Source organism: Perognathus longimembris, chromosome 12 (genome assembly GCF_023159225.1).
Source record: "Perognathus longimembris pacificus isolate PPM17 chromosome 12, ASM2315922v1, whole genome shotgun sequence".
In the NCBI taxonomy this organism is placed as follows: domain Eukaryota; kingdom Metazoa; phylum Chordata; class Mammalia; order Rodentia; family Heteromyidae; genus Perognathus; species Perognathus longimembris.
Window position 1 is genome coordinate 58998568 of NC_063172.1, and position 72089 is coordinate 59070656.

Genomic DNA, 72089 nt, shown 5'->3' on the forward strand with positions numbered 1-72089 from the left:
TGAGCTGACAGTAGTGTAGGGCATGGAGTTAAACAGGACCACTCTGGTCTTGAAGAAATTTCACCAGAAATAGAAATATGACTATTGCATAATATATCCATGCTGAAGAGAAGTCTGTTTTCAATACATTGAGGGCTTGTGTTTTGCTGAGATGACATCAAAAAGGATGTGGAAGAATTTCTCAGGTAGCAAAAAAGAGAAAGAACAACTTTCATCCAAGGAAAATGATATGCCCACATGCAGAAATCGACTGGTTTGAGACACAGTGGCTGGAGTGATTAGAATTCACGGCAGGGGACTGAGAGTGAGACCCGAAGTGTAGATGAAAGCTGGCTGGCCAAGTGACAAAGGACCTGGATAAACAAAGATCTGGAATTATCCTGCAGTCAATTGGAAGATGACAATGCTTTGACAAGCAGATGACCCAATGTGTGTTTGGCAAGACCAAGGCAAGAGCAGAAATGAAGGTAGGCAGAGGAGGAATCATTTGGGAGGCTTTGCTCTGAATCCAACAGGGAATTCATGAGACTTGAAACAAGGTTTGGAGACGCTGAGAGTTCAAGGAGAGATTTGAGAGACACTTCAAAGGTGGCATTAGCTGGAGTTTTCTCACAGGGTGAGTCCACTTCACCTGGAATGGCTAGCTTGAAGAATGGAGTTGACACAGAGGTAGAAAAGCTGGGTTGAGGACAGAGATGTAAGAAAATTTGGTCAGGACTTAGTAGACAACTCAATATAATAAAAACAGATTATATGGGATAAGAATAATAATTTTGATAAAGCTATTCATCCCTAGCTTTTGCCATTATAAATGTCAACTCAAAATGTATTGAGGACTCAAATGTAAGACCTGAAACTGTGACACTGCTAAAAGAAAACATGAGACATACTTTGAGACACTGGTAGGGGTGATGATCTTTTGAATAAAACCTCAAAAGCAAGAAGAACAAAGCTAGACAAATCTGGAAAATTTGGATTGCACTGAACTAAAAAGCTCCTACAGAGCAAAGGAAACGATCAACAGAGAGATAAGCCAACTTCTACTATGTGAGAAAATGTTCGAAAACTATTCATTTGGCAAGGGATTGCTATCTCAAATGGATAAGGAACTGAAACAACTCCATAACAACAAAAGAAAGTACATAATCTAATTTAAAAATGGGCAGGGATGGGCACAGTTTATTAGTAGGGCAGATACTTCACATGCAAACAGACCTGGTTATTCCTAAAAACATTTCCCCCACGAAAACATATCTTTTAAAAGAAAATACACAAATATCCAACAAGCATGTGTAAATATAGTCAACATCCCTAACCAAGGAAATACAATTCAAGCTACAACAAGGTATCATCATCTTATCCTAGTTAGAATGCCTATCGTCAAAAAAAAAAAAAAAACCCACTCTGGCTACAGTATAGATAAAGAAAAACTCACACCTTCTATTGGGGGTAATAAAATTTGGTCCAACCATTATGGAAAACAGTATAAGGTTCCTCAACAAAATTTTAAAAATTAATTATAATATCATCCATCAATTCCTATCCAAAGGAAAGGACACCAGAACATCAAATTATTATAGCACGATTATATGACTATCCACAAAAGTCCAAAATTCAGAGTCAACCAAAGTACCCATCAACTGACGAACCACTAAAAATAAGGCATATGCACACAATGAAGGCAATATGGATGGAACTGGAGTATGCCATGTTAAATGAAATAAACAGAAAGACAAAAACAGCACTTGTTCTCCCTCAAATTCTGAAACTAAAATACGTTTATTTCATAGAAATGGAGAGTAATCTAGTAATTAAAGGCTGTGAAAGGGGAGGCTTAGTACTGAGAAGAAAGAGAGGCTTGGTAACAGGTACTAAAATAGGAGGATTAGCAGCTAACATTCTATTCTCTAGAAGAATGTAGTTAGCAATAACATACTGCATAATTTCCAGTAGCTAGACGAGGCTTGAATGCTCCCCCCAAAGGCAATAAACATAAGAGGTTAACTATGCTAACACCTTGGTTTGATCACTATGTGTCACACACAGCTATGAAAATATTATATGGTACCATACAAATATGTGATATTATGAGTCAATTAAAACATTTTTAAATAATAAAGTTTAAAAAATATTTTCTTTTAAAAAAGCCAGGCTAGAGGCTGGGAATATAGCCTAGTGGTAGAGTGCTTGCCTAGCATGCATGAAGCTCTGAGTTCGACCTCTCAGCACTACATAAACAGAAAATGCTGAAAGTGGAGCTGTGGCTCAAGTGATAGAGTGCTGTCTTTGAGCAAAAAGAAGCCAGGGACAGTGCTCAGGCCCTGAGTTCAAGCCCCAGGACTGGCAAAGAAAAAAAAAGCCAGTAAATGACAGAGGGCAGCAAGATTTACAAGGTGCTGGAGAATACTCTGCACATCTTTGCTTATTTTCCTCCATTTTCATTTTGAAGAACTCTGCTCCTTCTCTGTCCTTATTCTATTTCTAGCTTCCTGTTTTCTTCCACCAGAAAAGCCTACTAGAACCCAAATGATAAAAACTGATTCCATCTAAATTCACACGAGCTTGAATATCTTGTAAAGGGATCATGTGGATGGAGAGAAACAATCATTTTCATCCCATTAAATATATGTAAAATGTCTCATAAATGTAATACACCAGAAGGTTTTCTGTTTTATTTGCTTATTTTTTTTAGAAATTTATTTTGAATAACCATATCAGAGAATTTAAGAAATGTTTACTTTTGAACTATCAGGAGCATAAATAGTAAAATATTTGCTGACAAAATAACCCTTCATATTAGATAAATTCATAATCTTAATTTTTTATTCTTTTACAAAGAGATTACCATTCTATAAGTCATGAGAACAATGCATCTTAAGGTTCCCTCTTCCATCGTTCTCCTCCACTTTGCCTCTTCCATCTCTACCCTGAAGTCTAAGTGTTTTTATACCAGTGACAAACAATTGATACATTCACGGCTGGATAAAAAGGACAGGATACCTTATTTCAAAATGATCTAACATATTTATACAGGCTAAATGGTTGGGATAGTAAATTTTCCACAGAAAACTATCAAGAGACTTACCCTGAAACAGTGAAATGTTGCTGTCCTCTAAAAGGAGAAGGAATTATGCACACAGGTGGTGTTCACCTAACAATCCCATGTTTAAACTCTAACTGCAATGTGCTGGTATTTAGAATTGGGGCCTTTGGGAGGAAATTGAGTTTAGATGAGGTCATGAGGTTGAAATGCATTCTCTCTCTCTCTCTCTGTCTTTCTCTCTCGCTCTCTCTGTCTCTTCCCTCCCTCCTTCATCCTCCATCCCTCCCTTTTACTTCCCTCATGGAGCCGTGTGTGTGTGTGTGTGTGTGTGTGTGTGTGTGTGTGTGTGTGTCCATCAGGAAAGGACACTCAGCAAGAAGGCTGCTGTATACAAGCCAGGAAGAGGAACCTTTAGAAACCGACTTGGTTTATACTTTGATCTTGGACTTCCCAGAGCTATAAAATAAACGAATGCCTATTGTTTACAATGTAGAATGTGTATTCTACATTATTGCTTCTAAGCTAGCCCACATTAAACAAGATAGGACAGGTAAAACTCAATTTAGATGGACTCCATTCAAATGCAGGTCAGATCGTTGCAGTATGATGTTGCTGGGCACCATCCCAGATCTTCCCACCTCATTCAGAACAAGAAAAGAGGATTCATGTGGTCTTTCTGTTCTATGCTTCTGGGGCCACAGCTACTTTACCTGCCTGACCTTGCATTACATATGCTAGAACTTACATACATACACTCTGTAAAGAAACCCATGTATGTAAACATAGTTTTAGTCCACCTAAGGTTGATTTCTGCAAGTATATGCATAAGCAACAAGCATCTACAAAAAGCTAGCAAAGGAGGTAATTTGAAATTGTCTTCCTACTGAAAAAATAACTTCTAGATAACAGTAGTCTTATCAATACCCTGAAGACTCCTGAATATATATATATATATGTGCTTCCTTTGAATAGACTTATTTTTGCTCTTGACCATGTGTTAAACTTCTTATATTGCTCAATTGTTAACTGTGTTTCCTCATGTTTACCAAGTAAATTCAAGTAGATCCATAACAGGTGTTGACCAATATTTGAAAGCATTCAACGAAAACTAAGCAGAGACTGAGAGGAATAGTTCCAGAGGCTGGTGGTAATATTTTCTCCCAATCATTTTATTTTATCTCTTTGTGGAGTTCTGTTCTACTTAAATTAATAAGTAAATAAACCATTAAAAAGGCTTTTATAGTTGAAAAAATAAATCTCTCAGGAGATACTGAACATACACACATGTAGTACTTATATGTGGGGAGTGCATGTATGTGTGTGTGTGTGTGTGTGAGAGAGAGAGAGAGAGAGAGAGAGAGAGAGAGAGAGTACTGAAGCCTAAACTACACCTGGGCATTGTCCATTTGCATTTATGCTCAAGGTTGGTACTCAACCATTTGAGCTACAGCTCTGCTTCCGGGTGTGTGTGTGTGTGTGTGTGTGTGTGTGTGTGTGTGTGTGTGTGTGTGTGTGTGTGACAGAGAGAGAGAGAGAGAGATTAATTGGAGATAAGAATCTCATGGGCTTTCCTGTCTGGGCAAGCTTTGAACTGTGATCCTCAGAGCTCAGCCTTTCCAGTAGCCACGATTATAGGCGTGAGCCACCAGTGTCCAGAAATGCACATATTTTAAAGTCTACAAGACATCTGATTTATTTGGAAGCAAGAATGTGGAATAGCTAAAATTTAAGAGAATTAAGTGCAATGGATAGTGTATTCATCATGATTGGAAGTGTGTTTAATTGCAAAGCAGTAAGATTTATGACTAAGTGTCAAGGATTAATAATATAGATTTCTCACTTTCTTTCATAAATATATCATATTAGAACAGCTTTATAAAATATCAGCAAGGTACATGTAATTTTTAAGTCAAATAATAAGTAGTCACTAAAAACATATAAGCCAATTAAAACTTATATCCAAAATTCTCTAATAAATTTACTTATAATTATTTTAGGATTTGAGAGGATGGATTTCTATCTTGCTGGCTTGAATTTAATTACTTTTTAATGTATTTATGCATATCTGTATAAAATAAAAGTTTTACAAATTATTAATTATATGTCCTATTTTTCCCATCTAATTCAAGACACATGAAAATTAGGAATATTAACAAACAGAAAAAGGTTCCTGCTTATTCTTTCATAACCTGTATTTAACAAAGCATATATATTGTCTGCCCTAGATTTGAAAATCCATTCTTGAAGGTCAAATTCTCTAAACACAAAGAGAGGAGATTCATAATATTATAAATGCTAAGCTGCCATCTAGCAATGGGGTGATTAACAAAATGTTTATTATGGAAAGCAGGTTTTATGACAAAACAAAATGACAATAATATTTAAGCATTTATAGTAAATACTCAGGCTTCTAATTTTATATGATTTCCTTCCTCGTGGGTTTTAAGATGACTGGTGAGATTTGAGTGCAACTCTTGGAGCCGGGTGGTGGTGCTGTGTGAACAGGGAAGACTTGCAGACTCAGCTCTCTAAGCTTAGTACTCAGCTGGACCCTAGAAGTACTATGTGCAGGTTCCTTTGCCTCTAAAGAGGCCTGGTACTTTCTTAGAGAAGTATAATTCAAGAAATAGTTATGTAAATCTTGGGCAATGATCCTTTAACAATTCTAAATTCAGATAAGAATATTCTTTTGGTAGCTTGGATTATGCCTGTAAACCTAGCAACTCAGGAGGCTGAAGGATCATAGTTGGAAGCCAGTCTAGATGGGAAAGTAAATGAGACTCTTATCTCCAATTAACCACCACAAAGCTGGAAGTAGAACTGTGGCTCAAGTGGCAGAGCACCGACCTTGAGTAAAAAAACTAAGGGGACAATGCCCAGGCCCTGAGTTCAAATCCCAGTATTGGCGCTCTCTCTCTCTCTCTCTCTCTCTCTCTCTCTCTCTCTCTCTCTCTCTCTCTCTGTATATCTGTCTGTCTGTCTCTCTCTTTCTCTGTCTGTCTGTTTCTCTCTCTCAGAGGCAGGACAGAATCTTGCAATAGAGAATTCCTGGAATAAATATGCTAATCTCTCTAATAGAAATAATCCCGGAGACAGTTACCCCTCCCATGATGTTTCTCTCACCCTCTTGGGCTCTGCTTATCACTTACCTCCTCACTTAACAGCTGTCCCAGGAAGATGCTTAACACTGGAAGAGAACCTTTACAGGGAAAATTCTCTACTTTATTTGGAGGATACTTTCCATCATCCACAAGTCGTAGTGTTTTCTTTTGTCTTTCCCCTTTAGCACTCACCTTTTGGAAGCAGAGTCAACTTTATAGAGTTGGTAAACTAAATCTATACTACACCTTGGGGGAAAATGGGTTGGCTCTGTGTAGAAATTCACACCTTTCAGTTTGTATTGCAGAGAAACACTAATAGAAGGCTATAAATGTTTCCAGACATACAAGCCTGATGGAAACAAGGACTAACTCACGTCTTATAAGACTTATATTACAGGCTTCCCATTTAACAAAGGAGGGTCTGAGCACCATTTGGTTTACTTTTTCCCCAAATGTCCATTAAGATTCCCAGGCAATGTACATAAAATACATTAGAGCTGCATCTGCTTTGTAAACAAAGTTTGGCAGAAGATATGCCAGGATTTATGGCAAAAAATCTAACAACTAACTGTATAAATAGAGCTCAACAGACAAGCTGAATCATAGGTCACCCACACTTAAACCCAATACAAACTAGCTGGGGGCTGAGGGGAGAATTGGGAGAACATTGTGATTTACAATGACCATTTCTCCCTAGCTAAGCCATTCATTTTAAATTTCCTGTTCTGTTTCCCACCAGAGGCTGAAACTGCCAGGAAGAAAATACAGCCCACATCCTACAAGGCAAAGAAACTCTAAGGAAAACAAATCTCCAGGCAAGAGAAGAAAACATTTCTCAAAGGAATACAGGCTTAGAGATCTTGCCTTGAGGTGTCCAGTACAGATCAGAAAGAGCTCCTTTCTAAGTATGGACAATGATGGAAGTAAAACTGAATAATGTAAAGCTCACCTCTTTTCTAGCTGAAAGAACTGCACTGAAGAAGGATTATGTTAGGACTGGGAATGTGGCTTAGTGGTAGAGTGCTTGCCTAGTCTGCATGAAGCCCTGGGTTCCATTCCTCATTCACAGAAAAAGCCAGAAGTAGCGCTATGGCTCAAGTAGCAGAGTGCTGGCCTTGAGCAAAAGAAGCTCAGGGACAGCACCCAGGCCCTGAGTTCAAGCCCCAGGACTGGCTAAGAAAGGAAGGAAGGAAGGAAAGAAGGAAGGAAGGAAGGAAGGAAGGAAGGAAGGAAGGAAGGAAGGAAGGAAGGAAGGAAGGAAGGAAGGAAGGAAGGAAGGAAGGAAGGAAGGAAGGAAGAAGAAGGAAGGAAGGAAGGAAGGAAAGAAAAGAACTATATTAGCTATGACCCTTTCAGTTGGAAATGACAGAAATCTAAATTATTTTAAATCAAATAGGGATTAACTGGCTCATGGAAGTGCACTGCCAAAGGACAAAAGTGACACTGACCTCAGGAATCCCTCCTTCCTCCTTTCATTTCCTCCTTCTAGTCTTCCTTATCGCCCTTTCCCCTTCACACACTTTTCCTCCTTGCTTCTTTTATCTGTCTCCTTTTATTTACACCTTTTTCTATCTGCTCCTGCTTTCATCTTTCCTCTCTGCTTGCAACTTTAATCTAAGTATACCCAGGTATCCTCTACAGAATGTTGAAAGAGAGCCTCTCCTTAGCCCCAGCATACACCCTAAGGCTGCAACTGCAGAAAGGAAGTCTCATCCATCTCCACCTCAGTCTGGAATCGGGACACAGCATAGCTTAGGTTGCTTACAGGTCATGGCAGAGGACAGCATGATGTGACATCTGGCCAGCGTCATGGTTGGAGTGAGAGGAAACAAGCAGCCACATGAAGGAGGGAAGGCTGCTGGAAGAAAGGGTGGGAAATGAGTTCATTGCAATAGTATCAGCAGTTCTAGGTTGGAACTGATGTTAACGTTTTTAGGTTGTATTATTTGTCTTTTCATCACCATAACAAAATGAGATAGTCAACTTCTAACCAGAAAGATTTTGACTGACAGCTTTGTAGATTTCAGTCCATGATCAATTGACCCCATTGCTTTTGGGCCTGTGACAAGGAAGCAATTTTGTCTAACATATATAGCAGAGCAAAACTCACTTTGTGAGTCCCACTGTCTCCTACAAGAGCACTCTCAATGAACTCAGGACCTTTCAATAGGTCCCACCTCCTTGAGTACGTGAAGCTGCAGAGGGGTGTGTGTGTGTGTGTGTGTGTGTGTGTGTGTGTGTGTGTGTGTGTGTGCATATGTATGTATGTATTGGGACCCAAAATAAGGATCTGTTGTTCTACTTTGGCATTTCACTCAGGCTGGTGCTCTACCACTTTGGTCACAGCTCTACATTGAGATTTTATGCTTGTTAATTGGAGTTAAAAGTCTCTTAGATTTGACTATGCAGAACTGGCTGAAAAATAGATGCTCTAATCTCAGCCTCTTGACTAGGTAGGTATAGGCGTGAGCCACTAGCATTCAGCTTAGGCCTCTCCTTCGAAAGACTGTAACCTGGTCCAGCAGAGCACCTAGCCGGGGATTAAGCCTACGTGTCAAATAGGTCATTGGGTGATTTCCAGTTCCAACCTATAGCTCAGGTCCAATTTTTTATTTTGTTTCACAAGTTTATTGTTACATGCATTTACTAATAACATTGATGGTATAAACTTTATGTATTTAACTTGGTATAAACAGAATCTTTTTTCACTCCGTTTCTCTTACTCGAGATACTGAGTTTGGAAATCATCTCCTATGTAACCTACATTCACAGTTTGTGTCTTTTTATTGCTGGACTGTATTTCATCATCAAAATACACCAAAATTTGTTTATCTAGTCAACTCTTGTTTTCAGATTAGCAGTATTAGAATTTGCTGAGTAAACTTATGTACAAGGCTTTGTGTGGACATATGCTTTTGTTTTTCCTGGATCACTATCTAAAAGTGGCATGGCTGAATTTTTTGATGGGTCTATGTATAACTTTTTAAGACACTTCTAATACTTTCCAAATGCTTTCACGTTCCTGTCAAATTCATTTTACATTCTCACCAATGATGTATGAAATTCTAATTGTTACTCATAATTGCTGGTGCTTGATATGATCACCCTTTACATTTGAGTCATTCAGTTGAATAGGTAAATGGAATCCCATTACTGTTTCAAATTGCATGTAACTCATAATCAGTGATGTGTGTGTGCCAGTCCTGGGGCTTGAACTCAGGGCCTGGGTGCTGTCATTTTTTAATATTTTTTTGCTCAAGGCTAGTATTCTACCACTTGAGCAACAGCTCCACTATGGTGAAAGTAGTTACTGGGAAATAAAAGTCTCACAAACTTTCCTGCCTGGGCTGGCTTTGAATTAAGATCCTTAGATCTCAGCTTCCTGAGCAGCCGGGATTACAAGAGTAAGCCACTGATGTCCCGATACAACCTTTAATGTATTTTTGTCCTGTTTTGACTATACATTCTAGTCATTTTGTTTCTCTTTGTTTATATTATACCAAAATTATAGCTTTAGCTATAAATTCTTGTCTAATATATATTTTATAAATGCTGTCTTTTAGTCTATGACTAAACAGTAATAGTGTCAAACAGAAAAGTTTTCATCTTTGATAAGCTCCAATTTAATTTTTTATCATTCTTTTTGTGTTTTTAGTTATTTATAAAAAGTTCACATACTTTAAAGTTTCATTGATTTTTTCCCTGTATTGTATTGCAGAAATTTTTATAGTTTTAGATTTTACTCTCTGACCTATTTTGGATTAATTTTTTGCTTTTGATGTAAAGTGTTAGATGTTATTTCCTGTCTTCATGCAAGTATTCAGTTAAGCTTCTATCATTTTTAAATGATTATTGTTTGGTTATTGAATTTCCTTGACATCTTTGCCTCAAGTTCTTGAAAATGTATGTTTACTTACAGAAGTACTATGTGGATTTCTTGTATCCCGTACACATTGTGCACTTTGTCTTATTGATCTATATGCTAATATTCTCATTCATACTAAAAGGATCCAATCTCAGTAACTTTGAAGTAAGACAAAAATCAAACAGCATAAACATTTACCATTTCTTTCAAATTTGTTTAGTATATTATAGGCTCATTGAATTTTAATATATAGTTACAAGTCAGCTTTTTCCCAGTGCCTGTGGCTCACGTCTGCAATCCTAAGAGTCACAGTTCAAAATCAGCTTAGGCAGGAAAGGCCATAGACTCTTATCCCCAATTAACCACCAGAAGTGGCTCTGTGACCCAAAGTCTTAGAGTGCTAGCCTTGAGCACAAAAGCTCAGAGAAAACACCCAGGCCCTGAGTCCAATTCCCACAACTGACAAAAAACAAAAACAAAAACACCTTCAGCTTTTAAAACGTCTACAAAAAATAACAAACTAGAATTTTAATTAAGATTGTTCCAATGGATTCATATTCATCATTTAGTAGCCTGTAACCAAAATACTAAAATACTGAGACATAAACTATCATATATAGGAAGAGTCTGGAAAAAAGGAACGAAAATAGCATACATATATATATATATATATCATAACATATAACAAATATTCCTATAAAGCTAAAAATACATAGTCATCGCTATTATCCTTCTCAGTTCTCTATCTATTCATAGAATCATAACTATAAATATAATTAAGTTTGTCTATTACCCATTTAAATTTTCTTTGCCCTTCCTGAGTATCTTGGCTGGTAATAGTTTTGTACCCTTCCAGTGTCCCAAACTATAGGTCTTGGCATGGGCAGTCTCATCTTTATTAGGCTGTTGTAGTTTCTACTTTTTTCTCAGGACATAAAATTTCTAAGAAATAACTCAGGGATCTCCTGTATGCCAGAATTATTGCTTCCTATTCCACAGTTGAGTAGCAACTGTGTGTTAAGGGTCTTGATCCATTATTCAGCCAACAGAGTAACTGTCTTCCTCTGCCTGTTGATTGATTCTGGCTGAAGGATCCCAAAGTAATCAGGTGACAGTCTCAGTGGAACCATTGTTGTGGCTTCTGGTGGAAGAGATACTTTCTTTTAAATTAAGACCTCTAGAGAAACAGATTCTAAAGTTGCAGAATGGGAGACACGGCATTCTTTTTTATTCTTGTTGATTACTAGGACATATAGGAAGATATTTCCAATCCCTGATTCTTCATGTATGAGTCCTCCGTAGGAAAAGTACATTTGATGGCAAATTCAAGTTTAAAAAGGAATTAGACATGGTGGGAAATTGGTGCACTATGCATAATGAAAAGAAGTAAAAAAAGGATAAGCCTTCATTAGTTATCTTTTCTTCATCCAGGGTAAGTTCATTCCCAAAGTACTGCCCTTGAATTGCTTTTTTCTCAAGCTAAGAATGTTGTGCTTGACTGGCTGATTTCATCATGTAGTGGCAATCTCTGTCTGTCTCTTCCAATTACTTCCTTAACCATCCCACCTAAACAGTAACATCTTCTTAGGGAATATGGCAGCACTTCCTCTTTACATAACACTCATTTTCCTTGCCAGCCTTTTTGATGGGGTTCATCCACACAAGCCTGTTCTTATCCTCATTCTTCCTTCATTCAGAAGGATGCATATTCCATTCCATTCCTTCTTTTCTGAAGGGAGTTGCAGTTCCTAAGATTTCCTCCAAACTCGGATAAGAGCTGTTGGTGAAAGTTAGCAAAACAGATAGGGAGGCCTTTGTCTGTTTTCTGAATGGCCCAGACTTCTGTGTTTTTTGGTAGGAAGTGAGAAGGAAATTGTTAAATTCCAACCTTTATTTTTATCTTTAACTTTGTTCAATTTCATCTAACCAAATAGATTCAAGCTAAGGACTATAATTCTAACTCAAGGCTCCTGATTTTTAAGTAGTTTATGAGAAAATTGTCTCACTCTCAAAATAGGTTGACAGTGTAGGTCTTTTATTCAATTTTCAGCATATGTATAGCTATTTTAGAGAAATGTCAATGAAGTCGCATGAGGCTCCTATCTAGATAATTTTCACCATTTTGAATTCCCCATTCATTGCCCATGGAATTCTTTGGGTGTACTATTGGCTACTAAAAGATTGTGTGTGGTTCCTTTAAATATCTGAAAATGACACTATACTTTTAGTTATTAAACTTCATCTTGCAGATTTAATTTATTGTCCCAACCTGTTGAGATTCATTTTAGAATCTGTCATTTCCTTGCAAAATTATATGTAATTTAATGTTCCCTAAGATATAGGTATGTTCATGGTTAGAAATTTTGAAATGATTTAATACCCTTCCTTATACATTTTAAATAGATAAGTTGTATGCACACACACATATGAAATGTAGCATGCATACAGTATACTTTATATACACATTTTACAAAATTATCTAAATTATCACAAAGTGATTTCCCTGGTAGTCATTGCCCAATAAAACATCAAATTAGTAATTTATCTTAAGCTCTCAGTAGTGCCTTGTTGTGATTTCAATTCACTTTTGTTATTAATGAAACTGTACATTTTTATTTATTTTTGTATCTTCTTTGGTGTATGCCACTTTAATCATTTGTCTACTTCTCTTTCTTATATGTCAAGTTCTTCTTTGTGCATGAATCTTTTGTCAGTCATAGCATGTTAACTATCTACTCTGTGGTAAATGGTCTACTCTTTTGGTAAATGGTCCGTCCTTTAATACATTTTGTTCATTTTTTTCTTTCATGCCTTAATCATTGTAGCCTTAGAAAGAGTCTTTTTCTTTTCTTTTTTTTTTTTTTTTTTTTTGGCCAGTCCTGGGCCTTGGACTCAGGGCCTGAGCACTGTCCCTGGCTTCTTCCCGCTCAAGGCTAGCACTCTGCCACTTGAGCCACAGCGCCGCTTCTGGCCGTTTTTTGTATATGTGGTGCTGGGGAATCGAACCTAGGGCCTCGTGTATCCGAGGCAGGCACTCTTGCCACTAGGCTATATCCCCAGCCCCCTTAGAAAGAGTCTTGATGTTCAGCAGTAAAATACCTTTAACTTTGCTCGTATTTTTAAAGATACTTTGAAAAAAGTTATCAAAGTGTTGTCAGTTTCTTAATCAAACAAGTTACAAGCTACCAAAACTCAGAACTTTCATTTCTCCCCCAGGAAAATGACCCTAAAATCATGCAATATCCTCAGTTGTGTAATGGCACATCTCTTCCTATTAACTAGATTGGAATCTTTGTTGTTCCTCGGATAGAGGGTACAGCATTTCTGACTAACATTTGATCACGTCTAACAATTGGAGTGCTTTAACTCACTCAAGATACGTACAAACCTTTTCAATGCCAGAGAATCCTGTAGTCCTCTGCTTTTCACAGATGATCACAGTTACCTGGAACTAATTGTTTTCTAACTTTATCGTATCAAACTGCAGGGCTCAAAAGCATGCTGAAGGATTATGTTTCTTGTATCTACAGACTTCTTGATGGCAAATCAGAATATTTTTGGCTCCTAATTGATGTCACTCCATCTTACCTACTCCTTTACGGATGCACAGAATAAGCTACCAACCTTCTGTTTGCTCCATCTTCTGGAGTCTCACATGCAATTTTTCTCTCTTCTCAGTCCTCCCAAGACCTATTCCATTTGCTTGTTTTCCTTAACATATAGTCATAATGGGGCATTGGTGACTCACCCTTGTGGTGCTAGCTACTTAAAAGGCTGAGGTCTGAGGGTCAACATTGAGGTTTGAAGCCAGTCCAGACAGACAAGTCAGTGAGACTTAACAAACATCAGCAATGGAGGTGTGGCTCAGATTGTAGGGCACTGACCTTGTTCGTAAAAGCTAAGAGAGAGCATGAGACCCTGAGTTCAAGTCCCAGTACCAGCACTAAATAAATAAATAAAATTTAAAAAGTCATAAAAAGCAAACAAAATGCAGACAAGAAACATTTGTTCACTGAGTTTGAAAGAGAATTTGTCCTAAACACCTCCTTTCACTAACATATTACTTTTTTTAAAAAAAAATGGAAGTTCTCCGAAGACCTTTCTTCTGAAGTCTATTTCATTTTGCCTGAAAATTAGCTGAATGAGGTTGGCCTTAGTTAATGAAGCAGTTTCCCAAGATGCTGTCATCTCTACAGTGTTGTTGACTGACCTTCTTCCCATGATGGTATAAGTATGCGGTTCCACTAGACCATCTTTGTGATCTAAAGTTAGAATTAGTTGACCTCCAAAGTGCACTTCTGCACTTACCTTGTATATTCTATTTACCAGCATATTTATCACTAAGTTTTATCATATACCTCAGCTTACATCCACTCATTTCTTGGCTCCATTTTCCAGTGTTGTTGGCTTTGCTACATAAGTACATCCAGACTCATTAAATATCCATCATCTTCCTTACTGCCTTGTCGGTGCTGGGTGCCTCCACCTGCTTCCCTGACCACTGTGAAGCTTCCAAGATGGCCTCCCAGGTCCCGTTCCTACCCCCACCCACTGCTGATACTAGAGCTATATGGATCTTTCAGGAACATAAAGCAATGTAGGCAACATTCCAGAGGGTTTTTTTTGCACCATGTGGAATAAAATGTAAATTTCTTATAATGGCCATCTCACTTCTTCAGTATCATCTGCTACTGCTCTTTGTAAATTCCAGCTCTACTGATAATTCCTTTTCTCCAGACATCTAGCTCACTCCTGACCCGCGGTCTTCATCAGCACCATTTCTCTGCCTGGAATGTGCCTATTTCCAACAAGGTGGTTTCCTTCAGACTTCCCTGGGTCTCAGCTCAAATGCATCCCCCTCTGTGAAAACTTTCTGGTTGTCTGATTTTGTTACATTCTCTACCCTATAGTCCCTTGTTTTCTTTAGTACCATCTTGGTTAAAACAGGCAAAGTTAGGATCATTTGAAATTACCTTGATATGGACTATTAAATTACTTTTACTATCTCACCATGTGAATAGGTAGTTCCTTGAGCTAGTTCCTTGTCTACCTGCTTGTTGTGAGATTCAGGGAGTTTTAAGAAGAGCTTACTTGGGGACAGGAAGCAGAGTCTCAGAAATGGTGCGGACAAAGAGTGAACCAGTGCAACAGTGATACCTACTAGACACTATGTTGGAAATGAACCTTAGAACTTGGAGGGAAGTAAAGTCAAGGGAAGTGGAGGGGGAGAAAATGAAGGAGGGGGTAACACTGTTTAAAAAGAAATGAACTCATTACCTTACTTAATGTAACTGCAACCTCTCTGTACATCACCTTTACAATAAAATTTAAATTCAAAATAGAAGACCTGAGACAGAGAAGCTTTGCTTTTCTGAATGTTAGCTGGATGAGCAAGCGAAATAAGGAATGCAGGCGTAAATTCTCTTAGTGACATACCCTTCTCTTCCATATTTTTTTCTTTCTCCTAAGTCTAACTTACTATTGTAAAAATACTACATTCGGTTCATCTTTATAGTTTATCAAGTATATAATTGCTAAAACTCAAGCAAATACTACCTTCAGCATATAAAACTTTTGAGATTCTTTAATTGTTTATATTATTTCATCTTTGACCAGTCATAGTGATATCAGTAACTGGTTGGATTTTTTTGCCATTTGATGAAATGTGAAAGGTATTTCCTGCTGCTGTTGTTATCCAAATATGTTTATAAATTTACTTGAATTGCTCTCATCTAAAAATATTCTTAGAATCTCTTTTACAAGTCTTGAAGCTTTTCTTCTCATTGCAAAGGAAGAAATCTAAGTCAATTAAAAGGAACATAAGCTAGAAATATACAAGCATATTTGTGGCTGGAGTTATTCCACTGTTTGTACATTTTAATGAGGTATACCTAAATGTGTGGAAAAATATAGCAAGTACTCAATTGTGTGGGGTGTAGTTATACTATTGTATGTACTTAGATCTTCTTCTTCTTCTTGTTTCCTCCTCCTCCTCCTCCTCCTCCTTCTCCTCCTCCTCTTCCTCTTCTTCCTCCTCTTCCTCTTCCTCCTCCTGCTCCTCCTCTTTCTCCTCCTTCTCCTCTTATTCGTATTCCTTTCTTTTTAATTTTTTTGGTGGGGCCTTGAATTCAGGGCCTGGCACTCTCCCAAAGCTTTTAAAGCTCAAGGCTTGTGACCATAGAACTTGAGCTATATAGCTCCCTTCCAGTTTTTTCCTGATTCATTAAAGATAAGATTCTCGCGAAGTTTTCTCTTCAGCCTGGCTTCAAACTGTGGTCTTGAAATGTCAGCTTCCTGATTAACTAGAATTATAAGTGCAAGCTGTGTGCCTGGGTAGATGTTTATTTTTTCTTGCAAATATTTTCTGATAAAAACACATAATATATTGAAACCTTTTCTGAATTGTTAATACCTATTTGTCCTTAGAAATACATATGTACATATATATAAAACTTGTAAAAACATATATAACAAGTATGTTCTGCCTTCTGTTCATTTCTGTAAGTTCTAACTCAATAAGCATGTAAACATTCCTGTAAGTTTACTAAAATAGTGTATTTGTTGGAGGTATAAAGTTAGAGGTGGAAGAATTATGCATTGTTATGACACCAGATTTGCTTACAACAATAAATTTAAAGTTTGTCTACTCAAAAGAACGTAACTTCTCTACTGTTTTAGGGGGTTGGAATTAATGTGTCCAACGCATCCAGAATTTATGACTTATGCATTATATTCCTCAATAAGAAATCTTTTTAAATTGCTTCCCAGAAATCACCAAATAGTATTTGATTTAATTTGGGGCAGAAGAGTTCATGAAATAAAATGTCCTACCAGCAGGACCACTGTGCACCTCATCATAAGTATGCCTTTCCTCTTTCCCTCCCTCCCTCCCTTCCTGCCTGCCTCCCTCCCTGTCTGCCACCCTCCCTGCCTGCCTCCCTCCCTGCCTGCCTCCCTCTTTCCTTCCTTCTTTCCTTCCTTCCTTCCTTCCTTCTTTCCTTCTTTCTTTCCACCTTTCTTCTGTCTTTCTTTTCCTCTTTCTTTCCTTCTTTCCTTCCTTTCTTCCTTCCTTCTTTCCTCCCTCCATCCCTCCCTCCCTCCCTTCTTTCCTTCCTTCCCTCCTCCCTCCTTCCCTTTTCTTTCTTTCTTCTCTTTCTTAATCTTTCTCTCTTTCTTTCATTGTGTTCCTGCCCTGGAGCTTTAATTCAGGACCTGAGTACTGTTGCTGAGCATTTTTGCTCAAAGCTAGAGCTCTAGAACTTGAACATCAGCTTCACTTCCATCTTTTTAGTAGTTTATTGAAGATAAGTGTCTCATCAACTTTCTTGCTCAGGCTGATTTTGGCCCTCAAATCTCAGCATTCTGACTAGCTAGTTACATGCATGAGCCACTAACAACTGGTTTATTTTTAGTGTCATATTTTATTTTTCCTTTCTGAATAATAAATGGTTTTCAATAATTATTTGGTATTATGATCATAACATATTGGTTCAACAGTTGGTTCGTATTGGTTCATCACTGGACATAAAAGAAATGCAAATCATAACAACATTGAGATTCCACCTCACCCCAGTAAGATGTCTATTATCAGGAAATCTAATAATAACAAATGCTGGAGAGGATGTGGCCAAAAGGGAACTCTACTACATTGTTGGTGGGAATGTAAACTTGTTCAACCCCGCTGGAAAGCAGTGTAGAGGTTCCTAAGAAGGCTGAACATAGAGCTCCCCTATGACCCAGCAGCCCCACTTTTGGGTATCTACCCAAAAGACTACAAGCAAGAACACACTAAAGCCACCAGCACAACTATGTTCATCACAGCACAGCTTGTCATCGCTAAAACATGGAACCAAGCTAGATGCCCCTCAGTAGATGAGTAGATCAGGAAAATGTGGTACATATACACAATGGAATTCTATGCCTCCATCGTAAGGAATGACACTTCCCCATTCATAAGGAAATGGAAGCAACTGGAAAAAAAATCATACTAAGTGAAGTGACCCAGCCCCAAAGAAACATAAACCCTATGGGGTCCCTCATAGGGAATAGCTAGTACAGCAATAGGCTAGTCATGGTAGAAGACCAAAGTACCCCAATAGCTACAACCGTATGATCACATAAGATGATGCCAAGTGAAATGAATTACACATTATGGAAACAAGAGTTATACCACTGTTTTAATTATTCTCAACCTGCCCTGTGCACTCGTACTACTTTTTTTCTCTTTTTCCTTGTCTGTTGGTTTGGCTGAGTGATTTGTCTAGTTTTGTTTCTCTTGTAGTCCCTTCCTGTGGCTGTACCCTCACTACCACTGTATTATATTCGAGTACCCTGAATATTGTCCGATGCGGGTAATAGAACAGGGGAAGGGAGAGGGAATACCAAAATCGAGAGACAAAGGACAAAAAGACAAACCATTCAAAAAGCAACACTTAGAAACCATTTGGTGTAAACCAATTGCACAACTCTTGGGGGCAGAGGGAAAGGGGGAGGCAGGAGGGGAGGAAATGAGGGAGGAGGTAACAAGTAGAACAAGAAATGTACTCTCTGCCTTTCATACAAGTCTGTAACCCCTCTGTATCACATTTTGACAATAAAAAAATTGAAAGAAAAAATATATGTGAAAAAATAGGATTCAAAGACAAATGTATGGCCAACCTCTAAATATTGAGTACTCTTTACTGGCTAAACTATATATATATAACATAAACATTAAAATTTATATTGTTTATATGAGATTACATCTTAAACAATTTGGTAGTGATATTTCAGTCTTAAAATATAACCATTATTTATAAATTTTAATTAATTTTCACTAAATGAATGGTAAATTATGAACTTTAATATTACTGTATATATGTTTAGGTTGTTTGGGGGCTATATAGCCATCTCTTTCAAATATTCAAGTACATGAAGCATATTAAATATCTGCATGTATTGTCATATTATCAGAAAAATATACTTCTAAACTTGGTCTTTTTAGATATTGAGACATAGGCAAGTGTTTTAATTCATTAGTACCTTAGTTGGTAAGTGTAAGGTAAGGAGTAGGTACTCTGTGTTTAATAACTCTTCTGTATGCATACGGCTACATGACAAACACAGCAATCAAGCTTGATTAAAAACTCATGGAGAGCTCTGGGTGCTGCTAGCTCACACCTGTTATCCTACCTACATAGGAGGTTGAGATGTAAGGATCCCGGTTTGAAGCCAACTCTGCATAAACAAATCAAAAAGACTTTCATTTCCAATTACCAAGCAAAAACAATTCTTCAGGATGACATTATAGCAGATGCTCAGGACTTAGCTGTATAGAAAATGCTGCAGTGCAGAAACTCAATCCGGTTCCCAGGAATGAGCGGATACTGCATATACAGTGACAGGATGATTATGCAGAGTATGCATTATCTCAATAAACATCTAAGGAACCTTTGTCTACAGCTCTGCTTTTGCTAAATATTGAGGGAAATTCCAGCAGAGCATTTAGCTGCAACCCCTGTTATCATGTAGCTTATAGTCTGGAGAGGTTAATAAGGAGCCATCATTGACCATATTTATTATTAAAGCACTTAATGAGATCACTTGTTATTGCATATGCAGTGTGAGCTCTAATGAATAAGCCATGAAATGCAATGTGACCTAGGAAGATCACCTAAGAATAGTGCAGTTAGTATGCTTACTTATAATTTTGGAATTCAGCCAATCCAAAATTTGTGAAACTATTTTATTTCATGATTATAAGAAAATCTTACTGCTACTTAAAATGTCTACTTATAGACATAAAACCCATAACTACATCAGAAGTAAAGGCTTTCAGAGCAAGATGTGCATATTGTCAACTGTCAGAAATACATTGGTATTTTGGCTGCATCTTGGACTGTGTATGCATCTACTTTCCTACCAAAGATGTCAACATAATTAGTATGTTCTCCAGCAGAATTGAGATGATGCTTTCTGGATGGGGGTAAAATGATAAGTTGTGGAATGAATGAAGATTCTCCCTTTACCCTACTGTCATTTCCTGACTTTCTACTTTCCTTCCTTTACCTCATTCCTAACTCATAACAACCAAGCTGAAAGTTTTCAAAGATTCAAAAGTGTCTACAAGTCCAACCAGGAGGTTGAGATCTGAGGATCTCATTTCAAAGCTAGCCAACTCTATGAGTCTCTTATCTCCAATGACGCAGCAACAAGATGGAAGTGGAGGTGTAGCTCAAACAGTAGTGTCAGCCTTGTGTGAAAAAGGACAGAGCCCCAGCTATGAGCTCAAGCCCCAGAACCCACATAAATGCACACAAGCAAGCACACACCAACACACACACACACACACACACACACACACACACACACTACGTAAGTCAAATCTACTTAGAAGTCCTGGAATTCAAATTAGTAAAGAATTAAGGAGCCAAGTCATTGAACTGATACTCAGGAGATTGGAATTAACCAATCTGGGGAACTGAAGAATAACTACAGAAGAGCTAACACAGAATGTGTTGCCTTCCATAAGATTACATGTTTAACTGGGAAGCTCCTAGAGTTCAGGTAGTATGTGACAATTTTGTGAGTGAAAACTGCAACTGAGAGATTTGGTGACAGAATGAGTAAGGGAAGAATGAGTGGGTGAATGAGCTGAAATTTACATCTGTTCCAAAAGCTCTGTGGCATTTAATTGTTAAAATTTTCCTATAATTTTCAGGTGATCATCTCAAATGTTAGAAATTCCATTGCTCAGTTTTAGATTAATACCAGATGATGGAAATAGAGAACGCCTACACGAAATTCTGAATATATCTCCAGTAAGAATTTAGAAATCATAACATACACATTTAAGAGTTTAAAAAGAGTATATGTGGCGCTTCATGATTTACAAGTTTGTAGGCTTCCTTTACATGCATTGAAACAGGAAAATGGCTACTCTGTGTTGGTGCTAAGGGTGGCTCAGAGATGTAGTATCTCCCCCACCTCCACCTTGTTTTTCACTTCTTGCTTATTAGCAATTCTACCATGCAGTAATAAAAAAGTGGAATGAAGTTTGAATTCATTCAGTTTTATCTGGTTACTAATTAACAATTTCTTTAGTGTTTGATTAGAAAGTGGTTTGAATGAAATTGCTGAGGCTGTGTCTCTCACAGCGAGCTTGCCTAGCAACTGCAATGTCCTGCATTCAAACTCGAAATTAATGTCATTATTTTCAAATCCAAGGCAAAGAGAAGCAGTAAAACTCTTTTAGTTCTTTTCCTTCTTAAAAAACTATCTGTAAATAGTCATACAAAGTTGCTTCAGTTCCACATGTCCATCGATGAGTATAGTGCATTTTATCAGGGCTGGAATTCAGGGCCTTGTGCTTTTACTTGAATTTCTTGCTCATTGCACTCTGCTACCTGAACTACACCTGTACTCCAGCGTTTTGCACTGCAGATAGAATCTTGCAGCCCTTTTTGGCCAACCTGGCATCAAATTGTGATCTTCTAGATGATGGCCTCCGGAAAAGCTAGGATTACAGACATAGACCACTGTTGCCCCACTTCTCTTATTCCTATCAAACAAGTAATCTAATAGTTCAAGTTCTCACTATGAATAGTGTATGAAACATTGCATGTATTTGGTACCATGTCTTATATTGTCTCTAAGACTATGGAAGACATATATGTTAAACTCATGTTCAGCAAATGATACTAGCAAATTTGGACAGCATCGTCCTTTCAAAATTGTTTAACATCTGGAAGTTGGTAGAAGTCTCCAGCCAGAGAAAAGCTCATGTACTTACTTCATATGAGTGCATATACCATCTTGGTTTTCAAGAATGGATCCATTTATAGCTACATAATTATCTATTATGCAAAGGCCTTTCTTTCTGGCTAATTCAACAGCCAGAATTCAACCAATCACAAATCAAAAATATCTGAAATTGGGCTGGGGATATGGCCTAGTGGCAAGAGTGCTTGCCTCATATACATGAGGCCCTGGGTTCAATTCCCCAGCACCACATATACAGAAAACGGCCAGAAGTGGCGCTGTGGCTCAGGTGGCAGAGTGCTAGCCTTGAGCAAAAAGAAGCCAGGGAAGCAGTCTCAAGAACAATTTTCTGAAATCCAGCACCTATAAAGATGTCCCATCACTTTCAAATTCACAGATATGCTAGACTCCAGAAACACAAAATATGACAAGTCTCGAATAATCTACTGTACTTCAATCTGGTTTTAAAAGACCACCTGCACATGGTCCTAAGTGAGAGATGCCTGCTTCCCAAACGACCCAGGCTTGAAGCACTTGTCTTCACAGTGCTTTACCAGGCTGTGTTTGCCTAAGTGGAGGGACACAGGTCTCTTCAGTAACTTGGCCAGCTTCCATATGCTGCACCTTCAGTGAGTGTAGTAATGAATATATATATATACACTAACATCGGAGGCAGATCTCTAGAGCAAACCAGATGGAAATAAAATAATGACCAGGTAGATCATAAACTGAGGTAGTAACCCTATAAGCACTTCTGAAAAACTCATCCCTATGCTGAAATGAGTTCAAAATAAGTGGTCTTCTAACCTCCTGTGGTGGGGGACGTGTGGAGTAAAAAGTGACCATCAGAGTTGGTTAACATTACTTCAGCCCAACAGGTTGGAAAGCTAGCTAAATGAAATAAGCATAACCAAGCGATGCAAAGTAAACTTTGAGCTAAAGGTATTAAGACTTCCAAGTTGTTAAATCTAGTTCGTCCTTCTGTGAAAGACTGCTTCCACTTCCAGAAAAGTAAAAGCTTGGTTCAGAATCTCCTATGTACTGCTCTCTCCTTTAGAAGTAATAAGATTGTGATGATGACAAAGGGACCATTTATAAATTAGACTGGACTAGAGCTTAAATGTAGGTTGCTTCTTTAGCATAAGGCCCTGAATTCAATCCCCAGTGCCACCAACTGAAAAAGGAATACTACCTACAATACAAATTGTACAAATACAAGTTTGTACAGTGGTTTTCCTGGCTACCAGGCCCAGAGTAAGCTAAAAATTACATTGATGCTGGGCATGGTTGTACATGCCTGTAATTCTAGCACTTGCAAGGCTAAAGCAAGAGGATCTCAAGTTAAAGTCAGCCTAGCACCTCTAAGGCCAGACTGATAGGTATCATAAGACCTGTCTCCAACAACAACAAAAATCCAAATCAAAATTCTTGTCAGTTTATCCAAGTTCTGTATGTTAGAAGTCCCCTAACCAATGTTAAGAATAAAATGCCTGAAGGTCTTTCGTGCACATTTTATACATTAAAGTCGTGTCATGGTGCTTTACGTGTGAATGTAGCATGAGAAGAGCTTTGTACAGACAGGTAGCATTTCTATTTCTCAGTGATGAGATGTGACAACACCTCTTCCATCTAACTAGAAGTCAAACCTATCAGATTTTATTGTTTTTATAATTTATGGAAGGTGAAGTTTAGGCACTGGCAGACTTCTAATTGGCTTCTTCAAATCCAGTGATTTAAATGTAACCAGTTTGTTGGAATTTTATTGTTGAAATTCTATTTTATTTGTATATATACCTGTTAACTAATCTGTAAATTGTAATAAATATATTTGCAATCAAAAAAAAAAAGCCAGGGACAGTGCTCAGGCCCTGAGTCCAAGCCCCAGGACTGGCCAAAAAAAAAAATCTGAAATTAAAGTATCTGTATCAAACACATACAAGCTATTTTCCTTGGACAAATAATAGTGATGAGTATTTGTGGCCTTGGAGATATTCTGGTAGAATTGGTAGAGTATTTTGGGTTTATGGCTTTTTACTGTTAATTTATAATTCATAAAGGTCTGTCATTTACACACATACAACACTGTGTTCTAGAAATGTCAAATTTCTATGAAAGATACTAACACAGGCTTTTGCTTTCTAAGCTCATGTTGTCTAAAACAAGCACAAATAAGTTCACAGATCATGGAAGATTCACAGACAGCTGTTTGTGTAACAGTAGTCCAGTAGAAAATGAGGGGGATAAAAATTGCTCTAAAGATCACAAAAAGTGGTACAAAGCAGAAATAAGAATTCTAGACTCACTGGTGAACCAGTGATAGACAGCTTCCTATATTCACAGATTCTCACCTTGAGTTATTTACCTTGCGTTTCAACTAATCTGGTGGAGGCTCATGCCTATAATTCTAGCTACTCAAGAGGCTGAGATCTGAGGATTTTGTTCAAAACCAGCCTGAGCAGGAAAGTCTTATCTCCAATTAACCACACACACACACACACACACACAAAACCAAAATGGAGCTGTGGCTCAAGTGGTAGAGTGCTGTTCTTGAGCACCAAAGCTCAGAGACAGCATCCCGGCCCTGAATGCAAGCCCTACAAACAAAATAAAACTTGGAAAGTAATTGCATCTGAATGGAAAATGAAGGCATTCTCCCCTTGTCATCATCACTCCTTAAAAATACAGTATAACAACTATTTACATAGTGTTTACAGCCAACAAGGCATTACAAGTTATATAGAAGTGACTTAAAGTTTACATAGAGGATGTGCATAGGTTTTCTATACATATATGCTACATCATAAAAGGAACTTGACCATCTATACATGTTAGTATCTTGGGAGGCTCTTGAACCAATCCCTGCTCATTAAAACAGATGATTTATTTGGAGACATGGAGCTAGGAAAGAATAGTCCACAGGGAGAAAACATGGACACGTCCAAGCAGACTGAAAGCAGAATGCTAACCAGCACTACAATTTGTCCAATGGAAAGCAGTTCTTCTAAAAGAAGCCAGAAAAAAACATAGAAAGATGAATGCAGTGGTACACCTCTATAGTCCTGGCTCTTCAGGGGGTAGAGAAAAGAAGACAATAAATAGTCAAAAGCTATAACAGGCATAGGTAGTATCATACGGTTTCAAAAAATAAAATATAGTCAGCTGTTGATGTCTCACATCTATCATCTCAGCTACCCAAGGAATGGAGACCTGAGAATTGAGGTTTGAAGGCAGCCCAAGCAGAAAACTCTGTGAGACTTAACTCTAAGTTACCAGCAAAAAGCCAGAAATAGAAGTGTGGATCAAGTGATAAAGGATCAGCCTCAAAAAAAAGCCAATGATAATGGAAGACCCTGAGTTCAAGCCCATACATATAAGCAAATGGTTGGGAATATAGATCAAGAAAGAGCAGTCCTGCCTAGCATGTTTGAGGTCCTAGGTTCAATATTTAGTACTGCAAAATGAAAACAAACAAAAACAGGTCAGGAGCCAATGGCTAATGCCTATAATCCTACAACTGGGGAAACTGAGAATGGAAGATTTCAGTTCAAGGCCAGTCCTGGGCTGCAAGGTATGTACCATAGTACATGCTTATTCCTAACTACCTGGAAAGCTGAGATCTCAGCTGTGGACCAGCGTACACAGAAAAGTTGGTGAGATTCGGTAGCCACAGAAACTGGGCATGGTGGTCTGTTATCTTAGCTATGACTCAGAACCTAAAATAGGCTGATCGTGGCCATCCAGGCTTGCTTAGGCAGAAAACAAGACCCCGGGTCAAAAATAACCAGTGTACAAAAAGGGCTGGAGACATGGCTTAGCAATTTCTGGCCTGACTAGCATTTGCAAGATCCTGAGTTCAAACATCAGCATCACACACACACACACACACACACACACACACACACACATGCACGCATGCATATGTACATACATATATGCATACATGCACACAAACATACATAAAGAGAGGAAGGAAGGAAGGGAGGGAGGAAGGGAGGGAAAGAGGAAGAGAGGGAGGGAGGAAGGGAAGGTGGGAGGGAGGGAGGAAGGGAGGGAGGGATACCAGAGGGATCAGATGGACTTTCAGGTTCAGCAGCTTCCATGGAAAGTAGCTCTTCACCCTGCACACCTTCCAGTGTCAGCCAGTTCAGTAACCCTGCTGACCAGGACCAGCTCAGAAAAAGATGGTATCTTTCTAAAAGAATTCCATGGCAACAGTTAACATAAGGAGGTTGGGATAATTTACTTGGGAAGTTCAGTTGCAGAGAACACTAATTGACATACAGTCGAATGTTCTGCTGTAATAGAAATGGGTTTTTGTTTTGGTTTGGTTTGTTTTTGACCTCAGCTCTCCTGCTGAAGGGCAGTGGTCAGTCAAGTGTTACTGTTGAATACTTGGAAAGTGGTCCCAGTAGATTATTTTAATTCATTTACTTTTGAAACTCAAAAAAACTTCAATGAACACTGTATATGTGCTTGATACATTGTATATTGCATATGGGTCTACCTGACCTAGACAAGGGATGGAAAAACAGGTTGTAAGATATCACAAGAAATGTACACACTGCCCTACTATGTAACTGCACCCTCTTTGCACAACACCTTGTAAAAAATTTATGTTCAATTAATAATAAAAAAATGAAAAAAAAACTTCAATGAATTTAAACTCAAATAGCCTTCTGTGACTAGTGGTGATCTACAGCAAGTTTACAGTAAAAGATAGATGGGTTTTGGGGTCACTTGGAACAGCCCTTAAATCTTCTAATTGCTAACTCTGAAACCTTGTATGTGTCACTTGTCTTCCCAGGGCCTGAGCTTCCAGCACATAATATTTATGTTTGGGGCCCTTGGTACATGCAAAAACAAAGTATGTAAATTGCTTAGCAAGACTAAGTATTTACTAAATGGGAGCGGTCAGAAGGGCAGTATTTGTGAACCTAATTCAGTTGCTTTGATACCTTTGATCATCAGGCTGAGCATCCAATGAGTGTGAGCCCAATAACACAAGATACCTTCAGGGCTGTTGCTGAGGTGGTCTGGCATCCAGGACAGGACAAACAACTAAAATGCCTTGTCTAGTCAGGCATTCTCTTATCTGGGCCTTGTTGCAAGCTGTCCAGTCCTCTCTCCTTACAGTGTGATTGTTTCCAGCAAATCCTCCCACTAGTAAAATGCATTCTTCTCATTGCTTTTGCTGCAGCCCAGAAGGACCAGATGCTGTTAAAGAGAAAAGACCAATGGAGCTTGTTCAGTCAATTGCTTTAATTTGACATACAGTTCTAAGTTCATGGAGTCTGCTCTGAGGCGCTGAGGGTTTCTCAAGTCTTTCTTCTTTTCCCCCTGTAGAGTGAAAAGCACAAATTCACAGGTCTTATTTACTTTAAGTGACAATCACACTGCTGTCATGGTTTGAAACCACTGAGTTTGAAACCATTTTGGTTTGTGGTGACTCCAAGGAGCAGCTCTGGAGAGATGGGGCTGCCTCTTAACTAAGAGATCACTGTACATTGTTGGGCAAGGAAACAGCACAAGCGTCACAGGGACCCCGCCCATGCACAGTAGGGGAGCTCTGAATATTTAGCTGAATTTTACAGTCAGAGCCAACCATTGGGACACATGCCGCTCTAGATTACAGAGCTCAATTTTCCATTCTTTTCTTACTAACCTGGATTATCATATTTCTAGGGATGTAGTCCTTCCTGTGATCTCATTTTATGGGGTTCATATCTGTGTATGATACATTATTCTTGAGTGCATAGGCTTTTATACAATTGAATTTTGATAGTGGCTGAAAGGCTAGTTCCTAGCCACTTGTAGAAAGACTAGGGAAAACACTAGTCTATGGGTTCAGTCTCACATTTTCCCCTAAGAAACAGCTTCAGTCAGAGGCTTGTGGCGCATCGTTGTTGTTCACAGTGACCTGTGAGCTGTGGTTAACACATTGATTAGTGTATAGATGCTTGCTTGGGCACTAATCATGGTTACACACTATTGGAGAGAAAAAAATCTCTTTGAAACAGAATTCCAATGACCCACTTCTACTGGATAACACTTGGCACAAGAAACTTCCAGCACAAAAAAATTAATTTTAACAGTCTCTGAAAGTCTGAAGAAAGCTTTGAGAATGTGTCACATGAAGAAAAAAATGTACTACACTGCAAGATTTGGTGGATTATAAAAGTACATTTTATTGAAGTAATTGATAAGATAAAAATTTTACCAGAATTTCTGGCTTAGGTATCTTTTTGTCCCTGGTTCTGAGCACATCTTTAATGGGTTTTTTTTGTTTTGGTGAAGGCGATGTGGATATAAAATCTATACTGGGCAGTAATAACACCCAAATAGGGACCTTAATCCTATTAAAAGGTAGGGCTCCTCACTAAATGACTTCCATGAAATACACTGAATTAGCAGTTTAGGCAGTAGATCAGGGAGATTACATTTATCATCATGCAATGTATTTCTGATTTTCAAAGCACAGATCCTATGCTTGTAATCTTTAAGACTTTATAAGTGAAAAATTTGAAAAGAAACCTAAATGGAAACAACAGGAGCAGGGAAGACAATTTATAGGTGTACTCTCTCAGAAGTTAAAGGTGTGACAGTTTCAGAGATAAGCAGCTGGAGGAAGTTGCTGATGCTATCTGGACCTGTTTCTTGCTCTGCAAGGTGTTCGGGTTTGACCTTGTTTTCTGGTAGGGGTACCTCCAGCTACAGAAGGTTTGCAAGGCCTGGCCTCAGGTGTCTCCTCATTAGCCAGGCAAAGGATGGCATTTTTCATTCCAACCATATCCTTCCAACTAAACCCAGGGGATAAGATATACTTCGCTTAGCTGGGGGAGGGGGTGGGAGGAGGGGACTGTAAGCTACCTCAGTGCAGGAAGCTGTGTTCTAGTCACACTCAATGGCAGGCAGCCATGGACTTGGAGCAAAACAATTATAAAGTAAAAGCTCTCTGGAGGAGGTGAAGCTGGCTACAATTGGTATGGGAATTACGAGAAATTGTTATCATCATAAGAAATAACTTCGTTCCATTGTCCACTGTTTCAGGCTTATGGAGTAAATGGAGGCTACAACATCATCTGTGATCACAGAAATGAATTCTTATGCCAAAGTTCCACTTAAATCCAGTATAATGTCACTTATTAAAGGCACATGCATGCATGTATTGTCTATTCTAGGTAATATTGCTTGGTAATTCAGAAGTAGATTAGCTAAAAGGGCCCACAATTTGAATACATACCTATCTATCTATCGCCTTTCTGAGAAAATACAATCAATGCCAGTGTGTTTTTCAAATGGACTACAGGGGTTAAAAAGAAACCTTTGGTAACTTCTTTTTTGGAGAGGAACTAATAGTTTGTGAATCCCTATTTTAATTAAATTCCATAACTGTTTTTTTTTTCTTTTGGATCCATTGTGAGGCTTGAACTCTGGGCCTAGCCTGTCCCTGAGCACTTTTGCTCAAGGCTAGGGTTCTACCACTGAGCTACCACGTGGCTTCCGATTTTCTTGTGGTTAATTGGAGATAGGAGTCTCACGTTTCCTGCTTGGGCTGGCTTTGAACCATGGTCCTCATATCTCAGTCTCAGTAGCTAGGATTACAAGCCTGAGCCACCAACACCTGGCTCAAATTCAGTAACTGGGATAACCTTGGATTCCATCTATTAGAGTTCCCAGGAGCACAAGTAAATTAGAACTTTAAAAAATCTTACAACAACCACCCTTCCAAGCCATTAAGCAAATAGAAAAAAAAAAATGAGCATGTCTTATAGATACAGTACACGGTGAGATGAATCACAAAAACATTTTCTCAAGTTTGAAACATCAGCTGATGCACAGTGAGGCAGCGCGTCGGGGTTGTGATTTTTTTCTAAATTCTTGATTATTTTTCCCTAAGCATTTAACACTCAAAACGACGGAAGATTTGAAAGTTCAGTGACCAGAGAGTCACCCAGATGCTGACTCCGCCCACGGCCGGGTCCGATCCTTAGGTAGGCGGGCAGTGCTGCCTGGTCTGAACCTGGGGGTCGGGAGGGGAGGGGGAGGGCGAGGGAAATCCCTGAGGGACAGGTGAGGGGCTGAGGGGGGGGGGGAGGGGACGAGGAGGGGCGGAGTCGGAGCGGGGAGGGAGCGGCGGGGCGGGGCGCCGGGGAGGCGTGCCCATTCGCGGGGAGACACGCGCCCTGGGCCGCGGCAACTCGCTCCAAGTTCCCTCCCACTCGGAGCCGACCCACGATCGCGCCCTGCCCTCCGCCGCCGCGCGTCCTGGGCCGGCTCAGCCCGCCGGGACCGCTCGGTGCTGGCGGCTGCGAGGACTCGGGGCCCGGGCAGCGCGCGCCCCGCCCGCCGCCCCGCGCGGGGGCCCTGGCTCGCCTTCCTGGCTATCCCGGGGAGCCTGGCGCCGGGCTCGGCCCTCGCCGCGGGGACTCGGGGGCCGACGGAGGTAAGGCTGTGCCGCGGTGTTGGGAAAGTGGGGTTCACCGTGGGTCGGGGTCGCGGCTGGGTGGCCGGGGGCCCCGCGCGGCGGCGCCCGGTGGTGGTGGTGGACAATGCCGAAGCCGCGCGGCCGGGCGGCGCGGAGCAAAGCCGGGGCCGCGTCTGCTGCCTGGGCGCCCAGCCCGGGTCCCCGCTGCCCGGCCTGGGGACCGCTCTGGCCCCGGTGGACCCCGGCTGGCGTTCCGGGCCCGCCATCGGGGGCAGGGGGGCGCGGCGCCCGGCGATGCATCCCGGGGCTCTGCGGGGAGGCCGGGCACCGAGCCGGGCCCGGGCCGTGGCCGGGAAAGGAGCCGGCTGCCCGGTCGAGCGAGGCGGGGCCGGGGCCGGGGACGCGGCCGGGGCTGGGGCGGGGGGATCGGGACGGGGACGCGGACCGGGACGGCGACCTGGCCCGGGACGGCGGGGTGGGGGGGGGCGGGCACCCCACTTGGCCCGGCTTGGTTCCCGCTCGGTCTAAATCCTTCGGAATCAGCAGCACGGCTTGATCTCTGGCTGCGAGGCAATGAACATCAAAAAGGCAGATATCCCCAGGCTTGCAAAGTTTGTTTCCGTCTGCACCCCGCCAGCTCCTCCCGTGGCCTCAATTGTCTCCACTTTCTTTGAAAGCGTACAGATTGCAAAAAAAAAAAAAAAAAAAAATTACATTATTACATTCTCCCTGGCTCGCTGGTGCCCCCGTCACCGCAGCCGAGCGAGGAACTTGGCAACAAAGCGCGGGTGCAGGCCGGCTTCGGGGAGCCCGGGGCCCGCACGCCCAGCGCGGCGCCCTCCTCGGAGCACCGGAGCCACTGGGTGTGAACGGCAGTGACAGGTACCCCCCCCCCCCCCCCCCCCCGCAACCCAAGGCTGGCCTGTGAGGAAGGATGCCGAGATAACTTTGCTGTGGCCTTGGTTACTCTGCAGAGTGGAAAGAAAACACCTGGTGCCCGGGCTTTTTAACCCTTTCAAGTTGTTCTTCAGGTTTATGGAGCCAAGGAACAACTCCCCCCCCCCCACCCCCCTTCCACCGAAACAGACATTCCTTCCTGCCTAAGATAAAGGCAAACATGAGGTTTTCCAAACCCTTACAGCCAAGTTAGGTCCTCTGTGAAATCTGGCCCACATCTGTGACAACAGTGCATGGCTGGCAATTGTGAGGACTGCTAACTAGTCTGTTTTTGCAACGAGGAGTATGATAGTGGAATCAGCATTTTTCTAGGATGAATAGTGTGACTTCCATTTTCTTCATTTCCTCTGCTGGCGTGGAGAATATTTATTTCCCATCCACCACATCCCCAGTTTACTCCTACTGCCATTTCTAGAAAAATACCTGTGCAGACTTCTTTTGTATTCATTTTGTGCCTTGGAACCCTGACTTCAAAGGAGGTACTTATGAAGCATAAGTTATTTTAGCATGAGACCAAGTTAATGATAAGCTGAAATTCTTGGATCTCAAATTCCCATTGATTTCCCCTATTGTATTCAACCTTTTGCCTTGTGAACTTGATAAACCATAGGGTTTAGCATAGGGCTGGCCTGTAGAGCCAGCTTGGTAAGTATTAGACAGTATTCTTTTTATTTTTATTATCAACCCATGTGGGTTTTCTGTTTAGTTAGAAAGAAATGGTGGTTTTATTTGTTGTAGTCCCAGATATTTTAAGTCATAGTCTATTTTCAGCCTGTGGTTTAATTTTAGATCAGAATCGAGGTTGCTTTGTTGTTTTGCTTAAGATTGACAGGCTGCCATGTATATTCTGGATACCTAGAAAAGATTGGTTGGTAGATTTTATGTAAGGGCCAAGACCACACAGCCTTGAACCACCTGCAGCCTGGAGCACTTCATAGGAAGAATTGATTAGCAATTTTTATAGGCCTTATTGTTCAAGGAGAAGTTTAGGCATTAGGGAAAATGTGGAAGTTGAATCTGAAACACCTTTGCTTCCTTTCCAGCTTTAGAAACCATGTTGGCCCAGCAATTAACTGCTACCCCATGCTAGAAGTTAATAAAAGATAAATACATTATTTTCTGCCTGCTCATCTGCTCAAGCATATAATTATTACTCATGCTTTGAATTTTTTTTTTTGTATTGGGGTTTGAACTCAGGGCTTCCCTCTCACTTGGCTTTTTCAGTTCAAGGCTAGCTCTATCACTTCAGCCACACCTCTGCTTCTGGCTTTTTGCTGGTTAACTGGATATAAGAGTCTCATGGTCTTTTCTGCCTAGCTCGACTTCAAACCATGATCCTCGGATCTTAGCTTCCTAAGTAGCTAGGATTACAGGCATGAGCTACCAGCACAGGGCCATGTATTAAAATCTTGAGTAAGATTTACAGTCTAACTAGCTAAGAAATATCAAAACTGCTTACTTTCCCTGAATTTGCAGTTTACATATTTTTAAGATTGCTGCTTGACTCAAACCCACCTCCTCATTGCCTTTGAAGTGACATCTTTTCCTTCTTAAATAACTTCCCTAACCTAATGGAAGGCTTTGTATTCATTCACATTGGGAGCACATGCCTGCAGAACCAGCCCTACTGTGGGCACTCACAGTGGTATAGCAGTAGGTGGCGCTGTGGCTAATGCTGGCAGCCTAGGCACAGGTTTGAGTAAGTCCCTTGGATGGAGCTATTCATTCCTTGACCCACATTGTCACCACACAGAGACTATCCCTCAGTTCTCCTAGAAATAAAAGTTTGTAATGTGTTTGAAGGCTGCCTGTGGTATTTTCAACTTATTAGGACCTTCATTTGGACAAATGAAACCATAGTGTTCTAGGTGTTAGACAAAATTGTTTGTGAAAACATTAGTCAATGGTACCTTTTATTTTTATTTTCCCATATTCATGACAAATGGACCAACCTTTGCCTAGACCTCTAGCTAATTTAGACTTTTTAAAAAATGTACCTACTTTGGCAGAGGGAAACAGATGATCAGAAACTTACTCGCATTTGGGTTTCTTCAAAGAAATAACTCCCAAGGATCAATTCTCTTTTATTCTGATTATGATCATTTTCTGGCTCCTGAGAATTGATATTCAGGATGAAGACTGAAGCTTTGTGAAGTCAAGATTTACCTATGAAAAATGTATTCATTCTATGCAGCGATGGCCTCCAGGCTAGGATGGGTTTCTGGCTTCATAATAAGTTGCTGTTGGAGATTTCCTGTGAATAGCACATCCCTGGGCAGTTGGTCTAGCCCTAGGCAATTGACATTGTTTTCCCAATCATTTCTGTTACCTCCTCTCTATAGGTGAAGTTACTTGTCTAAGTCATGGAACTAATAAGAACCAAAGTATGTCCCCTTGGCCTGTGGATCTGTCATACTATAAGGAATGGGATTGTGCCTCATTTGGCTTCTGGACACAACTGCTACTTTCTCTTGGGGGTTTCATACCAACAAATGTAGGTGACTCAGTGATGGGCTTGGAATTCACAGGTAGCATTCAGTTATCCAAGAGTTCAGTGCAAGAGAAATGAAGCTGATTTTTATTTTCAGAGAACCAAGCCTTTACAATTTTCACAATACTTTTGTAAAGATTGCTTGTTTTAGGAGAGTTGAGAGGGTTAGGTTAGCAGGTTTACCTTCTTTCAGCTCTACAGAAGCTAAAATAAAATGGCTTAGATGTTGAAGCAATAAAAAGTGGTAGGCCTGGTTTTGGCTTCTTCCTCCAGGTGATTTGGGGACAATCCTAGCTCTGCTCTTACTTCTTTTTCCCCTTAGATTAAAATAGGTTTATTCATTGGGAACATTTAATTACCGCTGAGGGGATTAGCATGATTGATGAAGCCCTGGACCAAATCCCCCTTCTTGGTAATCATTATTTTATTGAAGTTTAGGTAGAGCTTGATTTACTTTTTGAAACAAAAGCTGTTCTTCTTTTAGGAGTGAAACCTTTAAAACGTAAAAAAAGAGGTAATATTTGAGAAGTGTTCTGCAGAGTGTGCAAATCATGTTCAGATTGCTAAGTATATAGCACTGAGACAGGTTGAGGAGTGAAAGTTATGGAGTGATGTTTGTGGAAGATTAGCTTTTCATCTGTGGTGAATGTCATTATTCAGGTACAGACCAAGGTTTTCCACTGTGCCACAGTTATTTGTCAGTTGGTATATGTTAACCCCTGGGTTCTTTTCTGAATGATCCTTTTGTGATATGGAATTAATGAACTGGAGTCATGTAGACACCTGGTCTAGTATCTTAAGTCTGGTGTCTCAGGTGCCCTCCACTCATGAGGAGGTAGTGGTAATTTTACCATTTTATTTATTTGTGTGTTTTTATGTTGGTACTGGAGCTTGAACCCAGGGCCTAAGATGGCTTTTTTGCTCAGGCCTGGCACTCTACCACTTGACCCACAGCTCTACTTCTGTGTTATTGGTGATGAGTTGATAAGAATCCAATGGACTTCCCTGCCTGGGCTAGCTTCAAACTGGGCTTCAGATCTCAGCTACCTGATTATAGTCAGGCCTGAGCTCCTGGTGCTCCCAGCTGGATTTTTACCTTTTTAACATTGTGAGATTTGTATCATAATGAGACTCATGTAGAAACTGGAATCTTAGTTTTGATTGTTGTTGTTGTTTTTATTTCTTGTGGGGGTAGAAGAGGAAATTTTAGTAGGTAATGCAAATAACTTCCTTTTGCCAGTGTGGTTGATGATTATTAACAGTGGATCTGTGGTTGATGGAACAATTTTAAACTAGCACTGAAGCTGGGACTTTTAAATTGTAAATGCTTTAGAGACAAGTTCAAAGCTAAATACCTATGTTAAAGGAAACTACTTCATTTGCCAGGTAGGATTCTGGAAAAACTGAGAATCCTATGGTATGATTTATTCACTAGGCTAAGATCAATGGGTTTTGAAATTGTCTGCTTTCACATAAAGCCCTTACAAACAGTGCACAAGCACACAAAAGTTTTAAGTGTCTATGTTGAGTCATGACGTTTTTCTTTATAGAGCTGCTTAAAAGTTGTTTCTTTTTTATTTCACTTTTATTTTTCTGTTTTTAGCAATACTGGGGTTTTGAGCCTCCTGTTTGCTAGGCAAACATCTACAGCTGAAGTTCTGTGCTCTGCTCTATGCTTGCTATTTTTGAGATACGGTCTTGTGTCCTGCCGAGGTGTATAACTGAACTCTGATATGTCTATTTTAGATTTCTCATTATTGTAGGGATAACATGCACAAACCACAATACCTTGCTTCTTCTACTGATAACACTTACCAACTAGGCAGGCCTGGCACCTAGGACCTCTTGTTCTTTCTCCACGTTCCAAGTAGCTAGGATTAAAGGCATAAGACTGCATAGCACCTGACTTGTTTCATCTTTTTAATTGTATTTTTCAAGGGATATCATAGTCTTCAAAATGATCGCTCTTGCCAGCGATTTTTTTGTTCCACTGAAAGCAGTAATAATGCCAGTGAGTGTATTTTAATAATTTCTTCTATTATTATACCAAATGATATTTATAGAGGACATGTTGTTGTGCTTATTTATTTAGTGCTGGTACTGGGGCTTGTACTCAGGGCCTTGCACTCTTGTTATGCTCTCCGTGATCGCAGCTAGTGCTGTACCACTAGAACCACAACTGTATTTCCAGCTTTTTGTTAGTTAATTGGAGATAAGCATTTTGGACTTTGGCTTCAAACCTTGATATTCAGATCTCATCCTACTGAGTTATTAGGCTTACAGGTGGGAGCTGCCAGCACCTGGCACAACACAATGACTCCTTGCCTCTTTGTGGCTTTATAGTGTCATGTGGGAAAACAGACAATGCGTGAAAGAAGAAATAAGTAATGAAGGCAATAACAAGTCCAGTGACGAATGGGGACAACTTTCCCATCTGAGCTGGGTGATCTGGGAGAGCCTGCCTCACAGGGTTGAGACTAGGATTTAAAGATAGCAATATTTGGAGGGGCTGGACATAGTAGATGACTTGAGAAAAGTTCTGTGGTAGGCAGAGCCTCCCTTTGTGAGGCACATAGGCCAGCAGCAAAGAATTCCATGCAGCAGAACCTTGCACATAGAGGAAAGTTTCCATTTATTCTAGGCCTGGTGGGAACTGTTCAAGTCTATGCTCCCAGGAGGACCAGGCTCTAATTTGCAAATTTGGAGACTGTGTGTGGGGAGTGGATGTCAATCACTGGAGAAAGTGGAATCAGGAAGCTGGTTCTAAAGTTGCTCAGAGCTGTGTTGGTTGAACTGGAAGAGAGCAGAGGGGATAGAAAGATTCTACTGTGTGCAAAAACCCAAGTATCCTCACCTACTGCACCACACCCTAATTTTCCACTCCAGCCGCTGCCAGTTTGATTGTGACCAGCCACCTGTTGTGATACGGGTCCTGATTTCAGGTATGCAGTGAGGCCCATCCTGGAGATGAAGCTGACACTAAGTATCCACTTGTATTTATTTCTGTTTGTATCTGGGTGGCACAGCTGATTCCTTTGTATGGCAGGACGGTGAGGAGGAAGGTTGTGTACTGCATATCACCCCTCCATGCTGGAGCAGCTATAGACCTTGCCAAGTGTAAGTGGCTGTTCTGACACTTCCCACGTGGTTGTAAAAGGAAGTCATTTTGTGTGTACACTGCAGATTGTGAGTCTCAGAGAGACCTGGGTACTTTGACAAACTGCTGCAGGTTCAGTACCTCGTAGCCGTGGCTACATCTGCTGTGTTTGAGGGGAGGTAACTTTTCTATACACCTTTAGGGGCTGGGCACAGTCAATGGTGGGCCCTGAATTTGGGCAAACCAGGGAGAGCCAAGAGTATGGTCGTGGATCTGAGGATAGAGTGGCACATCTTGCAGTGTCTGGAGACCCAGATCTTCCCTGGGTGAACCCTAAGCAAAGCACTGGGGCTTTTGTAGCTCACTTTATTATCTGTGTAATGGAGATAGCTGAGCACTTAATGGCACTAGTTACCATCATATGCATCTAGCTCATGGACTTCATACCCAACACCGCGTCTCTCTTAAATTCTCATCACACTGGTCACAGGATGATGGTCACTCTTTCAGATTCACTTTGACTGCTAAAGCTAGAGCAGCTCCTTTGGCAGACACAGGTCCCAGCTGCCCTGTTTAATTTTGTTTACAGCCTCCTCCCTCCCTCTCTGCATTTTGTTTGGTGTTGAGGGTACCTTCCACAACATGCAAGGTTCAGTCCCCAGCACTGTGGCCTGTCTGAGGCACTGACTGAATAGGGGTTCATTCACTGAGCCAAGTGGAAGGATGCTGCCGTCTGCCAGGAAGTCCTTGTATTCTGGGTCCCTGGAACGCAGCCGCAAGGTCTGATGGGAAATGTGTGTTCTTGTATCTGCCTGAGGTCTGGTGGGTATTGTCTGAGCCATCTTTGATGGGTGATTGTGGGAGAAAGGCTTGGAGGAGTGGAAGAGTTTGTATTTGCAAGACTGTGTTTCTTGGTGTAGCAGGACATGCATGTTGTATGACTTTGGCACTGTAGAGAGTATCACGAATTAGTCTTTGAGTGCTCCCGACTTGCTTACTGCCTGAGATGCTGCTCATAGGTATCCAGTTCATTATACAGAAACCACAGGTAAACATGATGGGGAAAAGCATCGATTGTGAAAGCAACCACTGCTTGTTAAACTGCTCTGGCCACCCAAGAAGCTGCAAGCGCTGCATTCTTCCAGCTTTCAAACCCAGGTTTACCTGGCAGCCTGATCTTTTGGGCAACACTTGTAGATTATTCCTTGTATGGATTAAGCTATGTCATGGCACCAGTATTGATGTCCTATCCCATTTTAATGACCCATTGGTACATTGATTTTTTTTTTGCTATTAGTATTTTTCAGATGGATGTCACATTTATTTTAGAAATATCTATTTGTCTCTATACTTGCTTATTGGCTTCAGTCTTGGGTAAAGTTTAGTGAATAAAATACAGATTTATCTTTAAACTCTCATGTAGACACTGCACAATTGTGTGTGTTCATTTTTAATCAATATACATGTGTAAACATATTGGCCAGTTTTCTTTCCCCAGCTACCAAGAGCCATTGCTTCCATTCTAGGGAAAAAAAAAAACCTAGGGGATTGGAAATTGTGCACATGGAAATGTTGGGAAACCCCAGGGATTCCTGATAAAACTTTGATTTGATAATAGATGTCATTATTGTCTAAACTGGTAAATAGGGAACTGAGTGATGATGTACCTTTTTTATTTATCAGAAACTCTCAGTTACTTGTGATGTGTTTCCTTCATTAGCATGTGTAATAATGGTTATGACACTATGAAGCAGACTCTTATCTAATGCTTCTATGTTCCCACAACTATATATGTGTGTGTGTGTATTTATGTATTTTTACGTTGCACAATGGCTTTTTGTAGTTGAGATATTTGATGCATTTTTACTGACAGAGATTTAAATTTCTTTCTGAGGCATTATCTTTAAGATTTAAATAGCCAAGCAGTTAGAGGTAGGTAAAACTTCTGAGTTCCTCAGATGAAGTTTCCTTCTATGTCTTCTTCTTTAGAACTGTGGACTTCCCTGTAGTTGTCTGGTCCATGTGTTTGCTGGTTTAAGTCTAGAATTGACCACAGTAGCATCACCCAGGGAACTGGGTGGTCACATGGGTGGCTTGTGACCAAGCAGTAGGTCATAGTAAGGTCTAATAGGCTACTGTCGTGTTTATTAAACCCTGGGGATGAGTATTACTCAGAGGTGAACCTAGCTAGATCAAAGTGTATGTACATCTGAAATGTCTCCCTAAGGTTTTGCCATTAAGACAAGAGCTCTGGGTTTAGCTGAACTTGATGGCTTGCCTAGACACTGGTCCTTTTCCATTTCCTAGTCAAATAATATTTGGGTGCCTGTTGTGTGTCAGAGGCTGCCGTGCTCCTGGGTCCGGTTGAGTTGAGTCTTGCCTGTTCTTCAAGCACTGGCAACTCCAAGCCCTGTGGGCTACTCTTTCTCAGAACGTACTATCATTGCAGCTGCCTCTTAGGTAGGGCTTATGTCTGTGCTCTGAAGCCAAGTTACAGCCTGGTCCAAGAATGGGAACATGTTTTCACAGGTACTTCTCGCCCAGGGCATCCTCTGACATGACCTGATGCCTCGAGAAGAAATGGCCTTTCATTTCTTCAAGTCCTGCCACCCCTGTTGAAGTTGCCCATGTGCCTTACAAGTGAGGCCACATCTCATTAGCACTGAAAACGGAAGAAACACACGCATTGATTACCAGATTAAAATGAAGCCATATCGCTTTCACATTTACAGGCTTTTTCTTTTTCTTTCTTTTTTTTTTTTTTGTCTCTCTTTTCCCTCTTTTATGATCTGAATGTTTGAGTCTTCCCCCAGATTCCTGTGTTGAAGCCTCATCCTCAAGGCGAAGATATTGGCAAGTGATTACATCATGAGTAGGAGCCCCCCCACAAAGGGACTAATGCCCTGCTCTGTACAAAGAGGCCATTGAAGCCCCTCATTCCCCTGTGTGAGGACACAGCGAGAAGTCACCATGTATGGCCAGAACACAGACTTCACCGGGTGACAAGTTTGCAGTTTGACACCTTGTAGTTCCAGCTTCTAAAGCTGAGAAATCCATGTCTGTTGTTTACAAGCTACCTCCTTTATGATACTTTAAAATAGCATCCTGGATGGACTAAGGCACTTTGTTTGATCAAAAAGTAATCCAAACAGATGTTGTGTCAGAAAGGCATGTTTTTCCCTGAGTTTTGAAATAGAAAAGAACAGGAAACTTCTTCCTCAAATTCAATCTGACTGAAAATATGTCAACAAATGAGACCTCTTTTGTCAGTGCATAGAGATTGTTCATGTATTAGCTGGAGCTCTATGGTCTCATGAAGGGACAACACAGGGCACCTGGGAAGCTTGCCCTGGAATTCTTCCCCCTATCTGAGCCAAAGCTCAGAGCAGGCATGTGACCAATAAGTCAGCAGCCTCTCCATTGAAGGCAGAGGCCAGGCTCTGAGTCCTCACACTGGGTTCCTGCCAGCTCCTGCTTAGCCCCTGGAACCAAAGACCTTCCTTATCTGGGTTTCTCCCTCTCTGAGATGTCCCTTCCTGGAGCAGCAGCCCTCTTTGTTCAGGCCCTGGTCTTCTTTTCCTTTCTCTTATTTCTCTGCCTCTATCTCCAGAGCTAGCTGAAATACCAGCCTGTCACATTGCCTGGCCATTGTTTAGTAGAATAAAGTCTTATATCCTCGTCTGGCTTCTCCTTACCTGGGCCTGAGTTCCCTAGACCTCTCTCTGGACATCTCCCTGTTCTACCCCTGCCCTTCCCTTGCCCTAAAATCCCATCTACTTCTCAGCTTTATGCCCTGTCTGTCATCCCGAGTCTTTTTTTTTATCATACCTTATTCTTAATTATTTTTCTTGTACTTTTGGTGTCTGAATAAAAAGAATGGAAAGAACAGTCACATCTTTATCATGCTCAAGTAATTTAAATGAAGAGGCATAAAATACCTCTCTACTAGACCACTAATCTAAGAGATTGGACAGATCCTGTAGAGGATGGTGGCTTATTTCAAACAGTTTCTTTTCTTCTCTGACTATGAAGTTTAGGTGAAATTGAGGTGAATAATCTCTCTGGTGCTGAGGAGTGTGCAGGTGGGCCTGAGGAAGCTTCGTTGATCATTCATTTCCTGAGGGATGGGGGGACCCGAGACTAATAAAGGAGAATAATGAAGAATAATGGAGTGAGGGTGGATGGATACCTTGACTTCTCAGGAAACACATCCAGTACATGTATTGTCCAATATGGTGGCAGTAGAACTGAGGCTGGCTTCAAATAAGATGTTTTGACATTAAAGAAAAAGAAAAGGAAAAAAAAAGGAGGGGGAAAGCTCCCGATATTGAAGAATTACTTTGAAAACAGACAAAGTAAATTAACTGTAACATTGTTATAGTGTGTTGGACTGATCATATTTTTTGAGTTAAAAATATTATCAAACTTACTTCTACCTGCTTCTTTTTCTGTTTTAATCTGGCTCCAAAAATAAAGAAAGAAAACTTAAGAAGACAACATATGTGGTTCACAATTGTGGCTTACATTGTATTTCTACAAGAAAGTTCCATCTAGACTCTGTAGTTCCTTGATTACTCTCTATCCTTGGCAGCATTCTGAAACATACTGTTAAGCAGATGGTTGTGTACTGATAGAAAAGAAAGTAGTAGTAACCAGAAGCAAGAATCGTTTCACCAAGAACAATCATGGCAAGCTTTATTTTTTCTTCTCACTTAAGGTTACTAGACTAGAAGATCAGAGCAGTTCTGCAAATTGGGATTTGGGTTGCTGTAATACCTGTGAAATGTCTCCTCATATAGTCAAGGAAGAGCTAAGAAAGAGTTAGAAAACAATGGGGATGTTGATGATGTGATTGAGTCAGTGGATAATCTCAGTCCCCAGAACACTGAGTGTTGGTTATTAGTCAGTAACAACCTAGATGATGGCCTTGGTTCTCCCAATTAGCTTGTTTCATTTCAGTGCTGGAAACTAAGAGTGTGAGAAGCAAAGTTTGATCAGCCTTTTTAGGAGTCTGAAAGAGCCATGCTCTGATGCGTAATCTGGAGTTTAGTCATTGAACACACTTATTGGACAGTATTCAAGGAACTGAAAATAAAAGATGAATAAGATACTGTTCCTAACTTCCAAGTTTATCTTGTGGACAAGAAAGCTCTTTAAAAGAGAACAGTCACGTGGCTGGTGTCGTTGGACAGGTGTGTGTGTGTGTGTGAGAGAGAGAGAGAGAGAGAGTGTGTGTGTGTGTGTGTGTGTGTGTGTGTGTGTAGGGAACAGTTGGCCACTCTCATTCATCCCAGATCTGCAATAATCATGAGGCATTTTCTTCTTATTTCTAACTCTTACTTCAAAGAAAGGCTTCATGTTAATTCCTCTGAAAGTGAAGTCATTGTCTTTAATGGTAAATGTTTGACACCTTAGTAGATGGCAGTTTTTGTAAGATTTTTCTCCATTTATGGTAGAAAGCTTGGTGAAACCTGCTTAGAAATTTTTTCCAGGACAAAAATCACCTTGACCATCTTCCTTTGCGTTGCCTGGACCTATGTCCTAGAGTGGCCTCCAAACCATTATTTCTCAGGAACATGACGGCAATGCACAGATTACTTCCTGGGCTCAAGTATTACAGAAGTGAGCAATTCTACATCCTAGTCAGATATGTTTATATTAGCTAAAGGTTCAGACAACTGAACTCTTAATCTAAGAAGCTTTCTTTGTCCTGAAATACTCTTTTCAGGGTTTATATAGCCCACCCACATCTTTGCTTTCCTCAGTGTTGATCTTCCAAGTACCCAGCAAGTGGCTCTAGACATCATAGACCCTTTCAGAACCCCTCCCCATCAGAGTAGCCTTTACCTCTCTCCTGGCTGCTCATGCCAGTGACCGCCACGTGGCATTTCTTCCTGTGTTTGACAGAGGTACTGTGAGGAACTTCTTGCCCAGTGTTGACCACAATGCACAGACAGGTAAGTATCTATAAAAAGTATAGAAGGCAATGTCAGACATGCTAGCTTGTATCTGCTGTCAGCCATGTAGGAAATGTAAACAGGAGTATTGCAGTCTACACTAGCCCAGTTTTTTTTGTTAAAAAAAGAAAAAAAGAAGACCCTTTTTGAAAAGTAGTGAAAACATAAAAGGCTGGGACACCTGCCTAGCAAGTAAAAGTAAAGTCCAAATTCTAATACTGATGTTATTTTTGTTATCTAAAATGCAAGGCAAATGATTTAATTCATAATATTAACAGTAAACTTTAGGCCAAAGTGAAGCACACTGTAGCAGTTTAGGGAATTATGGCTAATTTCTTCTTAATTCTCACCTCTATTCTCTGCTTAAGTTTTCTCTCATTCCTGAAATTTTCATCTTTGGTTTTCTTCCAGTTTTATTTATTTTTCTTGAAGGTATGCCACAGTTTTTTGAAAGAACATGAAGCTTAAAGTTAGACTAAAAGTTTATAATGTCTTATTGGTTTTACATTGATTCTGACTAAACTCTACAATAAGAAGGCTTTATCTTTGACCTTTCTTTTCAAATGTTTATTTGCTTAAGGATGGTTAACCTTTTAATTTTTTAATGTGGTATTTGGAGAGTAAGAAAAACATTTAGTTGTTGTGCTTTTTTGCCATTATTCAGAATGAAAAGTTTTTTTTTTGTTTTTTTTTTTTTTTTTTGGCCAGTCCTGGGCCTTGGACTCAGGGCCTGAGCACTGTCCCTGGCTTCTTCCCGCTCAAGGCTAGCACTCTGCCACTTGAGCCACAGCGCCGCTTCTGGCCGTTTTCTGTATATGTGGTGCTGGGGAATCGAACCTAGGGCCTCGTGTATCCGAGGCAGGCACTCTTGCCACTAGGCTATATCCCCAGCCCAGAATGAAAAGTTTTATTTGGATGTGGGAGATAAAATAAGTTCTTACCAATGAAAGAGCTCCAATGGGGCATCGGTACTGGTCCTAAACCACACAAATGGCTCACTCTGGACTCCAAGATGACTGCAGTGTTTGGTGAAACATATCTCTTCATCCTTGTGCTTGTGTAAGGCTTTTGGTAGATAAAAGATAGAATGTCAGTGGGGGGCGGGAGGGAGGGACGGCTCATGCCTGTAATCTAGCTACTAAGGAGGTAGAAATCTGAGGATCATGGTTTGAAGCCAGCTCTGAGAAGAAAGGTCATGAGACTTATCTCCAATTAACTTCCAAAAAGCCAAGAAGTAGAGCTGTGGCTCGAGTGGTAGAGTATTAGCCTTGAGCAAAAATTCTTAAGTCAGAGTGCCCAGGCCCTGAGTTCAAGTCTTAGTACCTGCATGGTAAAAGATAAAGACAACATGAGAGTCGGGGGGGGGGTGTACCCTTGTGTTCTTAGGCCCATATGAGACTCTCCTCATGGTGCCAGGTGAGGTGTTCTGTTCCATCCATGGAAGCAGTCCCAACCCTGAACATTTAGGGACTGAATAGTTCATGATACTAGAAAGGCCTGGAAGGATTATTTAGTGTGTGTTTTCCATGTTTTAGAACCCAAACCTGTGAATATGGAAATATAGCTAGGTGGCAAGTACCAACCTTGCCAACTTGAGGTTGGAGGAGGCCTGGGACAGAATGGTCTGCTATGGAAAGAAGACTATGTATTTCGTGAGGTGAGGCTGAGGATCTGGTGGAATAGGGTGGACGTCTTTCTGTCCTGCATGTCCAGGACATCCTATCAGCCATACTGTAGAGTTGCTCTACAGTTTCCAGCATCATCTTTTGATTTTTCCTCATCGCATTTTCAAGGCTCTGAGGCTGCTTCATAGAGTATATGCAGGGCTTTCTCAGGGGCTCAGAGTTGGGAAACAAGGTCACTTCTTTCTTTAACACTGCCATAAACTGATAAATACTTATAAGCAGAGTGCTAGGGAAGGGTTGCTGCTGCCTGCCTGCAGTTCTCGAAGCTGTTCCTGTGAAGGTGGTGGGAACACAGACCTCCACTGTGAGTGGGAATGATTGCGCATTAAGGCCTCCAAAGACTTGAAAATGACCCCAATAAAAGTAGAACTACCAGGACCAAATTGGCATGTCACTTATCAGTGCTCTGTGGAAAGGCCCTTCAAAGTAACCTGCTGTGGTGGTCCTGACTATGAGTTAAGACTATGGGGGGCTCTGTGGAGTGGGATTGGTGGGACTGCAGAGGGTACTTCTTCATGGCTTACACACAGATCACCTTAGGAACCTTTGATCACATCCCTAGCTCAGCAGAGCAGCCAGAAAGACCATTCATTCAAGTTTACAGAGTGTCAGTGACCAGTTTCTGATTCGGCAGGCCTGGGAGGGCCTGGGCATCTCCATTTTTCGTACATTTTCTGGTGATGCTGAGTGGCTTGGGTTAAGTACTTCCTTGGATCCTAGCTACCAGGCCAGTTCCCTGTATGATCCTGGGCAGGAGGGAGAGTCCTGAAGGTAGGAGACTTGTAGAAAAATGATGCTAAAAGTAGAAAGGATTGTCCTCCAGCTGCCAGAACACATACCCCAGGATGAAAGAGTGTTATCCTTCACTTCAAGAACTGAAGTACAATGCCTGTCATGCCAATAGGGAACACTACTACACTGTTGGAGGGAATGTAAACTTGTTCAACCACTCTGGAAAGCAGTATGGAGGTTCCTCAAAACACCAAAACATAGAGCTTCCTTATGACCCTGTAATCTCATGCTTGGACATTTTATCCAATAGAACACAAACAAGGCCACAGTAAAGCTATCAGCACAACTATGTTCACTGCAGCATCTCTCTCTCTCTCTCTCTCTCTCTCTCTCTCTCTCTCTCTCTCACACACACACACACACACACACACACACACACACACACACACGAACCTTAGTGCAGTTCTTAGTTTTCCCTTATTTTATTTTTGTCAGTGCAGGGGATTGAACTGGAATAGCTTCCAGTCCAGCATTTTACTGGGTAATTGGGATCAGAATCTCACAGACTTTTCCATCAAGGCTGGCTTTAGACCATAATCTTCCAGGTCTCAGCCTCCTGGGTGCTTGGATTGCAGATGTGAGCCACTAATGCCTGACTGTCCCTAATTTTTAATTTTTAATACTGCCATCCAGTCAGCCAGGTGCGCTTTTCTCTATCTACTCGGCACTTGTCTTTCATATTACAGATTTTCATATTTAAAATATTGGGCCAATTGTTATTTGATTTTGGATGTATCACTTATTGAACAGGTTAGACCTTTGGAAATAAACCTATGATCTCAATTTTAAAAGAAAATTTATTCTTGTGGCATATCCTAATAAAATATTTTAAAGCAACAAGAATTGCAGCTCATGCCCATAATTCTAGTACTTGGTAGGTAGGTAGGAGTAGGAAAACTAGAGTTCAAGATCAGTCCGGTGTATAGAGCAAGGCCCAGTCTCAAAGCACAAAGAAAAATTAATAAATAAAAATGGAACATTTAAAAATGTAATGGCTTTTTGGTTTTGGTTTTGGTTTGACAGTCCTGGGGTTTGAACTCTGAGTTTCTTGCTTGCTAGGCAGGCACTCTACTGCTGCCTGAGTCATACCTCTAGCCCTTTTTACTCTTGTGGTTTTGAGATAGACTCTAATTTTTTTCAGGTTGGTCTGGATCATGATTCTTTTATTTATGCTTCTTGAGCTTGGTTGACAAGGCTACACTAACCACTGTGTTTGGTTTCATTAATTGAGATGAAGTCTCACTTGAGCATTTTTTTTCGGTGCCTTGGGCTGGCCTTGTACTGCGAATCTCTTGATCTTTGCCTCTCAGTGGCTAGAGATATTATTAATTTTATCAGCCACTGTGCCCAGCTGATTATATTTTTTTTCTAACACCAAGACATTAGGCCATGAAAATGGAAGAGTTTTAATTTCCTTCAATTTAAAAAAAAGTGCTTACAAAATAATTTACTTTTTGTAGGATTTTTATTTTTCAGCTGATAAATTGGTACTCTTTATTTCCAGAGAGCTTGGGTGGCTTTTGTTTTAAGATAGATAATTTTACATTCATTATTTTTATTCCAACCATAATTGATGCAGATCCTGTTAAATCAATTAATTGTGGAGGAATATAGTGAAGATAATTTCTAAATTTAGTCCTAGGTCCTTAAGTAAAAATACCCTCAGTGAACCACTCACGCTTCAGAAAAACTAGGAGGATTTCAAGTGAAATGTGTCTTGTATAATTAAAGTAAGTCCTATTTTGGACTAACTTACCCTCCGCAGTATTGAACTATTTATGATTACATTATTAGACTTATTCTATTTTTTGGTTTAATTATGTAGTTGACCCAATTAATATGAATATCTCACACAAAGATGCCAACCGGGGTATCTTTTAATCAATTTCAGTACTTGAGAAAGTTGATATCTTAGGGGAGCCTAGGTGGAGGGAAGTGGCACCTCTTTTCTTTAGGCCATTCTGATGACAGTTTTTATCTGTGACATTGATACTTTTTAGGTAAACCACTGTACTAAGCAGAAAACAAGCTGAGGGCGGAAGTAAAATCCGTATGACCCGTTGTTGCATAAAAAATGACCTTGAGCCTTCTCAGCTTGAGCAATGCTGATTGCCTTTCGTTACAAGTATCTTTGCTGGCAGCTGCTTGCTGTTGGCCTCAGCAGGTTGCAGTCATGCTGTTTCTGGTACTATGTTTTGGGGAGGTCTGTGTAGAGCTTGGAGGAGCCATTTGAACTGTCTGGGCTATAGGTCAAATTCTTTGCCTAGAGAAGAGCCTGACAAAGCTACGTGACAAGCAAGTCTTCCTTAAAGGGGCTGTCTTGGGTCAGGAGGTACTCCAGAAAACACATGTGACGTCCTGTGTTCTCTGAGATTTCAGGTTCAAAGGATTCTCAGCCCAAGGTCTCAGACACAACAGTGAGCAAACCCAGATAGGCCTAATTAGAAGGAATTGATCCAGAAAAGCTTTGTGGATATCCTGTCTTAGTTGAATCAGATCCACCTTACCTTTTTAGGCACGTTAAGTGGTAGCTCAGTGAGCAAGTGGGCTGGGAGAAGGGAGTGGAGTGGAGTAGAAAACTCAGGAAGGAAATTCAAGGCAGGTAAGGCAGATCTTGTCAAGAGACTGAGGCAGGACACAGCAAGGTGTGCCTGGGGAAAGGGAGCAACTCACTTTTGTCATGTCCATGGCAATCCTGGAGCTAGAAAACATGGAAAGCAGGCAAATCCAGCATGGCAGGGATGGGGAGGCAGACCTTCATCATGTAAGTTCCTGCCTCTCACCCATAGTCACTTGTTCACCCGGGTCACTTTCTCATGGGATTGGAGCATCTCCTGGATTTAAGGATTATGGGGCTGCTGCTGCTTCATTAAATCCTACGGGGTACACAAGTCTACATGGCATGGATGGGAGACAGGTTGAGGAAGATTGACTTGTGCATTTTCCTGTAGTTGATGAGTATGGGACTGTTTATCTGCATCTGTGAAAACCTGAAGGGAGGGTTAAGATACAAACTAGATTTTCATAAGGATCATTGGAGACAGGGTTAAAGATTTTTGAAAGGGAATACCAAAATCGAGAGACACAGGGTAAAAAAGACAAACGACTCCAAAAGCAATACTTGCAAAACTGTTTGGTGTAAATGAACTGAACAACTCATGGGGGGAAAGGTAAAGGGGGCGGAGGGGGTAATGAGGGACGAGGTAACAAACAGTACAAGAAATGTATCCAATGCCTAATGTATGAAACTGTACATCAGTTGGACAATAAAAATTATTTTTAAAAAAGATTTTTGAGTTCCTCCTTAGACTGACTCTCTGTTTCTGTCTCTCTCTCTCTCTCTCTCTGTTTCTTTCTGTCTGTGCTGGGAATTAAACCCATGACCTCATGCATGCTATCCAAATATTCTACCATTAGGCTATACACCTCCAGCCCCCTGCTCTCTTTAAAGAGATTGGTAATACCACAGTGTTTCCCAAGAATGAAGAAAAACAAAGGGGTAGACTTTCTAAGAATTATTCAGAAAGATGACATTGTTGTTGATGTTTGCTTGTAATTCATAATGCAGTATTCTAAGCCTTTTATATATACTTACTTTTTAAAATCTTCAAAAATCAAAACTCTTAGGTCACGGATTCCATTAAGGGCTATAAAGTGTGAAGAAAATATATTTGTTTGTTATTGTTTTTATAACTCAGATGAATTTTTAAAAATTTAATTAAAAAATTTTGTTGTCGAGGTGATATACAGAGGGGTTACAATTTCATATTGAAGATAGTGAGTACATACATTTTTTGTCAAACTTGTTACCCCCTCCCTCATTTTGCTTCCACTTTTCCTCCTCCCTACCCCCCAAAGCTGTACAGTTAGTTTATTTACAACATATTGTCTTGTAAGTATTGCTGTTGCATTGTCTTGTAAGTACTGCTGTTGCATTGGTTTGCCTTGTACCCTTTGTCTCACCATTGTTATGTTCCCTTTCCTTTCCCTAACTCAGACGAACATATATACAATACCCAAGGTACCAAAATCAAATACAGTGACAACAGGGGCTAAACCATAGGGAAGATAAAAGAAAAAAGGAATAATTTCACATAATACATTAAAAAATAACAACAATCAAATACTTGTTTCTTTGGGTCTGACTCACTTCACTTAGTATGTTGGTTTTTTTCAAGTCTTTCCATTTCCTTATAAATGGGACAATGTTATTCTTTCTGATAGAAGCACAGAGCTCCATTGTGTGTGTGTATGTACATATATATACATATATATGTATAGATCTATCTCTCCCTCTATCTATCTATATCACAATTTCTTGGTCCATTCATCTACTGAGGGGCATCTGGGTGGGTTCCATATTTTAGCTGTGGTAAATAATGCTGCGCTGAACATGGTTGTGCTGGTAGCTTTCGTATGGCCTTGTTTGTGATCCTTTGGGTAAATGCCCAAAAGTACGGTTGCTGGGTCATAAGCTCTATTATTAGCCTTTTCAGGAACCTCCATACTGCTTTCCAGAGTGGTTTAACAAGTTGACACTGCCACCAACAGTGTAGTAGTATTCCCTTTTAGCCACATCACTGCCAGCATCTGTTGTTATTAGTTTTAATGGCCATTCTTACTGGAATGAGGTGGAATCTCAATATTGTTTTGATTTGCATTTCTTTTATGGCCAGGGATGTTGAGCACCTCTTCATGTGGTTCTTGGCCATTCTTTTTGTCTATGTGTCTTATCAGTCATTAAATTAAAAGTCCCCAACTATGTGAATTTGTCTCTTCCTTTCTGCAGTTTTCCAATTTTTTTCTCTATTGTTTAGTTTAAGTTTGTATAATTAGGTCCATACACTATAGATCATTCATGTCTTTGTACTTATTTGACTCTTGTCCATATGTAATGTGTACTCCTTATCCCTGAGAGTAACTCTTGTATAGTTTACTTTACATGATATTGATGTAGTAGTAATACAACTTTTCTTATGATTAATAATATCTGTATATATTTCTTCTTTTTAATTTACCCTATCTGTTCTTTAAGAATGTCTTTTATAATGCATATACATTTTTTCTTTCATTTTAACAAAGACCTAAATATCATTTTTTTAAAATCTACAAATGATCGTAAAAGAGGGCTGCAGTTTAACGTGTCCATTTGTGTCCAGTGCATCTTAATAGAGTCACCATGATTCTCACTCTCCCAACTACCCCTTTCCTCACCAGTCACATCAATCTTCCCATTTCCTTTTTCATTTGCCTGTATTTAATCTTATGACTGTATTTATCCACCATTCCCTTTTCTGTTCCTCTGCCCCACTTTTTTCACACCACCGCCCCAATGAAAACATGCTTCACCCTCCTAATACTCATTTTGCCAAACTGTTCAAAAAGGTTGTGTCATAGAAATTTCCACCTTTATATATACCATAATTCAGCCAGTTAGTTTATGTGTATGTGCATATGATGCTATATGTGTTTACTCTAAAGTCATATTTTAGCTCTAGCATCCATATTTGAGGGGACCGCTATAAACTGTTCTTTTTTGTTTTTAATTTCAACTTGTTCTTTTTTTTTTTTGGCCAGTCCTGGGCCTTGGACTCAGGGCCTGAGCACTGTCCCTGGCTTCTTTTTGCTCAAGACTAGCACTCTGCCACTTGAGCCACAGCGCCGCTTCTGGCCGTTTTCTGTATATGTGGTGCTGGGGAATCGAACCTAGGGCCTCGTGTATCCGAGGCAGGCACTCTTGCCACTAGGCTATATCCCCAGCCCCATCAATTTGTTCTTATAAAGGTGATATACAGAGTGGTTACAGTTACATAAATCAGGTAAAGAATACACTTCTTTTTGGACAATGTGACCCTCTTCCCTTGTATTCCAAGCTCATCCAGGGATTTAGTGCATTTGCATTTAACATAATTTGAAGTTAATAGAATTTATATTGGTATTAATACACATGATGTTGTTGATTTTGCATTGATGAGATTGATATGGTCAATTTTAGGTCTATAGTGCTATTGTTTCTACTTTGATCTGTTATTTTCTGCCTGCCTCCTTTTGGACTAATTAAATACTTCATCTTCTTGGCTGTTTAGGCAGAGTCCAGATTTATTTTTTACTGATTAATCTAGAGGTTACAATTAATTAATAGATAGATATAAGTATAGATATATAGTCATCCTCTTCATTGAATTAATACTTTAGTTTCACATTCACTTTAATTTGCACTTACTCTTTTCTTTGACTTGGTGATGTCTGTTTTATTTCTGTGAATTATCAGCCAGACTTTGTTTTTGAGATTTTTCCATTGGCTATTACTATCCTTCAGCTTAAAGAACTTCCTCAGTTGTTTATGTGGTTTCCTAGAAAGGAATTGTCTTAACTCTAGCTTGCCTGAGAACTTCGTTACCTTGCTTTCATATTTGAAGATTAACATCTGTCTTTTTTCTTTTGGGTTAATTCACATTGTTTCATTCTGGCCTCCATTATCTCTAGTGAGAATCTAGCTTAAAGTGTATCATGTATTTTGTACACACACACACACACACACACACACACACACCTATTTTCTTTGATTATATAGACATACATGTTTATGTGTGTATAGGTATATTCATGATATATCCAGCTAATTTTTAAATATCTGCTTAGAATTCATTAAGCCTTCTTGTTGGTGGCTTAAGTTTTCTTTCTCTTTAAACTGTGGTACATCTCTTTAAAGGTTTTAAATTTAAATAATTTTAAATCTAAATACAAATCATTTTAATAATATAGCTATCTTTTTTATGATTATTCTTGTGTCTTATTGTTTGTTATTTTGTAAATCAATGACAAATGTTTTTCCTTGTTCTTTTTTCTCTTTTTAAATTGGAGATTTTGTCTATGACTTTGCCCCCCTGCAATGTCCATTAACAAGCACATTCAATTTTTTTGGAGGGGGGGTTCTATTTATTGTCAAAGTGATGTACAGAGAGGTTACAGTTTCATACGTTAGGCCTTGGGTACATTTCTTGTACTGTTTGTTACCTCCTTCCTCATTCCCCCCTCCCCCCTCCCCCTTTCCCTCTCTCCCCATGAGTTGTTCAGTTGGTTTATACCAAATGGTTTTGCAAGTATTGCTTTTGGAGTCATTTGTCTTTTTATCCTTTATATCTCGATTTTGATATTCCCTTTCACTTCCCTAGTTCTAATACCAGTATATACAGTTTCCAATGTACTCAGATAAGATACAGTGATAGTGCAGGTACAACCACAGGAAGGGGATACAAAAGGATCATCAACAATAGAAGGTACAGTTTCACATGGCATGTTGGAAGTAATTACAATTGTGATATAACAGTCGTTTCCATAACATGGAATTCATTTCACTTAGCATCATCTTATGCATTCATAGGGGCATAGCTATTAGGCTCTTGTGATCCTCTGCTGTGACTAGCCTAAACCTGTGCTAATTATTCCCTATGAGGGAAACCATAGAGTCCATGTTTCTTTGGGTCTGGCTCACTTCACTTAGTATAGTTTTTTTCCAAGTCCTTCCATTTCCTTACGAATGGGGCAATGCCATTCTTTCTGATAGAGGCATAAAATTCCGTTGTGTATATGTACCACATTTTCCTGATCCATTCATCTACTGAGGGGCATCTGGGTTGGTACCATATTTTAGCTAAGACAAATTGTGCTGTGATGAACATTGTTGTGCTGGCATCTACCTACAGGACCACAAACAAGAACATTCAATGTTTATTTCAAATATTGCTGTTTTTAGTTAACTTTTATTTATTTTATCTTCTCTTTCTATCCTAAAATATCCAGTCTTTTTCCCTTAGATTTTTATTTTCCTACAAATTCCTTGACATACTTGTAACATTCTTGAGGACTAATATTAACTACCATCTGTAATTTTGTGCTTATTAACTGTATTCAGTCTTAAATATGGATTGTAAAAATCATGTTCTGTGTGTGCATTCTGATTTTTATTGTATTACTGATTGTAAAATCAGTCAATATTACATATATATTCTACATGGTCATATTTGTGTTTGTCTTTAGAGAAGATTACAGGATAAAGCTTTGAGTTTGAGTCTTTCACAATTTAAGTTTTAAGTTGCATTTTTAATTATATTGAGTTCACCCAATAGGCCTTTGAAAACAGTCTTCATCAGTGTTTCATCTGGGAGAGGATTACACCATCATTTCAGACCACTAATTGAAGTGCATGTGATAAGAATGTTTGAGCTGTGTGTGCTTCTCCTGACTTGCTAACCTCTGGTTGTTGCTCTCTTGTCTGATTTGGGGGAGGTGAAAACTATCAGAAACTTCTTAGGAAAAGCAGTTTACATTCTCATTTGCAGTTGAGGATTTTGGTTATTGTACCTGTCCATACTGTCTGTCATCTTTTTCTTCAGTCCTGCAAAGAAACCCTCTGGGCCTGGTCCATTTTTGGCACAGTTTTTAGGCATGGAAGCTGCCATGGCCTTCAACCCCCAAGGAGGGACTTATTTCTCACTAATACACAATTATCAAGGCTTCTTTGCATTTCATATTCTTCTAGACCCATAGTACAATTTTATTTGAGTGAAATATCTTGTAACCATCAGATCAAAGGCCTTTCCTCTGTTCTTTATCCTCATTGGACATAGAAGTCTTATCAGTATTTTTTGAAAAATTGCCCCATAAGAATAAAGCTCTGTAAATTCTCTGACTTCCATTATAATTATTGTGATTAGATTTGACTCATGGAAAACACAAGCTGATGATCTGTGCCCATTTACATATGTTAAGTGACGCTCTTCTAATTTTTTATTTCATCCAGAAAATATGGGTATTGATATCGGCATTGATCCATACTTGATTATTAATTAGATGAATTAGCTTTTCTCAGTCAAACTCACTTGAAACTCTGGCTTGAAGTCATTGCCACCTGCTCTGGAAAGCACTTGAGGAGCACTCCTCAGATGCTTCTTGCGTACGCAAGAAAGCCCCAAGACAAGTGGGAAATGGCAAAGCCTGCTGTCAGGAGCAATGAGCAATGGAGCTTGGGTGGTTTTCCTGAACTATAGGAATGTTGAATATATATATGGAGGGTGTGTGTGTGTGTGTGTGTGTGTGTAGAGGATGGAACCCAGGGCTTTACACTTGCATGGTAAAATTAGGCAAACATACTATCATTCTTCTCTCCTACCTTAACTTTTTAAGGAAACAGGGACTTCATTTTCATTAAATCTCTCTTTCCTTTGGTGTTTGGAGATAATTAGAAAGATGGAAAGCTGCCAGTTTATAATAAAAGATAATGGAAATTTGTTGCTACAATTTCTTGGAATCATATTCTAGGGTAACTTAAATCTTACGTAATTTTCATTTTTCAAACAACCCAGTGACTGATGTACTAACCGGGCACTTAAAAGTAATAATTTAAAGATCAGACTCGAGACAAAATCAATTTATAGCCAACAGTGGTGGCCCACCCCTGAAATCTCAGTTATTGATGAGCCTGAGGCAGGAAAATGGGAGGTCAAGGCCAGTCCACAAGAAGTTATGAAGACCTTGTCTCAAAATCAAAACATAAATGGAAGGGCTAGGGTGTGGCTCAAGTGGTAGATCACTTACCTGACTTACCTGAAATATGTAGTGTACTTAATGTAAGTTAGTTAGATTTCACATGTAAGAATTTTCATAGTACAAATCACACGTTTTTTGTGCTGCTCAAAGAAATACAGTAACTGGAACAAACGGCTGACTAAAGAAAATACCTTGGATTTAGGAAATCACTGAGGTTATTAAAGTTACAAATGTTGATGGACACTGGTTCTCCTGTTCCTGCTTCCCAGGATAGCATAATAGCCCAAAGACAATCTCAAAGTCACTCTTGTTTATATTCCAGTGTGTAGATATAAGCAGCAGGCTCATGCAACTGCTCCTGGAAGTTAGACTGGGAACTTGATATAAGACTCCATAATTCCTGTATTTTTTTCTAAATGAGTTATTATTTACAGCTTCTGATTCACAATCCAGAACCCCTAGGGAATGATAAAATTATTAATTGATTCATATCCAGTTAATAGTGTGCTGCTTTAAAATCATGTGTGTTAGAATACTATTTTTAGGAGTGCCAAACTCTGAGATCTGTAGCACTTAAAAAATGTCTTCTTTTTTGCAGCAAGATACATTTATCTTTAGTTTGCCACCAGGTACATTTATCCTTAAAAAATCATGACACTAAACCAGGTACTTAAGGCTTATACCTGTAATTATGTGTGCTCAAGAGGCTGAGATCTCAGGATTAAGGTTCAAAGCCAGTCCTCAAAAGCCTGTGATGTTCTTTATCTCCAGTTAAGCATCAAAAAGCTGAACCTAAGGTTTGGCTCCAGTGGTAGAGTGCCAGTCTCCAGTGAAAAAAAAAAACAAGCAAGAGAATGAGGCCCTGAATTCAAACCCTAACACACACACACACACACACACACACACACACACACACACACACACACACACACACACCATGAGATTGGCATTGTAGAAAGCCCTACAGTTTTTCCATCAAGCTGTTCTCAGACATTTCTAGCTGGGATATAATATTTCTTTGACCATATGTAGGTTTGTTAAGTGCTGTTTGTAGGGAATACATGAACAAAAGTGCTAGGCTATACTTGCGTGGATTTAATGAAACTTTTCATTGTGCTTTATTTTTTTCCCCTGTAAAATCAGAATGATAAGGAATCTGTTCCAACTCAGTCCAATTATATTGGTTATGGGTAGTCACAGCAAGCTTCTTTGTGCAGGTGTGTCTGCAGCATGTGGGATACACGTCAGGGAGGTGATTGTGGCCTGCTCAGTTTGAATCTCGAGATGTATTCAATTGTATAATCCTGCTTTTTTTTAGAAAAAGAAAAAGGAAATTTCCAGGTAGTTCAGGAATCAATGATCCACATCAAAAAGGAGCAGAAGAAAACTTTATTAAAGCGAATAGCACTTTTGCATATATTATTTTGTTAAAATACTTTCCCTCTAAAGTAGTAATTATTTCCATTTGCTGATAAAAAGCCAGTTTCCCAGTGAAACTCATTTCGGTCAGTGCTGGTCAGGGATGCACCTTAGCTCTGCTGGGGTCAGTGCTACTGCTGAACAGACAGCCAGCAGTTTTGAGATGGGGTCCTGTTCTCATTCTTTGCTAGTTCCTTTTTAGTGTGAGGGCGTTCAATCCCACAGTGGTGGTTGGAAGTAAGGGATTTGATTGCCTTCCTATTACAGACCAGGAAACCTGGATACACAGAGGCAAGATCTGAACCTAGCTGACTTCAAAATACCCAAGTGTGCCTCTTGGGTAATCATTTGGGCTCTTGTACTGACCACAGTATCCTTGATCTATTCTTTGTAGCTTTCTCGTAGCTGTTGCTTAATCCATGTTGATATATGAAAACATGGTGTACTGTGCTATCATAGAATCCTTGATTGATTCACAGATGCCTACAGTGCCTTCCGAAAGGGCCAAGTCTGAGAAATGCAGATAGCCAAGCAGGGTTTATGGCTTAGCAGGAGGGGAGGGATGCGACATTTAACAAGTCTCAGATCTCCACTGAATGTGGCTATGAAGCTGGATATGATGCTTCAGGGTATAAAGAGGAAGAAGGTGTGAAGCGTGGAGGGAGCAGAGGATGAATGGGCAGAAGTCTCCAAACACAGCAGGACAACATCAAGTATTTCACAGCTAAAGCCTGATGCGGGGTGAGAGGTTTTTGCCACGGTTCAGAATAGCTGGGACACAGCATGAGGGGGGACAGTAGCTGATGAAGTTAAACCCACAGTGATGCTTGTCTGCCGTTTCAGTGCTGTTTGGCCTTAATGCACTCGGTGATGGGGCCTTTAAAGAGTAAGAAGATTTGGTGCTGGGAGGAAAGATTGCATATTTACAGTGGGAATTGGGAAAGGCCAGTTTGGGATGCAGCATGGAAGCCGAAAGCCTAGGTGTTAGGAAATAGATCGGGAGGGGATGGAAGTATGTGGAGTCTCCTCCTGGTCAGGATCAGAGGATTGCTGGTTAATAGCTGTTTCCAAGTCTCCTTGCTTTATGAGACGGTCGCTGCCCTGCTCTTATCCTTACCCACACCGCTTCTCTGTAATGTCTGCTGCTTGCTGTTCGGAATGGTGGCTCTTCCTGTCCAGCACAGTCCTACTCGGAGGCACTTGCATGGTTACTAGCTTCCCTTGCGGTCTGTCTGGCCATCCTCAACATCCTTACCAGCTTTGATTGGACAGTGAGGACAGCGTCATTCCAGATCCGGGTTCCCTTTGAGATTTTGAAGGGGAGGTTTGGCAATAGTGGGAAAGTTTAGGTGGGTTTTAGAAGGGACAAATTCCAAGTTCCTCCAGATCACAATAAAACAGTATCATTATTTCTACATGGAATTCGGAGCACAGTAGTATTTCTATTTATTTGTACTGAACTCCTTACTGCCAGTAGTCTAGCTCACAGTAGAGAACGTGTTTGTTCCCCCTCATGTTCTCTCGTGCCCTTTGCAGCCAGTCTTCTCCCCACACGCCGATCTTGGCATTCCTTGTGCTGCTTTCTTTTAGAGCTGGCCTTCTGCAAAATTCCACATAAATAGGACCATGCGTTTAGTCTTTCTGTGTGTGTGTGTGTGTGTGTGTGTGTGTGTGTGTGTGTGTGTGTGTGTGTGTGTTGGGGAGAGTACTGGGGCTTGAACTCAGGGCCAAGGCACTGTCCTTTAGGTTTCTTGAGGCTTAGTTGACAGTGGAAATGTTTAGAGTTATAGATCTTTTGCACCTGTATCAATATAGAACTTACATGTGGAATTCTCTGCTTTTTTTTTTTTTTATGGAGGGCTTTCTTACCTAATCTTGCAATCTTTTTCCATCTACTACAGTGACCACATAGTAGCTTCTCAGGTAACATTTGTTAAATGAACTCAGCTTGATTTTTAAATTTTGGCTCCATTTTCCCTAAATGCTGGGAAGTCCTTCCAGCCAACCACGCTTTGATCATATTTCTATCACATGATATTCAAACCAACCATCATCAACCTTGAATCTCCTATAACTTTGATAAACCCGTCAGCAATCTTTTATTTGCATTTTAGATGGGCATGTCCTTTAGACTAAAGAACAAAGCCTTTTGGATGGCAACAGGTGTTTTCCACTTAGTGCTCCATGATAGTTTTGGATTTGATTCATAATCCAGCTTATATTTATTCAATTCTCTATTGTTTTGTCTTCACACACTTCTTGGCAGATCTTTTAAGTTCCGTGTTACCCTCTGGTTTATTAGTAGTTTTAAGAAGTTTATACTCTTACATTGAAGAGGTTGATCATAGATTATATGTTGTTAGGATACATTTTTGGAAATTGATTAATGAAGCCACAACCCAATAGAAGTTGTGTAAGAGTAAAATGCTTGTAATATGCCTGTAAGCAGTATTATTGACTCTCCATTTAACTTCTTTGATAGTCTCCAGGTAGCCATCTTTAATGGTTGGTGGCTGTAATCCTTTCATATTTCAAGGTGTTGAGTACCATCTTCTAACAGATTTCAAGGTCTTAGTGATAAAGCTGGTGAATTTTCAGGTTAAAGGATAATAACACTGAGGTTATTTTTTGGTGGCACAATGCATATACAATCAAGATTACTGACTTGTAGTGTATTTTTCAGTGAATTTCCACAAATATGCATAGTGTGTCCGTACTCTCACAGTCCCTGTAGAGAAGCTCTTTGTCCCCGTGTGTGGTCTACCTTTGCAGTTAGTCCTCTCCCCACACTCTGATCTTGACACTCCTGGTTCTGCTTTCTGTGAGAGCATGCCTTCTCCATAATTCCATATAAATGGGACCCTGCATTTTGTGTGTGTGTGTGTGTGTGTGTGTGTGTGTGTGAGAGAGAGAGAGAGAGAGAGAGAGAGAGAACTGGGGCTTGAACTCAGGGCGAAGCTACTGTCCTTCAACTTTTTTGCTCCAGGCTATCATTCTACCAGTTGAGTCACAGCCACTTTGCAGCTTTTTGCTTGTTAATTGGAGCTAAGAGTATCACAGACTTTCCTGCGTGGACTGGCATTGAAACTGGATGCTCAGATCTCCACCTCCTGAGTCACTAGGATCATAGGCGGGAGCCCTGGGTGCCCAGCTGCATTTCCGTCTTTTGTATTTGTCTTCTTTCCTATATGCAGTACTCTTGAGATTCTTTTCTATTGTTTTTGAATCAGTAACTCCTTTTGATTAGTAGTAGTAGTTCCCATTATTAGAATTTGCTGGGCATTCCAATTTGGAGATGCTACGAATTAGACAGCTCTGATGCTTTTTATTTATTTGTACTTTGGGGGAGCAGTACTAGATTTGAACCTGGCCTCTCGTTTACTAGGATGGTGCTTTGCTACTGAGCTGTGCCCCTAACACTCTTTGCACATTGCTTATAGGTCCTATACTGAACAGCTACGTTTTTTTTTTTTTTTTTGGCCAGTCCTGGGCTTGGACTCAGGGCCTGAGCACTGTCCCTGGCTTCTTCCCGCTCAAGGCTAGCACTCTGCCACTTGAGCCACAGCGCCACTGCTGGCCGTTTTCTATATATGTGGTGCTGGGGAATTGAACCCAGGGCTTCATGTATAGGAGGCAGGCACTCTTACCACTAGGCCGTAACCCCAGCCCCGCGCCTACATTTTTTAATTTTCTAATTTTATTATTTTGTAGTTGTACAGTGTTCACAGTTCCCTAAGTTAGGTTAGACGTACAGTGCATCTTGAATCATGTTACCTTTGAAACAGGTTCTCACTTTCTGCATGGGTGGCCCTGGGACTGCGATTGTCCTGTTTTCCTGCTTCTTGTCACAGGTGACATGACAGATGGAGGCAGCCACACCCAGCTTTTGTTGTGATGGAGCCCCACAGGTTTTTCTGCCAAGGCTGGCCTGGAACTTGGATCCTCTCAATCTCAGCTTCCCATGGAGCTGAGATGACAGGCACAGGCCTCTCTGTACCACCTCCTGGTTGACTGAAAAGGGAGCTTGTGAACTGGGATCACCCCGATCTTAGCCTTGCAGTAGCTACAGCCATGAGCCACTGACACCTAGCTTGCGTGGACATTTTTGTTCAAGCCTTTGAGTGAAATATGTGTTTCAATTCTTCTTTGTTTTCTACCTAGAAGTCGAGTTGCTGTGTCATGTGCTGTACTTTTGAAGAGACTGTCAAATTATTTTTTCTAAGTGCCTACAACATTTTTAAAATTTTCACCACAATTGCCTTTATAAGTTTTAAATTTAGCCATAGATAGCATGTGATGGTTATCTTATTTCGGATTTATTTTACATTTTTCTAATTATGTTACAGGTCTCTTCCTGGATTTACCTGATGCTGTTTTAGTTGAAAGTGTGTGTTGAAATTGTCCCTTTTCTCTCTCCATGTGGTTATTTAACACTAAGTAAAGATACCGTTAGTGGGAGTGAATTTATATGAAGAAACAGAAGGAAGCTGTATCTGACCCTTGGTAACCAGGAGGTATTGGATCTGTGGATGCTCAAATTCCTTATATAAAATAGAACAGTGTTTGTATAGAACCCACACATAGTTTCCCATCATCTGTAGATGATGTACGATTCCCATGACGATGCAATGGCTATGTAGGTAGTTGTTATTACCGTCTTTAGGGAATAATGATATAAATAAAAAAGCTATCCGTGTTCAGGATAGTTATGTACTGCATTTGTTAGAATCCACAGATGTGGAATCATAAATAGAGTGGGTGGCCGTATTTGATCCCTTTCATATTTTCAAGAACGAAATTCACCTTAATGGATGCTTTGTTCTGAGAGCTGCTTTTGTTTGTATTGCTTTTTGCATTGTATGTATAGAGGTATCTTCTTTCCTCTGCTAGCTTTTACAGTTGTCTTCCCTTGCCCTTGCTTGCTTGCATTGTGTCTGTCAGCTTGCATTCTCTGGAAGCCACCGGTGGGGGTTACACATTCTGTAGCTTTCTGAAGCATACACACCCATCCATACAGCCTGCACTCCAGGCCCTGCTTGAGTTCCTTGCTGGTCTGTCTGCACTCATCTGGGCACTGTCTCCTGTACCCAACACTGCAATATAAATAGTGAAAGTCAATGGATGATTACTGATAATCATAATAAACAAATAATCTGAGTAAACTGAGTGCCTTTCATTGATTGTAGTGATTCAGGCAGTGCAAATTCTGTCTGATACGATGGATCTAGTACGAAATCATTCTAAAATTCTTATTAAAAACTTTTATACAAACTTTGACAGTAGAACAACTGCATTTTTCTTGATATTATGATTTGACTGAATAAGAGAAAGAAATTGTATTTTTAGCGTAGCTGTATCTAGGTTAGACAGTTAAGAGTATCCCAAATTTCATTTCAGATTTCTCATGGGGTATGATCATGTGATCTGGCTTAATTGTTAGAGCTGAAGACAGAGTACACTCTTGATAATCCTAACCCTTGGTTTATATTGATATAAACTTGAGTGGATTTTGCAAGTTGTGCTTATACAGTATAGAATAATATTTTATCACCATCTTTACATGCTTGTACAAAGGAATTGCATGTAACAAAGCAGTTTGTGAATACAATGCATCTTGATCAATGTTAGAATATTATTTTTGACTTACTAAGTAGATGGAATTATAAGGTTTAGGAGTTTGTGGGAATGCAAGACTGGTTATTATCTAATATAAGATCCAGGGAATCTGACATCCAAGGTGTCCTTAGTTTAGCTGTGTGACTTTGGAGTAGATTTGACCACACTGGTCAAATCATTTCCTCATCTGTGAAATGAATCAACTGGAACAGATAACCATAAGATTACTAAATGTTATGCTTACATGATAGGAATTATTTTAATTGGATAGTTTTTGTTGCACATAATAACTGAAGATGGAGCCCATGTTGAATTTTTTTATTTATGGCATTCATCTCAGTCCTAAATATAATCATATGATGTTTCTGTCTCTGAATCTTTATAGTCAGGGCTTACTTGTCATTGTTTTCTCCTTGAAACTCAGAAAAGGCAAAGGCAAAAATGGATGAAAAGGAATTTATGATCAGCATTTTAACCAAAATATAAAAACTACGATTGCTAAATTTATATATAGTTCAAAATAATTTGCTTTCTTTTTTTGTCATATTTTGAATTTAGTTCAGATACAGTTTCAGACTCAATAATTTTATTAATTTCAAATTCTGGAATCCCTTGGAATGTATTTCAGCAAGCAAATAAAACTAAATCTCATTAAACTCCATGGAATAAAGCAACCACAAAGAGCCATGGGTCTTGGAGTCTCTATTTCTATTTTAATCTGTTGGTATATTTTACTTTATAGAAGTACTTCTCGAACATTGTTAAGTGATGTAATAGGAATAAGATTGTTTTGTAAGTTTCACAGGTGCGAGCAGAAAGGATCAGTATTAATTGTTGCTGAAGTAGACATTTTCAGGCTTTCTCTTTCTTTTTTGGAAGCTATAAAAATCTGGGTCAAGATTTGCAGCCTTACTTATAAACTTTAGGTGTATGTATGAAACTGTAACCTCTCTGTACATCAGTTTTATAATAAAAAATTAAAAAAAAAAAGAAATAGAGCAGGGGCTGGGGATATGGCCTAGTGGCAAGAGTGCTTGCCTCCTATACATGAGGCCCTGGGTTCAATTCCCCAGCACCACATATACAGAAAATGGCCAGAAGTGGCGCTGTGGCTCAAGTGGCAGAGTGCTAGCCTTGAGCAAAAAGAAGCCAGGGACAGTGCTCAGGCCCTGATTCCAAGCCCCAGGACTGGCAAAAAAAAAAAAAAAAAAAAAAAAAAAAAGAAGAAATAGAGCAAGCATTTTGATGTGAAACACTAAATTTCTCCACAAATCACTTCATGGGAGACAAAATAAAAGAATATTATTCAGTTGCCTAATTAAAAAAAAAAACAAAAAAACTTTAGGTGTATGGTTCAGTACTCATTGACCCAGGAAGGAAGTAATGATGGGTGGGAATTTGGTATAAATCTCAAAGAAAGTGTTTCATAGCCATTATCTTTTGGAGCCCAAGCATTTCCTTCAAATATTTTAATATTAATTGCTCCTCTAATTCTGTAGAATATACAGTAAGCCTGTATGAAGAAGATAATCTATTGTAGCTTGAACACTGTCTTTCCTCTCTGCTTTCTTCTACTTTCAAGTAAACAAGATACAATTATTTGCCTTATTGGTATTGGACATAAGCAGATGCTGGTGGAAGATATAGTTAACATTTTCAACCATGGTGTTTTCTTTTGAATTGCCAGATTTCCAGAAAACAATCACTTTTATGATTTGTCCAAGTATCTCCAAAATCAACAAAGCTATTCCACATCCAACAGTCATGGGGAAGAGACTTTGCTCGTGGTGCCTGGGACTCTCACCCCTTTGTGAAGTAGTCCCATGTCTGGGGACCAGAGCCACATGCCCAATCAATGATATGTGTTTCTTTCCCTTGAAATCAAGTTTGCTCAAAATTTGGGATGATATAGTCCTAGCTTCCGTCCTCAGTCCAGGAAAATGAATCTCAGGATCAGCAGGAATATGTGTTCTTTTTTTCTTTTTTTCTTTTTTCTTGCTAGTCCTGGGGCTTAGACTCAGGGTCCCGAGCACTGTCCCTGGCCTCTTTTTTTGCCTACGGCTAGCACTCCATCTCTTAAGCCACAGCACCACTTCCAGCCTTTTCAGTTTATGTGCTGCTGAGGAATCAAACCCAGGATTTCATACATGCTAGGCAAGCACTCTACCTACCGCTAAGCCACATTCCCAGCCCCAGGAACGTGTTCTTGTCTATCATTTCAAGCCGAGACTCTTTGAAGGACAGACAAGCTACAGGACTTTTCTGCTTGAGCAATAAGAACTGAGGTCCTCAGGTACAAAACCCTAATCCCTTTTCCAGTCGTGCTCTGGGCTGTTAAGAGGCTACCCCAGTGTTTCTTGTCTGAAAAGGTGAACTGGAAAAAAATGGAGAAATCTTGTTGGTGATGTTGAGTTTGGAATGATGTGATGACTAGGGGTAATTCTCAGTCTCTCCTTTGGTTTATTTTCCATTGGCTACACAAGCAAAAAGTATCCCATAGATGCTTTTTGTTTTCTTCTGGAACCAATTTAAAGCTTGCTAGAGCAGCTAAATTAGAAAAAGAGCTTTGAGTCCAACATTTCCCCAGGTGTATTAGGAAATACACTGTCTACATTTTTCAGGAAGAAATAAGTTCCTTCTTAATGTGGATTTTGAATCACTTTTATTCTCCAGCATAGCTTTTCATCTGTATTCATTTCTTTTTACAAAGTGCCACACATACATGCATGTCAGTCGTGGGGCTTGAATTCAGGGCCTGCGCTTTTGCTTGGCTTTTTCACTCAGGCTGTTGTTGATCTACCATTTGAGCCATACCTCCAGTTCTGCAGTTTTGATCGTGGATATTATATTCCTGTGTAATAAATAATAATAATGAATAATGTAGTTCAGTAATAAATAAATGTAGTCTTTTATGTGTTGAATACAATTCCTTCCCTGTTTCTTTTTTTCCTACTATTTCCATTTTTATTTGTTTTTTTTCTTTCCTTTTCCCTCTTCCTTACTGCCTTCCTTTTTCCCTTTTCTTCCTTCCCTGTACTTGAGATATCCCTTCAGGGCTAATCACTGGTTTGATTATACACACATACTTTATCCTGCCTCTTGCCCCTGGAAGGTCTGGGAGGGACTGAAACAACCCCATTCATGGAAAAAGTGGCCCACTTTCTCCACCTTCTGTGGGGAACACAGACTGTACTAGTTATGAGTCCAGAGGCTCAGGTACTGTCCCATCTCCCCTGCCCCCACTGCTCCTGAAATGCATGTCTTCTCTCAGCCCTGGGCATCTGCTTATAGTAGATTCTTTTTTCCTCCCCTGGGATTTCTGAAACCTCCTGTTTATATCTAACTTCCTCTATTTAGACTGTTAGAATCAGAATTCCTCCAGGGATAAGTAAAGCAGCAACAGTTTACAGTTCCCCAACTTGTGACTATTCCCACTAGAAAGAGACTTGGTCTGGTTTTTCCCCCAGTTGTTAAGCATAGTACATATATTGCAAGAAAAAACTGATGGTGACAGATAATATAACACAGACTTTCACTATCTACGTGGTTCGATTTAGATATCCATGCCTTTGTTATGCTCCCTTTCAAACAGATGCGAGAGCATAATGTCATCCAGCCTGTAATTAAATGCATTTGGGGGATAAAGATGGCATCATACAATTTTTACTAAATATTGTGCCTTGCAGTGGGCACTGGAAGCTCATACCTGTCATCCTAGCTACTCAGGAGCCTGAGATGTGAGGAGCATGGTTTGAAGCCAGCCTGGGCAGAGAAGTTTGTGAGAGTCTTATCTCCAATGAACTACTCCGAAAGATCTGGAAATGGTGCTGTGACTCTAGTGGTGGTAGAGTTCTAGTCTTGAGCACAGTGAGGCTCAGGGACAGCACCCAGGCTCTGAGTTGAAGACACATGACTGCCCCCTCCCCCACTCAAATGGGCCGTATGTTGAGTCTTTGCTAATTTAAATGGTAAGTTTTATTTTTATTTCCTTTTGTGGGTTTGCAGCTACTAGCTGTTTTGTTTTTATTTTGTTATTTTCTTGGATGATGTTTTGTACAGTTCTTCCCTTATCTATGGTTTCAGTTTCTGTTACCTGCATTCAGCTGCAGAGTATTATTAAGTGGAAAATTCTAGAACTGAGCAGTTTGTAAGTTATAAATTGTGTACTGTTTGCAGGGTTACATGCATTGCAACACTGAGACAGTTGATCTGGTAGCTGAGATGACCGCCGAGTGACTAAGACTAGATCTGTGGACAAAGGGGTGATTCACCTTTGGGTGTGATATAGTGGCTCAGGGCACGATGACAATATATCCTCAGAATGACTTCCTGGGGCTTAGTGGAGAATCTGGTCCATAGGAGCCAAGGCTGTATCGCAGCACCTGCCTAATCCACCTTCTCATAGGCATTGTGTCCTCTCACATCATCTTAAGGATGGAAGGGTCAGCCATGCCAAGAATGGGAGGTGTCCCTTGAGAGGTTGACTGTGTTTGTGTAACTTTTATTAGGATACATTCATGCAACTTTTATTTATTTTTATTACTTATAGTTGTTATTGCTTTTACTGCGTGTATTTTAGAAGTCTGCATCATAAATACATATGAAAGGAAAGCATAGAGTGATACATAGGGTCTAATGCTTCCCCTAGTTCCTCTGACCTGTGGGAGCACATACCTCCCACAGGCAAGGTGGGACTACGACAGTCACTGCATTGTGAAGGGCACTTAGCTCCCATCCACAGACCAACGTAGTGCTCAGCATTCCACGGAGAGCATGGACCAGGACTAACCCAGTCACAGTGAGCACTGTAATCTGGGAGTTGGCTAGGAACAGTGCCCTTCTCTATGTAACTCTTCCAATGTTAGCTTCCTTCATCTCAGAGCTCCTATTGGTCTTGAAATTGACTGTCTCCCATAATTCCCTGCCTTCCTTTTAGGATGAGAAGCTTCTCCTGTCTTTCCAGAGTCCCCTCTTCACCTTCCACCCGCGCTACCTTGTCATTTCAGCCATGTTTAATGCCTTCATAGTCCCTTGGAATCAATCCTCTTGATTTCCCATTGTATGGACAAAGTGTTGCCACAGTAATACAGTCTTTATTCTACCCATAGCCCTTCTACCAAGACCCCCCCTAGGCTTGGTGTGGGTTCTTGTTCTGTTAGCTCTAGAGGCAGCCTTGCCCTGGACAGACTCCCTAACTCTAGACCTACTGTGGTCTACACATAGTGGGCCTTACTCACCAAGTTACAGATGACTTCTGAGTGGGCACAGAACATCTATCCAGACCAGGGCCCTTTATTCTGGGTTGTCTGATAATCTGTTCAGGAAGAAACACTATCCTTTGGGTCGCATTCCAGGGACCATTGAGCTGTGCCAGTTTTGAGGTGGAGTTTTTGTTTGTTGTAATGAGTTACTTCAGGGGAACTTGGAACCTGGGATCCAAGTTAGATTTGCGCGTGACTTACAGGGCTGGGGGACCAACTCCAATCCAGTTCCTGCCAGTAGAGCGGAAGCTTTTCTCCTAAGCAGGCCTGAGGAACCCCACACTCTGGTGTTGGTGGTAAGAGATGGGGCTTTGGTGTTGGATCAGCGTTTGTACTTCGTTCATTACAATGTGTGTGGTCCCAGGTAGACAGCTGAGTCTGGCCCAGATGCTCTCTTTCTCTCCCCTCTCCCTCTATCCAGGCAGGATAAACTCACTTCACAGGGTTCTTGTGAGGACGAAGTGAGCTCGTTATTCCACGGATTGACACATGGCGAATTTTAACAGGTTGACCATCCCAAATCCAAAAATCTAAAACAATAAAAAATCCCAAAGTTTCTGAACATTGACATGAAGCCACCAATTGGAAAACATCCATACTTGACTTCCTGTCACCGGTCAAATGCAGACACAGTAACATGCAGTATAAAAGTAGTCCAGGCTGTGTTATAAGTGTATGAAACCTAAGTGAATTTCATATTCTACTCCTATGCCAAAGGTGCCTTAGTGCTTTATGCAAATATTCCAAAATTCAGAGAAAGCCCAAATCTGGAATAATCCTGATTCAGGACTTTTTTTTTTAATTAGGGATATTCAAGCTTTTCAGGTTCATAGTTTTTGTTACTATGATAGCAGAGTGCAGGTAGTAATATCCTATCAAAGCGGCTGTAGGTTTATGTCTGGCACACATTAAAAGTGGGAGCCCTCAGTAACAATGTAAGCCATGGTATTATTAACCTGTGAGGTCAGGACAGGACAAGTACTAATTCTGAATGCTGTGTAATACACAGTGAGTATTATCATTGGCTTATTAAATGGTCTACATCTTGGTCATCAAGGTTCATTCATAAAGCTGTAGTTATGATTTGCTCTTGGAGTAAGTAGTTATGTTATATTCTATTAAAATCATTTTATTGTCTTTAGTGCCCACTTTTTAAATGTAAATACTCTTTGATTTTTATGAAATTAAAAAAACTTGACTAAAGAAAAAATATAGTTATCTTAAATAAGATTACATTATACTAGCCTACACATGTCTTTGGTTACAATGTGTATTTGTAGTTATGTTGATCTGTCTCATCACAAATGGGTGTGTGTGTGTGTGTGTGTGTGTTGTGTGTGTGTTGGTGCTGGAGTTTGAACTCAGGGCTTCAAGGTCTGGATTGGTTTTTTTCACTTAAGGCTAGAGTTCTATCTCTTGAGTCAAATCTCCACTTTCTACTTTTAGCTACTACTAATTGGAATTAAGACTCTCATAAGTTTCTGCACAGGCTGGCTTCAGACCTCAGTCCTCAGATCTCAGCCTCCTGAGACTAGCTAGGTACCAGTTCTAACTGCACCAGGCCCTCCCTGTCAATGAGCTTTATTCCTCAAGGCTAGCACTCTGCTGCTTGAATTACAGCTCCATTTCTGGCTTTTTGGTGTTTAATTGGACAGATGAATCTCACAGATTGTTCTGCCCTGGCTGGCTTTGAACTGCCATCCTCAGATTTCAGCTTCCCAAATAAGTAGCATTGTGCCTAGCTGCATAATGTCTTTTGAATTCTTACTGAACCCATCTCATAATGGGTTTTCAAACAATTGGGGGGAAACAATTGAATAACATTGGAGTCTATTATACCTAGACTAAGTGAAGGTTATTAGGCATTATAATCTGTATTCTTTTAACCCAAAATACTTTTGGATTCTTGGTATTTTAGAGAATTTTATTTTCACTTGATTTATAAACTTGCTTTTTATGCACTTGAAACAAATGACATTACTTTGTTTAAAACTATTTAAGGCTGTGGATATATCTCTGTGGTAGGCTAGGACATGTGCTTGGCATATGTAAGGCCCTGAGTTTGATATCTGGCACCACCAAAACGAGGTCCTAAAGAAAAGAGTTGATGATCATATAAGGTACTTTAGCAAGTGAATGCATCATGTACCCTGGGTTAGGTATACACAGTTCAGAGGGGAAGTTAGTGGGGAAATGGGGCTGGTGAAAACACATTTGCTGCATTGAAAACATAGTGACTTCTCAGATTTGCCAGTAGTATTACTGGGATCCATGGAAACTGCAAAGAAGGATATATAAAGTATTTTTATTGTTATTTAAGTTGGTATACAGTAGCATTATAGTTACATGAGTCAGGTAAAGAGTACATTTCTTTTTGGACAATGTCACCCCTTCCTTCATTCTCTCCCAGTTTTTTCCTCCTATTCCCACAAGTCGTATAGTTCATCTTCAAAGATAGTGTCTTGTGAATGCAATTGCTGCATTGGTTCTCTCTCTCTCTCTCTCTCTCTCTCTCTCTCTCTCTCTCTCTCTCTCTCTCTCTCTCTCTCTCTCTCTCTTTCTCTCTCTCTCTCTCTCTCTGGGTATTTTCTGCCCATGTAAGAGGAGCTGTTGCTTCTGGTATGTTATTCTGTCATGCTTTTTTCAATGATGTTTCTGACTTGTCCCAGGCCAGAAAGCATTTGTTGGAGCCAGCTGAGACCTCTGAAATCAGGAACCAAAGTCTTTCCTCCTTTAAGTTGTTTTGAATTAGATAGCTTGACACAGCAACAAAAGGCCACCCACTAACAGTGCAGAGGTAACCTTTGATTTCTACTCTGATGAAGTTTGCTTCTGTGTCTGCATCGCTCTCATGTGCGAACTACCTAAGACCAGGGCCTATTTAAGCATGAGAGTATTTTAATATATAGTAAATAGATAAAGTTATTTAAACCCTTCAAATGCTGAGAACTTGAACTTTCTCCTTTAAGTACTACGCATACCAGTTTTTAAAATGTCTGTAACACAAACTCAGACCTTGCTGGATGATCTCCACTCATACTGTTGTTGCTGTAGACCTCCCTTATTCACAGAAGACACATTGGGAAGTAGAGGATATCTTGAAATGGTAGATAGTATGAAATCCTGTTTACTAAGTGTTGTTTTTTTTTCCCACACACACGCACACGCACACACACACACTTATGATAAAGTTTAATTTATAAATTAAGCACAGTAAGAGATTAGCAACAATTGGAATAGAGAGCATTTATAATAATCTATTGCAATTAAAGCTTTCACTTTGGGGCCATCTTAAGTAAAATAAGACTTACTTGAACAAGACCATGTGATACCAGGACAGACAATGTGATCACACTGAGAGCTCCCGGGAGACTAGCAGGTAAGTAGCAAACACAATGTCTTGCACTGCATTCAGACTACCAAATGTTCCAACAAGGGACCAACAAGAGAGGAATATATCATGACACTGGTACTATGGGCCCAGGGATGATTTACTTCCCAGGTGCAATGGGGCAAGATGACAGGAAGTTTCATCATGCTACTCAGAATGGCATCCAATTTAAAACTTCAAATTTGTTAATTTCTGGAATTTCTAATCTAATATACTTTGGGCCATCATTAATCACCAGCAACTAAAACTGAGGAAAATGGAACCATAAATAAGTGAAGTTACTACTGTCTATCTTGTTTCACTGTTTGAAGTAGAAAAGAAAATCTGATGGTACATTAAGGTTCTTCCAATTTCTTGAGAGCATTACAATACTGCTAAAACTCTTTTTCCACCGCAGTCTATATTCTAGGCAGAGTAGCATAGAAAGCCTGCTGTCTATAGCAAGTGAATTCTTATAGTTATGTAGGATTCTTCTTTAAGAAGGATACCTTTATGTTTTTGCAGGTATTTGGACACAAAAGTGTAGCCTTCCTTGCCTTCTCTAAAAAGAAATTTGTGTATTGATTTAAAATGTTTCCAATTTAAGCTGTACAAATCAGTCCTAAGTGATGAAGTTCTCTTTTGAGGAGGCGTATCATTTACAATCTGTTCCAAAAAAAATAATTTTTTTTTTAAGTGGCATCCCTTTTCAGTGACTACTGTTCTTGGCAATGTTTCCTGACTTGTTTCCTAGGTTGATTAGAATTGGAAAGCAGCCGTTTCTTCTCATTGTTGTCAGCACCACCAAACTTGAGTATCTTGATTGTCCCTCTGTCCCTCCACCCACGGCTGGATGCATTTCATCTCAGCCTGCTCTTCTTTCTTTCCAGTCTGTCAGCTGACGAGATAGGCATCGCCACCGCACAGCCGATGCAGGGACTGTCTGGGGTGGAAATGCACGGTGCACGGGACCATTTGAATTCTAGTTTGTTCTGCTTAGTTGCTCACCCAATTTTTGCTTCCTAGCCTTCAGAAGGTACTACTGGGAGAATAATTGCTCCTTTTGAGAAGACAGGTCAGCCCTCCTTCCCTAGAGATTGCTAATGACACATAAATGCAACATAGTCTCTTTTCAGTATTGAACCTCAGGCGTTACTCCCGGTCAGGTGACAAAGCTGCCATCAGCTCTGGCCATCAGCCCTGGGAGCATTGCTGGTCACTGGTTTCTGCTCAGAACGGTGTCATATATTGCATATGAAGTCATGGAGTCTTTTTAGGAAGATACATTGCAGATTCAACATAAACCCTTTGATTTGACATCAGCAAAAATTGAGATCATGTATAGCTGCTTTCCTATAAGCCATTTATTACAATACAGCAAGCCTATCTTTTTCTAGGTTCATTCTTAATGTTGGTGTTCTTCTGGTAATTCAAAGTATCTATGAAGAGTCACAGGGACACTGAGTCCTGCTAGAAGGGACCATCCAGGCTCCCATACCAATACCCATGCGGGTAAGAGGTAGATGTGTGTCTTCTTGGATACATAGAAGAGCTTGACTTTCAGGACACTCCTAAACAGCCACGTTTATGTTTGTTCTAGGACACACAGCACTATGCTGAACACAGAGGTCCTGGGCTTTGACAAGCTCACCAGTCAATGACCTGACGCCATAATCTTTGCATTCAAGTTGTCTCACTTTGTTGTTGTTGTTGATGATGATG

At 40.1% G+C, this 72089-nt stretch overlaps 1 protein-coding gene across 1 annotated transcript; it reads left to right on the plus strand.

Moving 5' to 3' along the window:
• The first annotated feature begins 7953 nt into the window (after positions 1–7953).
• Positions 7954–32340, plus strand: LOC125360638 (cuticle collagen 34-like). The gene is made up of 3 exons (XM_048358669.1): positions 7954–8014; positions 29844–30191; positions 32174–32340. The coding sequence occupies exons 1-3, from the start codon at positions 7954–7956 to the stop codon at positions 32218–32220; spliced, it is 456 nt and encodes a 151-aa protein (XP_048214626.1). The 3' UTR covers positions 32221–32340.
• The last annotated feature ends 39749 nt before the right edge of the window (positions 32341–72089 follow it).

Excerpts from the sequence above, each read along its gene's own strand:
- LOC125360638 (XM_048358669.1), top strand. The coding sequence starts at position 7,954 with ATGGTTGGAGTGAGAGGAAACAAGCAGCCACATGAAGGAGGGAAGGCT. Across the intron at positions 8,015-29,843 it reads GAAGGCTGCTGGAAGAAAGG|GGGACGAGGAGGGGCGGAGT; the intron begins GTGGGAAATGAG and ends GGGGGGGGGGAG. Across the intron at positions 30,192-32,173 it reads GGACTCGGGGGCCGACGGAG|CTTTAGAAACCATGTTGGCC; the intron begins GTAAGGCTGTGC and ends CTTCCTTTCCAG.